The sequence below is a fragment of the Liolophura sinensis genome, chromosome 7 (genome assembly GCF_032854445.1).
Source record: "Liolophura sinensis isolate JHLJ2023 chromosome 7, CUHK_Ljap_v2, whole genome shotgun sequence".
Classification (NCBI taxonomy): domain Eukaryota; kingdom Metazoa; phylum Mollusca; class Polyplacophora; order Chitonida; family Chitonidae; genus Liolophura; species Liolophura sinensis.
The window spans coordinates 48,008,360-48,079,616 of NC_088301.1; the positions used below are offsets into that span (position 1 = coordinate 48,008,360).

Here is a 71,257-nt window from a genome sequence, read left to right on the forward strand (position 1 = left end):
GAGAGAGTTACTCAAGTCAGGAAGCAGGCACGTACGCTAGCCGCTCATACAGTGGATCTGGGTGGGTAGTTACTGGATGACATTGGTAACAGTATCTCTGGTTGTTAGAGGGGTACATGTCATAAGGTCTTTTAACTCACCTAGTCCTTGATTTACACATGTACACATTCTTTAATAAAAATGTATACCTTGATTAAATTGATTTAAGAAATGCAATAAGACTAGTTAGTTAAATCACTCGAGTTGTACACAAAGGCAGTTGTACTGCATATTTTTGTCTCAAAGTATTCCTCTTTACAAGTACATGTATGTTCTCAAATTACCTATCCTACATTGGGGTAAAAGTACATATTGCCAAAAGAGATTTACATTTTTGAGTTGGCAGAGCTAAATTCAGACTGAGTAACGTTCTGACTCATTACTAAACATCCTAGGCCTATATTTTCTGAAAAATGTCAATTTAGAGAATTATAAGGGAAAATTTCTCACTGATCTAAACCCTCTGCCCAACATGCACGTGAGGCGGCAGAGATTCCCGCACTTCAATGCTTGTAGGCACATAGAGACTATATGGCTGATCAACATCATGTTATTATCCTGTCTTCCTTTATTTTGACCGTGTATTATGAAGTATCTAGCTCCCAACTACCTCCATGAGAGAAATGAAGTTGGGAGATCAAGCAAGTTGCACGGTCACCATTCACCATAATAATTAAAACATTTTGAAGATTGCTAATGTCATCAGGTGGCGTGATACAAGAGGAACTAAACCAGCCAAAAAAGACAAAGTATCTTCGTTAATATCTTAAGCCATGTTTAACTGAGCTAGTGGATAGGACCTCGGGTAAAACTGGACATTTAATAACGTCAATTAACTTGTGAGTAGACGTCTGGAAGTCTTAATTACATGTAGTTGACGTTTTTGTTTTGTTTGTTTTGGGGGTTTTCTTTTTTTTTTTTTTTGCTGTCAGCAATTTATCCCTTTAAACGGACTCATTACTGCATGTCGCTAGCATGAAGACTTGTTGATCATAGTAATTTGTGTAGGTACTGAAATAAATGTTGGCTGAATCCAGCCCTTGCAGGACTGGCTCTAGCTTTAAGTTACATGTAATAGGTTTGACCAATACCTGAATTGTGGTGAGACTTTTTCAGGTTTCCTTTTTACCGATGAACCTGACCACAGAGAATGTGGATGTGTGAAATATTAAATGAAGGAAATTTATTTTAAAAAATATTGCTATAAATCAGACGTATCATATTACAGGAAAAAAAAAGTTTGCATGTAAAGGTGTTTAATGTTGGAGTAGCCCAAAGAAAAAAAACATTCAGATGAATGTATGATGCACTCCAAATTACTTCAAAAAATCTGTTGCCTGTTTATTCTATTTGCCTGATTCTTTTACAGTGTTGCTGCTGCACAGTCATCAAAACCTATGAAGAAGAAAGGAATATCTTTGGTGGCAAAGCTTGTAATTTTGGTCATAATAGCTGTCTTTATCTACCTGGTTGTAGTGAACATGGAAGGCACTCGCCCAAAACCACAAACCCTAACACAAGACCCAGGGGTTGAAAAAGGAACAGAGACATAGTTAAAAAATGTTTGAAAAATCTGGGGAAAAGTGCTCGCACACTTGGTTGTTGTCACATTTACTTGATTTAGCATTTAAACAGCTAACCATTGTTTCCTACTAAATGTTTAGCACATAACCCCAAAACAATGCTTTCAGCTTTAGCAGTCCCAGTGCTGTGCAGTCCTGCTGTGAGCAGGATGACATTTTGTCAAAGTTATTATAGGTCTGTCATATTTTATATTGTCTGGGACCATAAATTATTTATCTGTAATTACGTCTCACTTTTCTTCGTATCATGGTTTTCATGAAATTTCAGTTTGTAAAAATGTTTTGAGTTATTTCATCTTTTTTTTTGTTCATTAATTTTTATGTGTGTGGCTTACTGCCTCCAATTTAAACTAAGGTGTTAACAGTATAAGACAGCACCTGAGTAAAACATACTTAAATTGAAAGCAGAATGTTCAAACTTTCTAAAAAGTATCACACTTCCTTTTTCCGAAGAGATTTCTCTCAAGCAGAACGCATGACAAAATGACAATACTGAGCAAATGGCTGGTATGAATAAAAGCAGCCGTCCTGATAATTTTATCCAATCAAACGGGAGGTTGGTATCACAAAGCGCGACTTAAGCTGTGACGTAGCCTTTACCCATTCGCTATATGAAGTGATGGATGGTAATACTCAACTACTACAGAGCTGCCTACCCATACGATTTCAGCGTATTTTATACGCAGATAGTGTTTAAAATATGCTAATACTACGAATATTTAGAAATTCAGTAGGCCTACATGTACTGGATATCGTATGAGGGAGAAAAGTAACCCCCTAACCCACTCTATGGGATCGGTAGTCTCCCCTGGTGTCTAATGGTACGCCAGCGTCACTATCCGCTTCCGTTGCGGATGCGTAACACATCATCGTGGAAATGGCGACCAAAAGGAGAACGTTAACTGAACCTCCAGCTCACACCTCTAAAAATAACGAAACTGGTCAGAAAAACTTGGAATCCTATTCAGCTTATCCGGGCGGAATCCTATTCAACTTATCCGGGCACTCCGCGATAAGTCATCTGGCTAACAAACAAATTTCAAAGGTAATCTCGCCTATAACAACATACCTGCCTCAACAGAATTTAGGCCAGAGCGGTCTGATAAAAGCAGAGACTCTGATGACGGAATGAACTTGTCACTTACAGCAGCAGGCACACTAAACCTGGTGGTAAAACAAGCCTTCCCAGATTTTACAATGGCAAACAAATATCATTGTGGTAGAAGTACCGTTGGGTTTATTCATGAAATGCGCCCAAATAATGACAAAACACCTCCCCCCCCAAAAAAAAATATCCCTGGATATGCCCCTGCCTCGTCATCTCCAGTCTTATTATATGGATTGCAAAGCGTGATTAATCTCGATTAAGTTGTCTGGGGATCCAGGTTCAAGCAAAAAAAAGCCGTGAGAACAAATACATTTACCGGTGAGTGGGAAGGTCACCAGGAACCTGTGTAAATTCTTGGTTTTCCTCTAACCGACCCTGGCACAGCCATCGCAAATGAAATAATCTTGAGGACGTTGACAACAAATCATTTAAGAAAAAATTCAGCATGATAGGCTTGATCTGACCAAAAAGCCATTGGGCTCATTCTGGTGTATGCTTCGCCGAGTGTGAAAGGGGTGTTTATATAGGCCTATTGGAAAATAAACTACACTCAAACTGTGAATTTTACACCTAAAATCAGATTTCGTTAAACATTTGATTCATTAGGGGTAGGCAGCTCTGCTACTACATAAGACATCATTTTGAGATCGTTTGCATTGATTTAGTGACATGTAACTGAAGGGCCATTTCACAAAGTTGTGTGGTACAGGTTTGCGACGGTGAAGAAATTGTCAGATAGTTGCATATTGTCTCGACCCAAACCACATTCATCTTCCAATAGGCCCCATTTATTGGTGGTGTTCATAATATACAGATACATATATTATTGTTTTGTTCATACGTGTTCTCTTGCTTGGTATAGCGCAAAGGTTAACAGCTCTTCATGGTGCTATTAATATGGACGGTCTGAATTATTGGTTTCTTTCAGATGAAGCTCATGTGAATTTCATTTCAGGTTCTGTCTTGCCAAATTATTGTGACAATTTTCTTTTTGTCTGCAGTGCCATATTTACCTTATTTCCATGAACTGTAATATATCATATATAGGAAGAATTACTGTCATTTGGAATATGTTTGGAAAATACTAAAAATTAAAAAGTGCTTGAAAACTACCGGTATGTCATGACAGTTCAGCCCCCAGCTGTAGATACGAAATTTCCATTATTGTTTTTCTTCTGGTCCCGAAGATGATGTAAGATGGTGTATTTTGAGGATTAAATCAGACAATTGATACTACATTGTATTTTGTTACAGTTTGTTTCAACATGGGAGTAGTTAACTTGCTTTGTGACATTTTGAATCAGTAGGTATTCATTGACGGAAAATTATCACGGCTCACCTGCATGATCATACTGAAATAGGAGCCCGTGGTCTGTCTCGGATAACTGTTTGTAGTTTCTGTAAAGTAATTGATAGCCAGAGAAAAAAAATGTCGTTCTCCTCAGTGGATCTTTGTTTTTTCCTCCCCAGAGAAGATAAAATATATGTTTTTAGATTTGGATTGTTAGATGGTGTTAAAAAAAAACTGAAGTCCTCCAGGAAAGTGGTAGTTTGCGTTTACATAGTCTTCTGGTAGAATCGTGAACTCAAAGCCCAGGGATCCCTGGTTTAAATCCCAAGCTGGTAAACACGTCACAGCTGTCCGTTCAGTGATTTACCGGTTTCATGCACTCGCAAATCTCGCCCTCAGCGTATGATTAAAAAAATTGAGAATGGCGTTAAACATTAATCAGAGAAATAAAACATCATGCACTGAGCTTAGAATAATGCCGGAAGTTTCCTACGCATTCCTATATTTTTAGGAAAGAATTTCTATGCTTTTCTCACAATTTTGTTAACCTATATTTCTCCTGTACATCTTTGGAGAAAATATGCATCAAAGTATACCCATCACAATAACCGCTAGGCGAATTCCCAAAACGCTTAACAAAAACCACGAAAGAACTAAGACTGGCTACGAAGTACGAACAGTCAGCCAGCAAGGTGGGTTGTACCCCGTTTCCTCCCACCATAGTGCTGGCCGCCGTCATTTCTAGGCGAATGAGTGAAATCAGTATTCAAATTGTGTACATGCTAGTACGTAAGACGTTGATAATAAAATATGTATCTCGGTTTCGCTTGATTGCAGCTGTTCATATATAAAATGTGACGATCTAATTTAACATGAATTAGCACAAATAGACACAAATCATGAAGAGGAGTGCCAGAAATTCTGGACTCGCCGTCAATATCTACTTACAATAGGATTGTACTCATTTTCAAACATTAGGAACCTTGAGTGAAGGCATTTAACAGAATAATCTTGACACACAAGTTTTGGCAGTAATAAATGGTGACGTAGATTAACATCGTCACATACCACAGGATCTAATAAATGCTACATTGCGAGATATGTACACGCCATATTCAGGGCCTTTATTATATCGTTGTCCAAGTAAAGATAATTTACAGTGTCAAAATTTAAACCATCATCTTGTAGAGAGAGGAAACCGATTTGGTCTTTGTACAAGTAAGGGTACGATGTACCGTCTGGAGAGGATCATCTAACAGATCATCAGTCTACAAATAGTCTAGTGAATGAGAAAGATCGGGCTTGGTGAGGATGAGTTTTTAATAGTTTTTGCATATAGTTGTATACTTACAAGAACAGGTATAGTTCAGCCAAAAAGGGGCCACAGTTTGTACCCATCGGAATACCTGTGCACTGTTGTCTTGGTTTCCCCGAATTTCACGTAGATGTTGTTAGCGAGAAATTCGACGAACAACGAAGCATGACATGAATGTGACACCGATACAATTAGTGATGGATTTCTGCAAATTAAATCTGAGGAATAGTGGCATAGAGAGTGGAGAAATCCCAAATAGACATATCCTGATACGGGCAGTTGAGCCTATATAGTTCATCAGTGAGACGTTTGGAGTTTATAAGAATCCACATGCAGTTGACGCTTGAATTTTTTAAAGAACGTACAACAGTACCTTTTCCAAAATGGCTTCTTAATTGTAGTGTCTTCGTTCAGAGAGTAGATAGTTTGGTGGTAAAGCTTGTTGAACCCACAACAATGCGAGCTTTGAAGATGGGGATTTATGAATTTTTGGATTCTAGTAAAGTTGTGGTGTATCTGTGTGACGGGAAGTTACGGATATGCTCCTCTGTTTGACGAAGGACTGAGAAACAATGAGAGCCGAGTTTTAGAACAGTAGTGTGGGTACAAGTGTTAGTTCAGATTTATGATTGCTTATATACATTCAATGAAATCTTAGGTTAAATGCGTTTCCTGGACAATGACGGATGAATTTGTACTTTCGTCGATGAAACGGATTAATCCGTTACTAAATATATATACGTTAGATTGGCAATAGAGCAATTCGTCATCACTCAGGGAACGCATTTAACCGAAGATTCCTTTGAAGGTATAGCCACGGAACTATTCAACAAATGAAAAATAAAAAGCGTTTCAGTTTGTTCTATTTTATTTTTCATTCCGAACTACAATCGAATAATTTAAATACTGAAGACATGATGCCCTGGAGACGATATACGAGAAAGGGGCTAGCATGTATCGTTTACTCATTACCAAGCAGCTCCGTGGCCATTTTTTCGCACATCATGAGGTATCTTGCCACGTGGAAACATCCTGCCAAAATATATAGACAAGGAACCTGACTGAAATTTGAGTAGCTATATAAATAGGTTATGACTGGGATGAAGCATATTTGTGAACGTGTCGCCCATACATACAGCTATATCATATAGAACGCAAAGAAAGTAAAAGACTTCCAGAGGAAAAACACGCCATATGTTCACGAATATGTCATTTTTCTATACGTTATATGAGCTTTGCTAAAAATTTGCAAAAGACATATGCATTAGGAATAGTTGAAGATATTTAATTGTGTTAATATTGCACACAGAGGTGTTCAGCTTGTTCTGCTACTGCCAGGAAAGCCGATCCTCTGCCATAGTCTTCGTAATCTAAATAATCTTGCTGGATATCTTGCATCTGATGAAATGATTTATTTATTTGAACAGAATTTTACGACGATGCTCGAGAATATTTCACTCGACGGCGAGTGAGGTCACTGTGCTGATTAAATGAAGACGGTTGTTTGCTTGTAGCAAATTTATAATACATGTACAACAGAGCACCACTTTCCAGCAACGTATAGTTTCAGAATCGTTCACGGAGATCACAGGTGCATCAACTAAAAAACTAGCTTTTATTTGTCAGAAACATCCTCACCTTTGTAATCCCCTCCTTTGAAATCCATATTAATTTCTCCCCTCCGATCCAGATATCCGAACCATTCTCCGTGTACATCGTCGACGAACTGAAATTAAAGTCTAAGTATTTTTCAGACGTCGGGTTGTAAAATTAAAACAAGTAACTTATACGAGTAATCCTTGGCCGTTAGTCGAACACTTGTTTCCTTCATTTCACCGGTGACCCATGTTATATACATACGGATTCATTAGAAATCACACAAATGGCTGACTTTAGGTTTTAAGCCTGTGATAGATATACAGTAAACAGCCTTTGCACATCGACAGTCAACAGACTTCCTCCCTGATATACAAACCAACAGCCTATAGTAGTAACATATTTCGTTGTCTCTATAGCGAATGATCATTCACTGTGTTGAAGGCGTGGGCCCGAAGTATTACTGCCCTTCTAGGTATACAGCCTGAAGTCAAAATTCAGTCCGCTTTTACCCCTATGCAATCTCTGATACTTGAAACATCGGAGGGTGTCGCCGGTTCCTATTTGGCTTAATTCTCAATAGGTGATTCCTTTCCGCTGTTGCAGATCGTAACAGGACAGTCTGTATACTGATTGGAGTAGGCCTACATGTAGTTCCCATTTCACGTTCGGACGAAATTCGGTTTGTTCTCACACACCCACCATTCCTGTATTTCAGTCTTATTTTATATAACAAGGGTAACAACGAGAGAACGTAGACTAACATGATCTGTGAATCAAAGTTACTCTCTTTCACCCAATCAGAAGAGCGTCGCCATGTTAAGGTAGCTATAGAATATATATAAAGTATTACTGCCATAATTAGTGGGGGTGACTTTTTTAATCAGCAAAGCAGAGTCATGTTGAAGGTATAAAGCCCTTTGTAGCAGTTAATGATCCTCGTTCAGCCAATCAGAAAAGCAGTCTTCTACATATATCATGGTAACTGAACTGGACCCGTTCAGCCTGTCGTAAAAGTACAGTCACGTTGAAAGCAGCATGCATGGTTAGTGGAGAGGCCTCCTTTACTCAAACACAAATTGACCACACTCCTTTAGCCCATAACCAGAAATGCGGCATACTATAGCTTGGTTAGTGAATATGACTCGTTCCTCCAATAAACAAAAGCACCACCAAGTTGAAGTAGTCGAAAAGGGTTCTGTCAGCCAGTCAGAAAAGCGCAACCTAGTTGAAGGTATACAGCCCATACTATCACGTTCAGGTAATGGGGACTCGATTAGAAAAAAAACATACCATCCTGCCGCAGGTAAAGCAGTCTAAATGCTTACATCACTGACAGAAATGACTGCATCGATGACTGCATCGGTATATACAGTGATGGCCCCTTCCATGGCTAAGGTTGACGCGGGTTACAGCAGGTCAGAGAGTGAATGGACTTTGAATAAATGCGGGGCATAAGCTAGGTCAACGCCAAGAAACAAAGGTGTTTTATCTGGACTGCTCACTGTCGAATCATGGGCAAAACTAGAGTTCGTTATAGCATCGAGTCCCGATACATTGCACCATTCAAGCGAATTTCGTCAGAGAAAATGTTGATTTTCATGATACAAAAGTAAGGAAATAGCGAATATCTAACGGAAGAGAATGAACCCGCCTATATATAAGTACCATTATGCTATATTACTTACATGCTTGTAAGCGTAATCGAAGACTTTGGAGAATTTTTGAAAGTATTCAGAATTTTTCGTCTCTTTGTAGGCCATCAAAAATGCTATGAGAGCTTCGTTGTGCGGCCACCAAAGCTTCATGTTCCATTCTAGTTGCGCTGGCGACAGGCCATCTGCATCGAGAAAGTAAAATATCCCACCGTACTTCTTGTCCCAACCGTTCTCGAAGGACGTGTCAATGAACTTCTCAATGGCTATGCTCTTCAGAGTGTTGTCTTCTAGCCTATTTGCCAGTGTCGTCAAGACCCAACCGGCTTCAATAGCATGACCTGTGAATGAGACGCCCAACCTCTGTGGCAACGTTAGCGACAATATATGTCTTATCCTTTTTGCATATATGCAAATATCCACATCATTAGGGGGAAGGGGGGGGGGGGGGCTATGTTAAATAGTAGGGCCGCAATTTATTTAAGACATGAGCATCAAATGAGAAGTAAGAATCTCTTAATCCATACCTTTTCATATCATATTCATTTAACTTTTGTCAAATAATTGAGGTGAAATTACTGCCATGCTGAACTTCACCAAAAACTCTATATCAAAGCAGCAATACAGCCGTGTATTCACCTACTCAGAACATTTCACTAATATCCCAACACATCCCAAGACACATGCACTTGGGTCGGATGTACAAAACAATGCACATTAAAACTCGTGAACGTATACCTTTAACTGCACATTTCACTTTGAGCTTGGTTATATTTCCTCTGTTTTTCCATCTTTACTGATAAACAATTACGAGATATACTTTATGTCTCGTGTCTAATGCTCCCTAGTACATCACCTGGGTTCATTAGTCGACCTGCACATCCAGGTAGTTCTTTACCGTCAAAAGACACGTTTTCAAGAACAACCTTTCCGTCTCTCTAAATATAAGCAATTATACAAAATTGATTCTTATATGATTCATCTATGAACGGCAATATATGTGATTGCGATGGCAATTATCATAATGGCATACCGAACTTTTTACATTGCAACACTCTGCACCTATATATTATAGGCCTATAACTAGGGAAATCCATGACAATTAATGATATTCCACAAAAGACGAAAATAACATGTAGACTGGATGAGACTTTGATTTCGCACATCAACTTAGTATCATCTGCATGTTGGAGATTTATCTCAAGCAATGTTAACGTGCATGTGTAAGTTATAACTGGCATGTGATGTGATGGTTTTAGTTTGATGTTGCATACAAGTAAGCATATATTTACCTGGACGTGTGAAAGTACTTGGGAGATACACCATTTCATGTCACTCCGATATTTGTCAAGTAACCCTGGTTCCATGGTGACTAGTTGGTCTATCAGACATAGAATCACCATAGGTATGGCCATCTTGTTCACGGACTCCATTCCTGCCAGTTTTGGACGGCCTAACTCTGTGTCATCCACTCGAACCCAGTACAGTATCTTATCCATCATTTTCAGGGCCTCGGTCTACAAAAGGAACACATTAACATCAATGAGAAAAAAATCAGTGTTGTATGGATTTTATTTGATGACATGCGTATGGAGGGAGAACTTCACCAAAAAGGTATATGGGAAATAAGCTTGTCTATGTCATACCACAGCAAAAGACATACAGGTGTACATCGAATATCGAGTACGCATGTGTAGTTTGTCAATGCTCTTGTACATGTTTGGTACATACATGCATAAACTGACCTTGTACTTCGGGTCCCCAGTGGCTCTGGCGAGCTCTGACAAAGCCATAAGGTAAAAGCACTCCGAGAAAATAGTTCGCTGGATTTTCAACGGTTTCCCATCTCTTGTTAGCGAAAAATAGCACTTCCAGGTCTCCGGATTTTTGACATATTTCATAAGAAACTCACCTCCTGTTTAGAGTAAAACGGACAATATATACCGAAACAGCAATTGCGTATAATTAAAGAAAATCTTCCTTTTTAAGCCCACCATATTTAGATTGTTCAAGATATAAAGCTGGCATTCAACCTACAGGCCGGCATTTAGGAATAGGCAATTGAACATCCAGTTGATCTAATACACGCGTATCTGCAACAATATATTATGCAAGAGTGCGAGTACATTGGACAAGAAGCATGGACAAGCAAATAGTTTCTGTGTGAACAATTAATAAACGTAAATATATGTATATATACATGTATATGCACATTATAGGGCTATACTTTCTGGGTATACATAACAATGATTCTATTTACCCAACCATCTAACTCACTTGTATTTATCCGGAGAGAAGAAGCTGAGCTCACCAGTGGATTTTACAGTGAACATGCGTAGCCTCTTTGATGAAATGAGACATCACAGATAAAGTCAAGAGTAAAGTCGTTGGTTCGAAGTCTGGATTTGTCTCAGCGAGTTGTCTGCAATAATATCTGAGCTATGTCCATAAATCCTATTTTCTGATGACTATAGTACTATTACTAAAACTACTTCATGGCATGACTGACATCCACTAATCATTGCGCATTCCTGTTATATGTAATATATACCATTCCGAGCAGCGTCCAGTATTTCAGGTTTATGGAAACGTTTCACATCATTGTACAGTCTGGAATATGTCCACACCTACAACACATGCAGTGAAATCTTTACATTTATATTGCATTGTATTATAATGAGATACCGGTAATAATTTAATAATAGTACCATATTTTCAATGGTCTTACGAAAATCGGATTAGAATTGTTAAGATTGTCCATACTGTGATTACAAGATGCAAGAATATATAGGGCCTTATAATATATTACCCGGTTTCTTCCCACCCTAATGCTGGCCTCGTATAAGTGAAATATTCTTGAGTATAAATATTTATATTTGCACAAAAAGCGGGTTCCAACCCGGCCTTGGAAAGTGAATTTGCAGATTTTGTGATAACAAATCGACGACGCTCTTTTTGCTATATAGCGTTCAATGGAAATGACTTCTCTTCCTCCAGTATTGCATGTGGGCATATCTGTACGTCACAAGAGGGCAAGTTCGTCAGTACGCGGTAAATGGTTTTCTTCACGGTTTCCGCTACCTATAAAACTGACGGCCATCGTATGCTGAAGGAGTATGTAGCCCTATGACGTTAAACAGCAATCAAACAGATAATTAAATAGTCATAATATTTATTGTGTTACCTCGAATAATAGATGGAGCATGCAGACATTTTGAAGATGGATGAAACATTCAGACGAAGTCAATAAACTTAGAAAAGCATGCACCCACAAGCACATTCTTACTGCTTGTGGGACCTTGACGACGCTCGTGTGGCTTTTTGTGCATTCGTTGAAAGACCACTTGTCTTCCATCAGTATGGGTTTCCATGTGAGGAAGTTTGCCAGTAACTGGACAAAGGTCGGTGGTTTACGCCTTGCCACCCACCCTCAAAAATTCTTGAGTTTGACGTTAAAGAGCAATATAATAGAAATAAATAAAAAAATCTACATTATCTACAGATTACAGTTTATGATTATACATATACCTGTCTGCCTTGGAGCCAGCAGTATTTGGTTTCGTCATACACCTTCCCGTCTCTAGTGAGGCAGGTGAAGAACCCTCTGAAAAGTTATTTAATGTATTCGATAACTGTATAGTCACACATGCATGAATACTACTTTGTCAACAAATACCAGCACATATTTGTCAGCTACATCTGTTTTACTGATTCTATATACATATAGACCCCACTGGTATGTGTCAAGTTCATACATGGTATCGATTAATAGACAATTTCCCCGATAAAGGAAAGAGGCTGTTATTAAAGCCAAGAAGTTAGGTACATATATGTGCAATGACAATCGGTTTCAGGCATTACATAGTTTTCAGTCTTCATCAGAAACATATATATGTGCTCTTGCATATGTACATATATGTCACTGACCTCTAGTGTTGTTTCGGGTAGTAATCCAAAAGTTCCATACACTGACAGTGACTTTCTTGAACTTTAGACACGTACATATTTTTATATTTGACTGTATATGCAAAAAGTTTACATATTTACCCATATTTATCGTCGTGGGAGTTCTTTAGCCAAAATTCCATGGTTCTGTCCAAGTCTGCTGCCATCTTGTCCCGAAACTCGACTAGTCTACTTTCCATGTTCAGTTTGTGGGGCTGAGCATTCGTAAGATTGTCAGGACAATGAATGGCCATGAAGAAATAACATTTTTCGTATGTTAAGTATAATAGTTGCTGATATACTTGAGAGAAAAACACATGAATACCTGCAATATTTTTTATGAGATGAAATTGATCATGGCGGCAAAAAACTTATCTCTTTATCTCGGGTTTTCTTTGCATATGCATTTGTACGCGTGCATGTTGGAAGGTGTTTTTAATTCTGCATGTATATCTACTTATGCATTTTTACCTAAAGTAAGTACAGCAAAATGACATCGACTATTTAGCTCGTTTCACGTGAACACATTTATCATAGTTTATATATATAGGTCTATAAGAAGTTTATCTCTCTTTGCAATTAGAACCCTTGGTGGCGATGTGTGTGTGTGTGTGTTTAGAAAATATGTACAATTATATTGCATATTATATATATATCATCGCGTATACATGCTCTAACCATATATTTGTTGTGTGAGATGTCAACAAACAATGAAGTCCACTTTAGTTGTACCGATTCAGTCCTGTTATATACACGTATAGATCGACATAGTAAAGTCCAGCTCTGAATTAAGTTTTCTTTGTTCAAGAGATAGACCCACTCGTTTTAACTACTCACAAAAGCATTGACGATGTACATAGGCAGGCTGCGTACGTGATGTTATGTCCTTCACATACTACTGTTTCAACGATTATATGTTTTATGTCTTAATTTTGTGCTGAATGACCCAACAACATGATGTTTGTGTCACATATTAGACCCCTATAACAATACATGCATGCCCTTCCTTACTGCGCTATACACTCGATTTTTTTTTTGCTTTTAAACTGTAGAAGGATATCATTTTATCACTACATGAGGAGGTTGTTATACATATATGTAGGCCTAAGGCCTTATATACTTGACACAGCTTACTTCCAACACATGCTGAACTTGTGTATGTGTATGACTCCAGCATTATATATGTACAGAAAGAAAAGAGCTCTGATGCTGCATTTTGCCTACACGGCCAGTAGGGACAGGTCTTGCAAAGTACATAGGTTTAGGTGCCTGCCAGATGGGCAGGAAATTTGTAGAGTTAAAGGTCACCAAAACATTCTGTTGATACTGTATACTTATTCCATATATTGTGAAATCTCAAAGAACATTTTCTATATTTACTATAGCAGTTTTGCGACTTGGAAATTGAAAAAATACACCTACCCAGTTGACAAATCCGGGAGGAATATACAACCGTCGATCTCCTGAGCTAAGTCGTATACTATATACGATATAGTATGGGATAATGTACAGGGCCTGTGTCGTATCTGTTCACTTTATCTAGATGTTTCGTATTGTTAATCTAGGACACTAAGTGTATACAGACGTACACGTATACATGGCTATCAGCGAAACAGGCGATGTCTACTTATAATAAAGTGTATTATATAAGCCAAGGTACATGTAGCTAAGCTTTGTTATATATGGGAGTTAAGGTTGGACGGCCCCATCCAGCTGTGAAATTTGGCCTATTATAAATGCTTCATTTAGTTATACCCCTGTTTCCAATTTCAGTGTAGATTATGTCTATACGTCAATTTTTTTTTTTTTTTTTTTGGTTGACGGCAAGGTAGGTTCGTATATAATAATGACGACACAGTCGAGCATTGTGAACTGTTCCGTCTAAGTCTTAACTATATAACCAATGAATAACGCTGTTTGTGTGCTGTTATAGATGCTATAGATTTAGTTAATTTATTAATATTAGGTCCAGTCACTGCACGAATGAAATTAGTTCAGATATAGGGATGCTTTTCGATAAACCTGTACACCATCCATGACAATGTCAAGTTAATAAATTATATCCATGTATTTTTTAATCATTACTATTTCCAAAAGAAATACACCTTCACGAATCTGACAGACCGTTTTGCTATGTATTTTGTAGTTGTGCGAATTGTACATGTGTTCAATTCTATCGTACACATGTAAAATGAGGGTGCGTTCATGTACTGCGAGATCTGTAATATCGGGGTAAAGGAGAATTTGCTAGTCACGTGGTCTGTCTAGCCGAGAAAAGCCAATAGTGCGCCGTAGTGTATTTGTCGCTGCACATTACCTTTCGTGGATTCGCTGGATTTAGCTGTCTCAGAAACATGGGGAGGCATTAGTTTTGAGAATGAACACAAAATATTGGGCACAGAAAAGTCGTAAATATATAATGCTTTATGATTGTAACATCATCTAGATGGGTATTGATGCTATATACGTGTACATTGTTTTGATGTCTGGGAACACGAATCTATCAATGTGAGCAGTTTGTTGACCGTGTAGAGGAAATGTTGTGGCGAGCATAAAACATGGAGTCACCCACTTAAAATATGTAAACTTGCAGCCCATATTATTTTCTTTACAGGCGGAACAAAACATGTAGTGCTACAGATGTTCATGCCAAACTTTTGCAATGTTGGTGTTTTCAACACATTGTGTTGCTGTGACTTTTTTTTTTATGGTAGCATGTGTTTCCGCTGACGAGAACATCCGCGTGGGCACTTACAACTTGTGGAATGTGATGTTTAACTGGGGTGTTCGGCAACATCGGATTGCAGAAATGGTGGGTCAGATAGGCCGGGTGTAAATTTCCCACACAGAATCTTCAGAAACTAAATATGTGCAATCGTGAATCGTAGTCTCGATATTTAGATTCTGACGACAGGCGCTGGGTCTTAAGCCTACAGCTAAGAGCTAAATTTCTTCCGTCATTTTTCACTCTGACACTCAACTGCATGGTCGATTTACCCGTCAGATTTTAACAAAAAGAAAAAAAGAAAAAGAAAACAAAATAAACAAAAATGGAAACATGAAAGCTTAACTCTTAGGACTAGCCTACAGGTCCGGGTAGCTTTATGTATGTTGAAGATACTCACTGCACAATCTATAGCTAACGTCAGTGCTTTATTATTTTTTTATATATCTCGGAGACCTGTGAATTACCATGCAGATAAATGTTAGAAGAAAAATGTAAGGAGGAAAGACTTTGATTGCTGAATAATACACAGTCGTGTTGTCGGCAATGATGCATTGCCAGTATACCACATCTCATGTTGATGATGCATTTGTCTTAGGTTACTTGTGGTATTCTATCTATGGAGATACAATATTCTTCCACTGAGATATTGGCCAACATCTTTTTATTTTCAAGCATCTGTGTTAGTTGTCAGTTTTTTAATTATATTGAAAAATGCTAACATTTTATAATATCTTTCATGTACAAGAGCATTTATTCTCAGCTAGTACCATACAAAGTGACTGTGTCCATTCTTGGATCTGCTTTCATGTAGCCTACATGGTTCTTCCTTACAAGACTTTCAGAATGAGAAACAGACATCTAATAAAAATAAAAAAATATGCAAGAGAGATAACATCACTCCTACTCATGTCACCCTCAGTTAAATGAGTCTAATATTAAATACACAAGAAGTGATTCTTGTTTTTAGATACTTGATGCCCAGCCAGATATCATTGGCTTTCAAGAGGTACGAGGTCATAAAACTGGAGAGAGAAACCAGGTGGCAGACCTCAAGTCCCTGCTACCTGAGTACAGATGGATGAGGCATCACCCTACGAATTATGTACAGAAAGTGAATGGCAGCTTCTTACCTGGATGGGAAACGGAAGGTGTGTCTGAGGGCTCTTTCACTTTAGGGAAATGTCTTTGTTAAGCAATGGAGATATGCACATGAATTTTATACAGGATTGTTAGTTCAAGATTTAAATTCCATTTGGTTTAATTATCAACACACTGACTGACCAAGCCACCATCAAATCTTTTAAAGACTTAGCTGTTGATATACATGTGACTGATGTCCTTTATGTGCAAATGCTCCAAAAAGTCTTAAATCAGTTTATCACTCTGAACATCATTCATGTACTGAGCAAGGGCCTTGTTAGAGGCAAAGATACAGGGTTTGCATACATTGCAATTATATTTTAGCATTTATTGCAATTGAATGATTGAGATGTGTGTGTTACAGTTGTACTGTTTCTGTTGTAGGACTTGGCCTGCTGAGTAAATGGCCGATTTTAAAGTCTAGGGTCCATGTCTTGTCCAGTGCCAACACTGGGGACTCCAATAAAAGAGTTAGCTTGTCTGCCCAGATAGCAGTGAATGAGAGGGTCATAGTAAATGTTGTTGTAGTTCACTTTTCTTACGACCGACAACAGCAGTGCCAGAATGCGGCAGAGGTTCTGAAACACCTCACAGGTTGGTACATCTATTACATGTAATTTGATCAGAATATGTCATATATTCTGGAAAGCAATTTTCTTTAATCAGCACGCTATTTTGGTGTCAGAAAATTAATGACTGATGCACAATGTTCCTTACATTCATTTTTGTGTACATGTAATGTTTTAACAGATATTGAAAATTTTATGCTTTATTCCACCAGGTTGTGCCAGGTACTTGTTTATATGGATATTCATATGACTTAATTCCATTTTTCAAGAAAATTTCCTCATTTGTCTAAATCTAACTTGAGCTGTGGCCAGTATTAAGTGTTTTCACATAGAATCAGTTTATGCTTTTTTATCCATCATAGTTGGTGAGGTCACATCCAATCTCTTAAACTCAAAGCAATGTGACGTGTATGTGCTGTAACACATACTGTGCCCTGGATGTAGTGTAACATGTGTGTGCTGTAACACATGATGTGTCCTGGATGTAGTGTAACATATATGTGCTGTAACGTATACTGTGTGTCCTGAATGTAGTGTAACATGTATGTGCTTTAACACATACTGTGTCCTGGATGTAGTGTAACATGTATGTGCTGTAACACATACTGTGTCCTGGATGTAGTGTAATATGTATGTGCTGTAACACATGATGTGTCCTGGATGTAGTGTAACGTATATGTGCTGTAACGTATATTGTGTGTCCTGAATGTAGTGTAACATGTATGTGTTGTAACACATACTGTGTCCTGGATGTAGTGTAACATGTATGTGCTGTAACACATACTGTGTCCTGGATGTAGTGTAACGTGTGTGCTGTAACACATGATGTGTCCTGGATGTAGTGTATCATGTATGTCCTGTAACACATGCCGTGTCGTGGATGTAGTGTAACATGTATGTGCTGTTACGTATGCTGTTCCCTAGATGTAGTGTAACATGTAGGTTTTGTAACACATGCTGTTTTCTGGATGTAGTGTAACATGCATGTGCTGTAACACATACTGTGTCCTGGGTGTAGTGTAACATGTATGTGCTGTAACTATAAGCACATTTAGTTGCTTAGGAAGCGTTTCCTGATATATATTTCAGAGGTTTTGGATTTTAATTGAATGTACAAATGTAGTACATGTATGTGTTAAATGAAAGAATGGAGGTATAAATACCTCCATGATGATGGGTTAGTTGTTAAAGTTTATCCAGTGGTTATTATACCTACAGATTTGAAACTACCAAATGCTGTTATCCTGGGAGATTTCAACACATACACAGACTTTGAATGGTCAGCAAAAGTGTTGACATCTACAAATCGATTGAAGGAAGAATTAGGACCTTGTTATTCGACAGCCACAAGCATTATCCCCAAAGAGAGAATAATTCTGGAGATTGCAGACATATGGGAAGCGACAGCAGACTCTGATCACTTTAGCTTCACATTCAGTAATATGGTAATTATATAATAATAATAATTATACCATTACATTATCATAATTTAGCTGCCTCACCGTATAATCTATGTGCATGCCACTAAAGCATTTACAAGCCAGATACTTGTACCTGGCTTAGCCCCAGTGTTTACAGATAACACTCTATGAGGGTCCCCGTCTCTCCAATCAGCCACAATATTTTGGAGTTCCCTTTATGTTTGGATTAATAATGGTTCATTTCTGCCAAACTCATCAAGTCTTTAACATTCTGCTGTGACAATGCCCATTGCCCCGCATGCATTCCCTGCCTCCTCCCTTTAACACACATACCCACTAAGCTCCCCAACACCCCTTCTCCTCGCTCCCCACCAACCTCATTTCCACTTATACACTTTGTCCCATCAGAAACAAGCAAAGGCATGGCACAAACACATACCAGAATACAGACTGAACCGGTCACACGTAACTGGTCAAATATGGCCTCTAAATTACACACCCACTAGCTTACACATACTCTTTTCCACTGATAATTACATAACAATTGTATAACATTAATTGTGAAAAGTTCCTGATGCTAAAATGAAGATATGATGAAAATTGTAGTGTCCTTCAAAGTAAAACTGTGGATATTTACATACTAGTAAATAGCATTCATATTATCCACCATTAGACAGAGATATACATGTGAAAGAAGATATATTCTTTTTATTGACCAAAAAGCTTCAAGCATGAGGTAGTGTGATCCCAAGTCTAAGCAACGCCATTGCTACCATACTTATACTAGTAGTTCTGTCTGTACCTTAACCACATACTGGACAAAAAGTGACAATGTCAGTCATTTTTTCCCTCTCTTTTTGACAGCCCACACCTGGCTTGCATAGTCGTCCAGATCGAGTGCTAGCCTCTTCAGTTTTCAAGCCAACGTCACTGTTCTTGGTAGGCAGTGGGGATGCATATGAAAAACGCTATCATCACAGTATTGTACTGGACAGATTCTGGACCATTGTATCTCAGGCAGGAAATTCTTATGCTGGCCTGCAGGGATACCCCTGCCTACATGACTGTGGGCCCCATGGATCGTGCAGGTGTGGGGTCTGCGTTGGTGGGGGAAATACCAACACTTGTCTTCTACCAAACTGCAAAGAATGTAGTTCCACTCTTTTCAGGAACCTTGTGATATATGGCTTTATGCTGGCGATTTGTCTTGTACACCTTCTCTATGCAGCTGTCCTAGTCTTAAATCGATCAGTGCGTCGCCATGGTAGAACTATTCGACAAATTTTTGGATGCAATTGTTGTCTCTGCAACCCCAGCTTATATTCTGGCATGTCATTTCCCAGGAATGTCGGGTGGCGGAGTTCAAAACTACAAAGACTGTGGCCATGTCTCAGAATGCCGCCTATGGTATTTTTCATGATCTTTTTAACATTTTCACTGTTAATGTTTTATATAGGGAAACATCTTGTGTTTTCAGAAATGCTCAATACAACATATAGTATCATGAATGAAGAGTTATATCCTTCTGACCATTTGATGGTTATTGCAGACTTGCATGTTGAAATATAGCCGTTTGTATTAATCTTATAAAAAAGAATATATAGGTGTTTATTTGCTTTTGAAATAAGAGCTAAATTTTGGGAATACTTTCAGAGTCTATTCTTATCGTTTTTGATGTAATTGATTAGTGTATTAAAATCTAATAATTCATAAAAATACAGTTTTATTGTTTTGTGGCTTAACAACCTAGGAAAGCTGTTTTCGTTAATGGTTGACATTTAAGCCATGCTGTACTTGTAATACATGGCAAGTTTTCATCATCTGAATATGATGAAGACTGAAACTTGGTTATACTTGACATGTACGGATATGGTATTACGTATTTACAATACGTGTGCCTACCACAATGTTTATAGTATACAACTATACACAAGTATACAACTTGTAGTTAAATTTTGGTTGATGTATGTGGTGTTATGCATGGTGAATAAAAGATACCCTGAAACGTTCATAACAGTCGTTGTGATTTTGTTTTGAAACGTCTTGTGAAATATTTTCACAAGGATGAGTCTAAGTTAATGTAATTGTGTGTCATAAGTGGTTTTGATTGCCCACATCGTCATTTACATCCTTCTGTTTACACAGAAAGCATGAAAATGATGGCAACCGTACGATATTTCCGATTTAATCCCTGAGTTAAACTGGATCATCCAAACACTGATTTGTTTTTTGCCCATACCAGTGAAAGAATAATACCGGTACAGGTTTGGTTTCCAAATTTGGTACAACTTCACCAGCAACTTTATGTTGTGTGATTACAGTAGAACGATGAATTGGGGCATCTGTGTGTTAGTTTGAGATATATGAATTAAAACGGACAAGCATGGGCTCTATGGGCTCTAGGATACGGAGAGCTGGGCGGGCGTATGAACAAAAGCTACTTTGCATGTTGACAGCCACAGATAAGCTGACGGTTCGGTGTCATGTCATGTAGTCGACCGCTTCATTCGGTGGCGGCCACGAAGTAGGGAGACCTGGAATCAAACCCGGTTCAGGTCACATAACAAAGACATTAAAAATGGTCCTGCTTGCAGCTTAGCCTGGCAATAAGCACTGAAATCACGGGACTGGTTGACCCGGTGTCAGTATAATGTGACTGGACGCGGTGTTATATCTGGAGTCACAGATGACTCGTCGTTATATGGCAGAAAAAATGTACGACGTGAAAACCCAAAGTATACATACATATAGGCCTACATATATCACGTTGTCGATTGATTGTTGGCATTCATAGGCTCATTGTATATCTTGATATCTAAGAAACAAACTGAACGAACCGAAAGGAATGATGTAAGATAATATAGTTTTTTCGGAAAACCAAGACTAATGGGAGCACTGGTACCCTTTAGGTCAAATGAAATAAAGCGTTGGTTGTGGCGTTATAGATCTAGCATTTGCTAATGCATAACATTTGGCTTCGCATGGCCCAGGGAGGTCACTCTTCGCAATCTAGAGATTTCAGAGACATATGCATTTACCTTTATTCTTGTCGTGGACATCCCTGGCCATAAACTTATAAATCAGTGTTTCTTTTCTGCTCAGGTCAGTTTTTATATCAGTACTGTCTAATTTGTTAGTTTACAACGCTTTACCGCCCATCTGGATTTGTCTGCCATGATGAAAACTTTTTATTGAACAAAAACACGCACTTCTGTTCTACTCTCCACCTCTTGTATACTGCCTTCGATAGTACATTAGCATGAGCGGAATGATCTATTGTGCATGCTACATGGGCATATTAATTACAGTAAATTAATACAGTAATAATGCGCGACGGAGGTTCCATCTTTGATGGCATATAAGAATATTGACTGTAAGTACATTACAAAATTCATGACTGTTGTGTTTTGGAATCGAACTTAAGGTAAATCTTACTTCATACATGTAAAGTAGATTAACACAAGGAGGAATGTTCCATTGTTGCTCTATGTACATTTTCCTTTACAACTTATTCCCTTAAAGTGCATGTGTATTAAAATCAGTGTAATTAATTGGTGATATCTCAAAAAGTACTGGATGTGTCGAGTTCAGGGTTTGAATGTGTTTATTTTTTTGTACAGGGACATTATTCTCTCTCAAGGAAGATACTAAATATTTGACATCTTACTTAGCATGATATAAGTGATATAGGGCCATGCTACATTAACATTTTTTATGTTGACACAAACATACATCAAATACATGAACAATTTTTTTCGGGGGTGGAATAAAAGTTATGTAAGAAAACGTTTAACTCATTGTATGAGCACGCTGTATAATTCACACGCGAGTAAGGAAGTGCGGGAGACAAGTACAAGTAACTGGTTTCCGAAACGGTTCATTTTTTGAGTAGGCAACATTCGTGCTAATTTCCGATCAAAGTAAACATCGGCTGTTCCTACCTGGTTACACTACGGTTTACTTGGAGTTAGCGAAGACTATTAAACAGGGCGTCTAAACTTACTCTGTGGCAGACTGTATCACAATTGATGGGGTCCCTTCAGGCAACATAATTTAAATCAACCTTATCACCGTGTAATTTGACAATTACGCCTTGTTATAACACTACACAAAATTTTCCGTTTTACCCATCTTTATTCCCCCCTCTATCAAGAACATCAACTATTGGTTTAATTCTTCACCTTCATCATGGATATAGTGATGTAGTATATACGTTCAGAATAACCGAAATATCAGAATTAACCCAATGAATTAATTAATTCCCAATTTAATATTCTCATACTTCAAAACTGTCAGTAGCCTACGAAGTTGGCAAACAACTTACAAGTTAGGAAAATATACTAAACTTTAAAAAGTTCCTGAGAAAACTTTTTACTAGGAATCATAGAGCGTTTCCTTCCGTCCACCATATTTAATGATATCTTGAAATGAATTCCTGAGATAAAATTGAAATTGTGGTAAGTTGAATTCCTGACGTCTGCAAATAAGTTGAAAATATCAATAAATAGACAATATCTATTTATATCTTTTATTCTGTTCTTGAATGACTAATTCTTTCTCTGATATCTGTTAAGTATTTTATGATATCTTAAAACGCACCAAGAAAAGACATATTAAATCATTTACTGATATAATGGATTTAAGTGAAGATATCATAAGAGGAATAAAAAGTAAAACGATTTGCTATACGGACGATTATGGGTTATTCCACGGCTTGCAACCCTCAAACAAATATTCACCAGCATGGACCACGTGCAAAAAAGTTTCCATCTCTTCTCGTCATCATTAAATATTTAGGCGGCTTAAGAAACCGACCCTAAAGATACATTATTGCGTAGGCCTATATACCTATGAATGTTAAAATTAATATTCGTCTGTGTGTCGAATTTTCAAACAGGCGTATAATAGATTCTTGTAAAAAGGAAAGCCAAGCAAGTTTTCCTACACGTTAGCTGATTTTAAAAAGATCTAAAATACACTTGGTAGCCAAAATCAGTCTCTGGTTTTCTACGTGATGGAAGCCAATTGGGAGTTTGTATAAAACTGTCCTAATTACTACACAACATGAACTCCCAACTTGTGCTCTTTAGCTCTCCCTTAGTCTGACCTCCCACAGTTAACATTTTGCTGTATCCGCCTCTGCAGTATATTACCGGTATACCCAATATGTGGTTTAGGACATTGCGCAATCTACACGTATAAGTAGCTGGTGATAGCAAGCCATGCGTAGTTTTCAAGGCCATATGCCGCAGATTGCTCCATAAGGAATTTGTTTACACTTTGTCCTGTATTTTTCAGTCAAATGGTGAGAAACTGAAACTAATGAATTCGTCAATATGCGTCTGTCCACTTGGCCAGATTTGACTGTCGGTAGTATTTAACGAGACCGACCTTGCTGCAACTGTCTCTGTACTGGGTACCCCCAAATAGCTTCACTGTAAACAAGAAATTTAATACCCTTGCGCTGAAGAAGGAAGGTCAACTCATACAGTAGACTGTCGAGCCTAAAGGCGTGCTTGACACACGAGCTCACACATCAAAAACACACCGACCATCATGTTGCTGGCCTTGCTGGTTCTCGTATTTACATCGCACTGCTGTGTCTCAGGAAAGGTAAGTCAGTTTACATGCTACATGTTTGTTTTGACAGTATTACTGATGCCTGCTCGTGTATAATGTAGTACCGCTATATGTTAGCTTTCGATAATACTATAATGGTATGATACAGTAACAAATGCGAGAAGTCAGCACACTTCACTCTTGCCGGTCTGGGACCCTCACTAGCTCCTTCGAGCTTATAGGTCAGTGAGGTCACTTGCTCTAATCCAGAAACAAGTTGTGGTAGGCCTAACTTTCAGTCGAGCAACACGTGCAGTTGTGAGAGATATGGATAGAAACGACCTAAAATCTGTCGGATTTACGACGAGGGGAATTTAGCGCTGTTCATGCCGTGATCAACTGAATTTTCCTACAGATTAAGTAACATGTCCTTACATTGGCCTACCAAAAGACGATACATAGTAATCACACAAATGCACGAAAAAGATGTTTTCAGAGTCTACGGTAGTGTGGTCGCCATCTCGATTTGGGTCTCGTAGTCACGTGCTTTTTGTGACCACTCAAGGCTTCATTCAAAGGACGTATTCCAAGAACTCTAAACCATACATCTATCTTCAATCACATTTGGCAGTGGCTGATAAAGGTCAGGACATGCAGGTTAGTTAATTACTAACTCTGTTGACCACTTTGTTGATGTCTGCTAGGGAAGTTTTAATACGTGTGTGGACAACGGTAAATATTCCATACTGTAAATCCGACACATTTTGGACTGTATCTCTTCGTATCTCTCGTAACTGTGTTGCTCTATTGAGAGTGACCCAACTGCACAACATATTCAGACATTTACCACAACAGTCAAGAGTCTCATCGTGCAAGTAACGGTACTTTGAACAGGAAACCCTTCGGGCTCTGCTTGGATTCATCAACTAATAAAACATGACGGCCATCGCATATGTGAAATATTCTTGAGTACGGCGAAAAAACACCAATGAAACAAATAAACAAATAAATACACAGAAAATCACGACTATAATTTAATGCAACTGCATGGTTATGAATAGGCATAACATAACTCATAAATAAGCTGGATATAATACATATATAGTGGACACACATCATTTTCCATCGGTTCAGTTCAAGTTTGAAAATAATATTGTTACTTACAGGGTTTACAGGTATTTTATAAAAAGGAAGGATTTGGCAATCTAGTTGAATATGTCGGGAACAGATGTGAGCTAAAATGCTTGGTTACTGGAAAAAAATGAAGCATTATTGTAGGAGGAAACCGGACAGAGCCCGGGAAAAGCAGGTTGCTATGATACCTTGCAACGTACTACTGGCGAGGAGGGCAGCATGAGCTGGACTTGAACTCACAGCGAACCCAGTGGTGAAAGGTTCCTGGGTCATTGCGCCGCGCTCGCGCGCTAACCCCCACGGTCACGGAAGCCCCTTCTGCTTAAATGTTCACTTGAATATCGCAGTTTAAGGTATAGTTAGAAATTTATGTGTTTGACGGTAAGTTTCTTTGTGTTTTGGGCTAAATATGAGTGTATTTAAACTAGTTCTGTAAGCAAATTCGTGGTTATATATATTTAAATTTTTTTTCTCTGGTTAGCTTCTGGGTGTTTTTTTTTAATATGCATACTGTCCGCCACGCCCTATAAATAAGACCTGTGACATCCGTTTGAAGCGTATGGTGAAGCAGCTGTCAGTAAGTTTTCCCATGCCTCATACGTCAGATTAGCATCAATCGCACATTTACCCGCGGCAAGTTAAGAACAAATTAATCTAATTGAAGTACCACTTGAGTATGTTTGCGCAATAACTTTACCCTGCACTAAACTTATCTGCTGCTAAACTCTAGCAGTAAAACGCCGGTATCCAATATACTCACTGAATACCTTACTGTAGGTCCACCATCACTGATAAAGTGACATACAACATTCTGCTAGTAAAAACGAAGTAAACATAAACTGTGTAATTTACAGATGATCGAGTATGGAAAGCGAACGAGAAATTAAATTAATGAAGACGAAAGTAAAGATACGTGGATATTTGACATCTGGCCGTCATAGTGACAGTAGAACGGTTCTTGGAGTTTCATTTCACACATTTACTTTGAATTTCTCTGTGCTCCACGTCAGGTGTTGCTAGTGATCACTCATTTTTTCACCGTCGCTGTTACTGCTAATCATTACACTTTACATGTGATCACTATACTCCACTACCTCTGTTACGACTGCATGATCATTAAAATCTACACGCGTACCTTTGTTACGGTTGATCATTAGATTCTATATGTACATCTCTTACGGTTGATCATTACGCTCTGTGTACATGTATACCTCTGTTACGGTTGATCACGACACTCTACATATACATCTGTTACGGTTGATCACTCCACCATACATATACATCTGTCACGGTTGATCATTACACTATACATTTACCTTTGTTACGGTTGATCACTACACTCTACATGTACATCTGTTACGGTTGATCGCTACACTATACATATACATCTGTTACGCTTGGTCATATACATCTGTTACGGTTGATCATTACACTATACATTTACGTTTCTTACGGCTCATCACTACACACTACATGTACATCTTTTACGGCTGATCACTACACTCTGCATATACATCTGTTACGGTTGATCTCTACACTCTACATATACATCTGCTACGATTGGTCACTACACTCTACATATACATCTGTTATAGTTGATCATTGCACCCTTCATATACATCTGTTACGGTTGATTACTACACTCTGCACATACATCTGTTACGGTTGATCATTACACTATACATTTACCTCTGTTACGGCTGATCACTGCACTGTACATATACATCTGTTAAGGCTGATCACTACACTCTACATATAATCAGTTATGGTTGATCATTGCATTATACATTTACCTGTGTTACGGTTGATCACTGCACTCCACATGTACATCTGTTATGGTTGATCATTACACTCTATATCTGTTATGACTGATCACTACACTCTAGATATATATCTTTTACGGTTGATCACTACACTCTACATATACATCTGTTACGGATGATCACTACATTATACATGTAACTGTCTTACGGTTGATCTCTACTCTCTACACATGTACCACTGTTTCAACGCATTATTGTGCACTGCAACAACTGCACACTGTTGTAACCGATCACTGCAGTCTCACCACGCCTGTTACAGCCTGTGATTGTTTTCTCCCCACGCCTGTTACAGCCTATCACTGTTCTTCCACCACCCTGTTACAGCCTATTACTGTTCTCCAACCACCCCTGTTCCTGTCGGCCACTGTTCTCCCACCACGCCCATCACCGCACTCTCACCACCTGTGTTGCAGCGGTTCACTTCAGTCTCACCACCCCTGTTACAGCCGATCATCGCACTCTCACCACTTGTTACACCCGGTCACTGTTTTCTCACCACCTGTGTTACAGCCAATCACTCCACTCTCTCCATCTCTATTACAGCACATCACTCTTTTATCATCAGTTGTGTTACAGCCAATCACTGCACTTCGACCACCCCTGTTACAGCAGGTCACTATTTTCTCACCATCTGTGTTACAGCCGATCACTCAACTACCACCACTTCTGTTACAGTACATGAGTGTTTTCCCACCTCTTGTATTAAAGCCGATCACTCCACTCTCACCAACTATGTTATAGCCGTTCAGTTTTCCCAGCACCTATGTTACATCACTGTTTTCCCACCTCTTGTAGTAAAGCCGATCTCTCCACTATCACCACATATGTTTACAGCACATCACTCTTTTCTCACCACTTGTGTTACAGTCGATCATTGCAGTCTCACCACCTATGTTACAGCCGATCACTGTTTTCCGACCACCTGTGTTACAGTCGATCATTGAGGCCTCACCACCTATGTTACAGCCGATCACTGTTTTCCGACCACCTGTGTTACAGTCGATCATTGCAGTCTCACCACCTATGTTACAGCCGATCACTGTTTTCCGACTACCTATGTTACAGTCGATCATTGCAGTCTCACCACCTATGTTACAGCCGATTACTGTTTTCCGACTACCTGTGTTACAGCCGATCATTGCACTCTCACCACCTATGTTACAGCCAATCACCGTTTTCTCACCACTTGTGTTACAGTCGATCATTGCAGTCTCACCACCTATGTTACAGCCGATCACTGTTTTCCGACTACCTGTGTTACAGCCGATCATTGCAATCTCACCACCTATGTTACAGCCGATCACTGTTTTCCGACCACCTGTGTTACAGTCGATCATTGCAGTCTCACCACCTATGTTACAGCCGATCACTGTTTTCCGACTACCTGTGTTACAGTCGATCATTGCAGTCTCACCACCTATGTTACAGCCGATCACTGTTTTCCGACTACCTATGTTACAGTCGATCATTGCAGTCTCACCACCTATGTTACAGCCGATCACTGTTTTCCGACTACCTGTGTTACAGTCGATCATTGCACTCTCACCACCTTTGTTACAGCCAATCACCGTTTTCTCACCACCTGTGTTACAGTCGACTACTCTAATCTCACCATCCCTGTTACAGCACATCACTGTTTTCCCGCTACCTGTGTTACAACCGATCACTTCACTCTCACCACCTATGTTACAGCATATCACTGTTTTCCCGCCACCTGTGTTAGAACCGATAACTTCACTCTCACCACCCCTGTTAGAGCACCTAACTGCTTTCCCACCACCTCTGTTACAGCCGATCATTGTATTTTGATCTCTGTGTTACAGATTAAAGACGAACCAATGCAGATAACTTCGCTGCGAATTCGCTCGGACATAACCTATCGGTACGCCTCGACTCTCATCAGCAGCACGGTGAAGAACGTTGAGGACAAAGGCAGAGAGGCCGTGTTTGATGTGCGTCTCCCTAAAACAGCTTTCATCGCTAACTTCTCAATGTGGGTATAAAATATATGTATGTTGTTGACATTCATGGGAAGGTCTGCCAGCAAATTTCGGATGGTTTTGGTTTTTCTCCCAGCTCTGTCCAGGTTCTTCCCGTCATAATGCTGTCCGCCCTGGTATAAGTGAGATATTATTGAGTAGGGTGGAAACATTTATTAAAGTAAATGAATATATTAGGTTATGAATTTATTCGTTTTGTTTGAACGGTATCACTAAAGTGTATACCGTGTGCATGAAAGGAGCCAACGTTTGAGGGATATATCAAAAATGTATATATATATATATATATATATATATATATATATATATATATATATATATATATATATATATATATATATATATATATATATATATATATATACATTTACCATAGCCTTTATTTGTATATTCGTGCATTAAATGAATGATATATTCGTTAAATGGGTATGTCATTTTAACAGTACATATGTTTTATTATACGCATTAATTTGAAGGGTCATTGATGGTCAACTATACCCAGGCGAAGTCAAGGAAAAAGAAGCTGCCGAAAAGCAATATGAAAAAGCCAAGCAAAAGGGGCAAAGTGCAGGAAAAGTCGTCAAGGATAAGTAAGATTTACGCAGTTCTTTACTATTTACTATGTTTATCTTGGGCTCAGTCAGTTTTGTTCATATTATGGTAATTCACGTGTCCGTCTGTTCGTTACATAAATGTATTGAGAACCACAGTGAATGTTCAATGCTTTCTTCACTATTTGGAATCCGATATTAAAACATTTCTTTTAATTTGTTCAAATAAATAAGCGCGCTGTAATTTTATTGGCTAAATATTTTAATCTCGAAAAGCGATCACGTCGTTAATGAAAACTGGTAGCAGACATTTTATAATTTGCAAAATGCGGCAATGTAACTTGGCTTTCAAAAGGAGTGAAAACATGCACGTCTGATAATGCCCCGGGCAGCCGCCAGAATATCTCAGGGCAGTATTTGGCCAATTTTGGGGCATATTTTTAGCAAGGCGATAATATTTACTAAGTTAATGTTTTATGAAGCCATGCATGCCAGCATGTTTTCTATCACATAAAAACGTTAGAATATCGAGTTTTGTTATCATAATGGTGTATTGGAATTCCGTTTTGCGATTTTGCGGATGCAGATGAGCTCCATCTTAGCACACAAATTTTCAATATTTTTAAAGATGAAGGTTCCTTACATCTGTTCGTATTTAATTGGTGAAAAAGGCGCTTAGAACCTGTCTCCGGACGTCTGGAATCTCAGAGCTTCCCGCCCCTGGGCGACCCCATGCCTCGACTGCATGTATATTAACTGAGTTATTCCTTTCGCTTGCCCATGTACGACCCCATCAGCTCTAAACTCCGCTGCCTACGTGCCTCATTACTCTGATCAATGTATAATTAACACTGTTCATTTTATCCACATGCGCTATTTGAGAATAGGTGTAGGTGATCTGTTAACTAAATTTTTGGCAAAATGTTAAGTTTGCTTCATCACAACCTTGAGGATGGATAATTTTTCTTTTAAATCACGCTCAGATGCGTCTACGGCTTTATGGGCGGCCTATGGACACTCCCATCCTTCCCCCACCCCTCCTCCATCTGCTTTCTACGCCCTTGTAACGTCCTGTAGTAAGCCTATTCAAGGCCGCAGACATCCGGTTATTATCAGGCATAATTGTCAGAATATCTCCCATAGATGTTGATTTTCCTCTACCTTCCCATGTTGACTTTCAAGTCATCTGCTAGCCACTTTCATAGGCGAGCGATCCACTCGAACGTGAAATATGCGGTGTCGAATTGAAATTGAGCATCTTTACATGTTGCTTTGCCGACTTGTGGCCTACTTCTGGTGGTCAGAATTCATGCTGCATTAGGTCTCCAAAACTTAAAACTCAAAACTTCCACAACTGAGCAGACGCTATATGCATGCATTCCTTTCCAGAGCGTATCACAGTGTGGTCGGCGTAAATGCCCTTTTTTCTCAGCAAAGAGATTAAATATCAATTGTAATCATGTTAACGTTTGGCCTCAGACTAATGCACCTAAATCTGCGATCCCCGAAAGCTTCGGTCCTGAATCATAATGCTCGTCCCCTCGAGACAGTTCTACCCAAAATCCAGAGAGGGGTTGACCTGTGAAATTATTCTCAAAATTGACAAACAGGGTCAAATTAAACCAGTGCACAGGACGCCGGTGAGACCTCACTCACTCACTCACTTTTTTTTCGCCTGAAAAATTTGCTGAAAAACAGTTTTGTTTAGAATGAAACTTTGAAGCCCGTCCTACGAAATCATAGAAACCCAGCAAGCAGATTGTATCGTCAGGTGTTTTGTGTGGAGAATACCACAATCTTTGCCGGCATCCTTGCTGGCATAAAGTCACAGCCAAACCAGCTGCAGTTAGTTTCGAACTCGCGACCTCGAGGACTAACCGAGTCAGTGGACTTCAGTGACAACGACGCTTTATTCGAACAGCGAAATCCCATGTGTTCAAATATCACATACCCTTACAACGCAGTGTGATGGAATCGCAGGCTCAACTGTATGATGTATGTGGACAAAGGTGGCATTCTGAATGTTGTGTAGGTTTGTATAGATCGTAATTTTGCTAGTTTTCCTGCATTACGCTTTCTCCATCGAAACAAGAACAAGCGTGATGATAGCTAAACACCTCGTGAAGTACTTTGAGGTACCCAAGGAAACGAACGGTTACTTAACATGTTAATTCATATTTAACATAAAAAATGCTATGCCAAAAACTTTTCAAACTTGATTGATTGTCTGTATTATATTGATCCGACCGTTACAAAAACTAAATCTTAACAATTAATCTGCTTTATTTGAAGGCCTCGTGAGACACAACGGTTTAAAGTAGTTGTCAATGTAGCAGCTCAAAGTGAGACTCATTTCAACCTCACATACGAAGAACTGCTGGAACGGAAGCTGGGGAGCTACGAACAAGTAATATACATCGATCCTGGTCAGCCGGTTAAGGACATGCGCGTTGACGTTTTTATTCAAGAATCGAGACCAATAACTCGTCTTGTGGTGCCTCCATTGAGGAATGACATAATTAGCGCAGAATTTGGCAAAGACACAGGTAATTGGACGTGGGTTTGACAATATTATGATACTTACTTGTCGTCCTACAAGATAACAAAGTATATGTATACTCACTAGGTCCATTTTCAATCTAATGATAACTTGCAGGTGATTTTAACCATAAAAGAAAAGAAAACATTCGGCAATGATTATTCAAAAAAGTTGAAAAGTCGGAATGTTTAGCTCACTTGTATAAAGTACACATGGACCTTATGTCATCCTTTGAGCATACCTATCCAATACAATTTAAGCAATGTTAAAAGTAAATGATTAGATTGGTATCTCAAAATATCATTATTGAGACATTGGGAATGGCAATTACGTTTGTGAAGTAGAATCCATGTTAAAGTTGATATCTGAAAAAGCACTTCATGCCATACTGAACAAAAGTTTTGCAATCACTTGTCTCCTAACTCTTTGGTACCTTGCTCTTCATGATTTGCTTTTACGAGTTTTCTGCAATGAGGAATATAGTACATTAAAAACACAATAATTTCATATTCACTTGGCTCTCTGTATCTACTGCCACATATCACTTTAAAGCCAGAGGCGATCGTGCAAAAGGAGTTCCCATTTGGTTACACTGAGAGAAGTACACATTTTGCTTGTTCTACTATCTTTGGAGCCTTAATTGGTGTTTATTTTTTTAAATCGCAAAAATATTACCACTTCTTGCTTGAAGGACAATGAACTTTCATTTCCTGTATATATGGAGTTCTTTTTAGAGAAAAGACCACACTAGACCAAATGTCATTATGTATTGATGAATGCATGGTCCCACCAAAGGACATGCTGTTGATCTTTATGTTTGATGTTGTATAAACGAGGTACTACAATTCAAAATAAGTAAAAACGCTCACATCGAGAAAATCTAAACGCTACTTAAAAATTGATTTATAGAGTTATCAAGCACGCTAGAAAAAGATGGATGTGGCGGTTTAGGGCTCCTTTCAATACTCGTTCGACAAAAAAGTTTGTTTGACTTTACTTCTAATCTTAAAGGGATATAGAATCGACGCTGGCTGGCTGACAGTGGCGATGTGGTTTCTGGGTGAACTCTTGAAGGCTTAGTCAAGCTTGAATAAACATACGATAACTATACTTCAGCCTAGGCAGGACATGGCCTGGAGATATTTTGACGCTAACCATTAATATTTGTTGAAACATTTTACTCCACCGGCGTGGTACACCGCATGGTGTCGAGCTTTGTGTATAACATTACATCAGTTTACATATGATTACTTCTTGAACAGTTTCCAACCATCTGGCGGTGATTGACAGGCTCTCTCCTAAATCCGCCCACGTGACCTTTCATCCTACCGTGGAAGAACAAATCAGTCTGGACTCCCTTAACGGTATCTCTGCACAGTTTGTTGTCAGTTACGACGTGGAACGACAGAACGACGCAGGAGAAATATTGGCGAGTAAAAACTGCAACAGCACATACCATTGGCATGACATAAGATTGATCTTCTGCGTAAATATTTTTCCGTTATTTACGGAGAAAAATGTCAGAACCCCGGGTAATGAGGTTTGAGTTAGGTTTGACTCGTTCCAGGATTGACCCTGGATCTAACGCTCCCGAAGCGAAAGCGAACAACTCTACTATCGGGGCCGTTCCCCAAGTATTCAAGCTGGATTAACAACTATACATATCATATGTAAACTTGTGTCCTACTTTAGATCTGACAAATGTTTCATTCTTCCCAGCAGAGCTTTCAGGAATAAAGACACTCTTGCATTCACTAACCTGAAACTCGGTCATCAAGAGTGTGCTTCCCTCAATATATCAAAGCTGTTCTCAAACAAATTATGCTTTTTCACTTTCTTGAATCTTCCGTTAATTTGGATTTCATTTCACAAAGGTTTTCGTGAATAATAAAGACCATGACGTCACATTTTACACAAAAATGCACCCTTTACACAAATTTACACAAATATATCTCGTGCATCGGCAGGAACCGAACTTCGCTAACCACTCGCGACGATATGGCTGAAATATTACCGATGTGGCGTTAAACCATAATCATTCATTCATTCGCTAACCACTATTTTGGTCAGCTGCACGCGGGATCGTCGTTTGGATTGAAACCAATGGGATTAAAAAATGGCAACTTCATTGGGACTCATAACCTTAATTTTTGTTTTAATAATGAACAAAAGGAATTATAAGGAAGAAAAGAATACGCTCCTAGCGTTGAAAAGAGGAACTGCGTTAAGTGATTCGAAATAAGCCGATGCTGTATGAGTGGCTGCCACGCCACTCGGTTGCTAATAGGTTACGGTCTTCATTACGGTATTCTCACTCAATGAGGATATATAAATTCAAAGTTACTTTAAAGTAACTTGTTGTTTTTGCCGTACCTACAGCTTTGACATTTTGAGGTCGCCACAGGTGAGTGCGATTCAGAATAATTAATGTACAAGCTGAGCTGAACCGGTCTCATCGCTAGTACTACAAGTAAATCTTTTGCGTCGCCTTGCATGGATTTTATGTAGTACATAATTGGTATATACTAGTCTGTAAAAAGTTATTCTCGATAGGGGGCACAATCTGAGACGTGTGGTCCTACTTTTAACCACAGCATTGTCACTTTTCTTTAGAAATTCCGCACAAAGCCTGTCTTGAGAATTATAAATCTAACCATTTTTTGTGTTTGTGTTTCATTCTTGAAGGTTGCCAACGGGTATTTTGTTCATTTCTTTTCACCACCGGGCCTGAAGCCACTTCCCAAAAGAATTCTGTTTATTCTCGATGTCAGCAGCTCCATGGAGGGTAATAAAATCAAACAGTTGAAAGAATCAATGTTGGCAATTCTTAAAGATCTTGTCGTAGGAGACGAGTTCAACATCGAAGCATTCTCCACGGGAATCGAATTCTGGAAACCAGGGCAAATGATGCCAGTGAACAATGCTACCATCAAAGCAGCCATGGCGTACGTTGAAAGCTTAAGAGCAGATAGATGTAAGTATTACGTGTGTAGGTTTGTATATTTAAGAAAAAAGACTATGCTGAACTCATTAAAAATATATATATATATATATATATATATATATATATATATATATATATATATATATATTGGTGTTTTACCCTGTACTCAAGAATATTTCACTATACGACGGTGCATTATCTGGAGGAAACCGGAGAAATTCAGGGGAAAACCCACGACCATCCGCAGTTTGCTGAGTTGGCATTCTTTCAGTTATCATTTCACATTTCTTTCACTTTCAATGAAAATTCACTTGAGGGCCTACGTGTGTTACCTTTTCCAAATCTCCTACGGCTTTAACTTGCTGGATGTCAGCACTAGAAACTGTGCTATACCTATATATCAGATTCCAAATATCGATAATATTTTTACTTCTGACTTTCGTAAAGAAATAAGACGTGTTCTCCATGTATTTCTGTTAATTCAGGGACAAATATCAACGATGCTCTGCTGGAGGGATTTCAGCTTTTGGTGTCTACAATAAATGATGAAAGCAACAAGGTGGCCATAGTTGTCTTCCTAACAGACGGTCACCCGACTGTAGGAATAACAGATAGCAAAACTATCCTGAATAATGTGAAGAAATCGAATGAGGGAGGCATCTCGCTCAACACCTTAGGATTTGGCGACAGCATCGACATTGACTTGATCCAAAAGCTTGCTGCTCAGAACGTCGGCATTTCTAGAAAAATCTACACAGATTCGGATGCTGCTTTGCAACTGCAAAATTTTTACGAAGAAATATCGTTGCCAGTCCTTGCCAATGTCACCATAGCATACGTTGACGATTTAGTGAAAGAAGATTCTGTCACAATCAGTTCTTTCCCCACTTTCTTTGAGGGCGCTGAGGTTGTGGTGGCCGGGGAACTTGTCCTCTCTAATGTTCCCACCATGGATCTTTCCATCTTTGCTAATAAAGCGGAGGGTGATCTTGTAATCACGGATTCTGTGGACATTGAGCCTTCTCCGGCCAGACCTGACAAAGTGGTATATTTCACAGAGAAACTCTGGGCCTACCTGACTATAAGGCAGTTGCTGGAACAAACTCTGGCAGAAACTGATGCATCCAAGGTGGGAAACTATCGGGCTGAGGCTCTACATTTGTCGCTTAAGGTGAGCCCCTTCATGTTGTCACACTCATACCAAACAAGAACTATATGATAAGGCTCATAATTTGTCTCTTAAATTGAGGTTCTGCATGTTGTCACACTGATATCAGACAAGAACTACAAGGAGGCTATGCGTTTGTCACTTAAGGTGAGGCTCTACATGTTTTCACACTGATATCAGACAAGTACTACATGAGCAAGCCCTGCATTTATCTCTTGAGGTTCTGCTCGATAGTTTTTGTCTGATATCAGACAAGAATTACTAGGAGGTAATTACTAGGCTCTACATTGGACACTTAAGGTGTGGCTCTGCATGCCGTCACACTGGTATCAAATATGGGCTACATGAGGAGGCTTTGCATTCATCTCTTAAATTAAAATCTGGCATATCGTCACACTGATGTCAGACAAGGACTACATGAGGAAGCTCTGTATTGGATACTTAAGGTGAGGACCTGCATGTTGTCACACTGATATCAGACAAAGATGCTCTGTATTTGTCACTTGTGATCAGACTCTGCAGTCAGTGAGACTAATATCAAACAGCATAAAGAGATTCAGAATTTGTCTCCTAAAATGAGATACGGATACATGGGCTACCTGAAGAGATTTTGCATTTCGTCACATTAATATCATACAAAAGATGTACATGTACATGTATGTTCAAATTTACAATGATTGTGTCAAATGTGAAATTATTTTAGAATATGCGAGTTTAGCCAAACATCAGTAGTCGAGGTGAAAGCGATCTTCTTCCTTGAACGTCTGCTGGATCATTTATTTCTTTTTTATTACTGTCTGGCAACGGATCATGGTTGATAACCAATTTCTCGGATGTTTGTCATCTGATTCCAAATTGCCTTATATACTCCGTTGATTGATTTCTCTCTATCTATATGCTTGAAAACGTTGTGAATTTGACTCCCTTGTGTTCTTCAGTATGGATTTGTTACTCCACTTACATCAATGGTGGTGACACAACCAGACGAGGAAGAATTGGCTGACGATTCCGATTCCGATTTTGACGACTATGATGACGACGGTTCGTATCGCATGTGATTCGACATGGATAATCAAAATTTTTATTTAAACATATTTCTATCTGCTAATTCAATAGTCTTTCTTCTCTGTCTAGTTAGCACTGGTTTGCTCGTGTGTTGCAAGAACTAGTAACCAGATAGTTGCGAAATTATACCTTGTGCAAACCTTGGTTGACACTTACACACAAACGAGTTATAATGTGAATGTATTTGCGGATAAAATCTATTTACTTATTTCAAGGTATTATTGTTTTCGGATATTTGAAAGACTATATACCTAAAAATTTTTCGAAACCTCTCCCCGTTTCAAACTATCGACATCAAGAGTCAGACACCTAACCACCAGCAGCACGCAGTCATGTCAAACGTCAGACCGCTTGACCAACAGACCACCCAGGTCCCAGAATAACGAAGCTAACTTATACTTATGAATAGTTGCTCTTTAAATGTGAATTATAGCTCATTTCAGTTTCATATTTCAAATGTCACGTGACCGAACACCGTAATAGCTAAGAAGTTGACAATTGGTCAGTAGATAGATCAGCAACAGATCTTACTTTTTAATGTAGAAAAAAACAAACTTGGAATTTTTAATAGCCAACATATGAAGCAGCTTTTGACGTTTTGTGTTGTTGTGCTGTAGCCGACCAAGGGAATTAGCCTAACAGGAGGTAAAGTCTAAAACTGCTTAAACGATTAAACAGCTCACTGTCTAATACTGCTTGATGTGTGGATTACAAATTTTTGTAATTGGTTTTCAGTTTTGAGCAGTTTTCTTATGCTTAAAAGTGGTCTTGTTTATATTGACAGATTACAGTTACTCGAACAGAGGTGGTCGTGGTGGTCGTGGTGGTGGTGGAGGAGGGGGAGGGGGAGGGGGAGGGGGATCTTCAGGTAAGTCATCTCTCAGTTCTGTTCACTGGTCTAAAAACTGTGTACCATTACTGACAAACGGCATGTGGACTGCGGAAGGCACTCCATAAATGTTTGTTGTGTGGATCACTCCATGCCGTTTGAACGCTTTGGGTTATCTGTTATGTAATTGTTTACAATTTCAGAAACAAAAGTGTGTGTGGGGTGGGGGGTGGAGAGTCAACTATCAGAGCACATTAACCTCGTTCATACCGAATGGTACTTGTAGCTGCCTCTGTTGGCACCCAACATTGAGAGGTGAGACCAAGGAAACAGGGCTGGTTGGCCCGGTATCAGTGAGTGACTGGGTGGGGTGTCATGTCTAGTGTCTTCGGCATGACACTTTAGTGGAGGGAGCATTTTTGCGGCACGGACTCGCCCTGCCACAAGAAGACAGGGTATATGTACACAAGCCGAATGACTCCTCGTTATCACCTGACTGAAAAATTGTTAAGAACCGGAGTATCTGGTGCAAACCACTGATCTTTGTCAAGCTACTGATGACGACCGTCAACGGTCATGCGAGCGTCGTCGACCTCTTATTGTCACAACTGGCTTGTATAAACAGTGAATTGGAGAATATATGCCAATGTATAATTCCTGGACTGAATCTGTACCTCGCGTGTCCTTGTAATGGAAAGACAATCGCCTTTAAGCACTCGGCCACGATCCGCCTCCATGCGTTAGTTCATTCATAACGACCACCTGGAGAACGTGAGTCAATGGTCTTGCAGTTTGGATAGGGTTTTTAAATTATAGGTATTCGTGTTCTGCTTACATAACTGCATTAATATTTTAATATTTTAGCCTACTAATTTTCAGACTACCCGGTTGGTATTTAATCATTTTATTAGAAAAAACACGTTACTGTCTTTTTTTATTCTTTCAGGTTGTTGAACGGCTTACAATTGTTTGTCGCTTTCCTCAAACTGACACTTTGTACATTGTACGCCTCCTGTGTGGGCAACATTTCTCCGGAGTGAAAGAATGTGATCTCATCTTTCTAGTCATCTTTGTGGGCGCCTTTGAACGGAATCGGTCTTTCTTTTTTGTGTAAACACACACACAAATGTGTTCTCTTCGGTGGCTTTTACCATGCTTTGATGGCATTGATGGAGTTTCTGTACAGTTAAATATTTAAAGATATTTTAAATTTTTTTTCAATTTTTAACTGATTTTTGTTTTTTAGCTGGATATGTAAACATTTATTTCCTGTTTCCTGTGAGTTTAGATGTTATCATTCTTTGGTCGAAAATCATAACTGTTTTCTAGTTCCAACCTGACGGAAGTAATGCCCATGAAATGGCGTGACACCCTAATCATGCAATCATTTATTTGTATGTGTTTCATATTTAATAATTGATTTTACTGCAGTTTTTACATGTCTAACCTATTGATGCAGAGATACAACCAGTAGGAATTAGATTCGAAAACTTACCCCGACCTCTCGCGGAGTCATGGGTCCTAAGTGTTGATCTGTAAAGCTCTGAGTGCTTCGCCGCTTACATCGGGGGTGTTAGATTTACACTACAAGGGCATGGTTAGGTGCTATTGACCGTGACGGTTTAACGTCTACCTGCGCACCCAATGGGACGTGGTTTGTGCTTCGCCAGTGCATGGAACTTTCGGCTGGACCATCCTTGGCGGCCGTCATTGCGCGTAAAGCATGTAATTCGGGTGGAGAATGCTGTTAATAGTGTCGTCTAATTGCTACCAACAGAAAGCATAATTATTATTGAACAAGCTGTTTTAGTGAAAGTGAAAAGTTTTGGTGAATTCGGTCAATTTGTATTTAGGCAGGAGACCGGTAAAGACTGGTGGTGTGGGCGACCTGGCAATCTTTACTCTCCTGCCTTCCCGTTTGTTGTCATGTATATGATGCAGTGCCTATATCCATGTATATGACGCATCTGACGTGCAGAAGCCATTCAGTTATCTGTGCCTATAACCACCGGCATCTAACCATGCATGCCGCTGTAGAGGTAACTTTAAATAAGCCATGTTTACACTTTATGTAGGCCTCAAATATTTTTATAACACTCCCTCTTCATGTTCTGATAGGTGACAGTGACCCTCATTTCATCGTCCGTGTCAAAGGCGTGAAACAGGCTCTTTGTTTTGATGTCAAGGGACAAGATGGAGATATATATCAGCTTGTTGCTGACCAAAAGAAAGGTAAATACTAGTGTCGGAAACACGTCTTATGTATGGTCTTTAAATTGAGCATATCGATTATTTCATTGTTAATTAGACAGAAAATGTAGGTTTTAAGTTTTTACTAACGCAGCCTGTTTTTGAATGTTTATAACCAAAAAGAAGCTAGGTGATATATATAAATATATATATATATATATATATATATATATATATATATATATATATATATATATAAGTACATAATTGTTATATTTTAATTGAAACATGTAGATAGTTATATTGTACCTACTTGTCTGTCAAGGAGCTGTGCATGTTAAGGCTAGAACATCAGCAGGTGTATGACAGACGGCAGATTATTTCCCACAATTCATCAGTATCTTATTGTTATTTATTTTTAGTAACATCATTAAAGACACATTGCATGGACGGAGTATAGACATGAGGACTATCATAGAACTATTTGGCATAATTCTAATATGTACTTCTGAGTGATAACAGTTTACATGTCATTTTCAGGTGTGTTTATAAACGGAAAGGTGTTCGGTACAACTGTCAAAGTCGGCGGTGAAGACAAGTTCAGGACGTATTTTGGTCACATTATGCTCATCCACAAACCCGAACGTTTGATTATCACACCGACGAAGATAAGGCTGGGCAAAAAGAGCTTCAAATGGACAGAAAACTCTTATTTCGAGGAGGGAGACATCCGACTTACGGTGTTTTCGCGAGATAACATCACAGTGGACGTGGGTACAGGAATCACAGTCTCCATCGTCAAGCATAAATTCAAAATAATGAAGATAAAGTTCCTTGGAATTTATATCACCAACAGCACAGGCTTTTCCCCGGATGTGAGCGGAATTATGGGTAGGTTCTTTTGGTTCAAAAATGTCTACTATAGATTACAAAGAAATATAATCATTTTGGGTCGCCTGTGAATTTTGTTTCCGTTTTGCAATTAACCTGGTTGTTGTACTTTAAACACTGTGAAAATTATATAGCATTGATGGAAAAGAAGATACTTTAATTATAAGTTGACACTTATTATGATAATAACTGAAAGTCATACAATACCCATTTTAAAGAACAGTGTATATATTTCATTATAACTGAACGCATCTGTTCTGCACATACAACTAAATAATTCAGTGTTAACGTTAAACGAATTTCGACTGGATTTCAATGTTTATAGATGCTTTTTTTATAAACATAACACCAGCATCCACTTTTAGTATAAGCTAGTAATTAATTAACTCTGAAACGAAAGTGACACACGTAGTGCAACAGCAACATAATACTGTACTGTCAGCACACATATACTGTCTGATAATGGAGTGCTACTTTTTTGTGTTGTAGCTCTTTGCCAAAATGTGTATGCATCGGTCATATAAAAGACTTGTTCTCAACACCTACGTCATTCATACGCTGTATTTTGGGTACGGGTAGTGTTGTTTACATATAGGCCTAAACATCCACGCGGCATTTAGCCCTATTATTTGTTGGGTAGTGTTTGATGTATATACATAGGTTCGAAACACTGGACCAGACAGCATTTAACTTGCTAACTGTTTGCATTCATATTGTAAATCTTTTGGTGTATGGTACGGCATTTTATGCTAGGTTGTATTTCATTAGTGGAGGAAGCCTAGCCTGAGTTTTAGGCGTCAGTTTCAGTTGTCCACGTTCACATGCCCGTTCTCAGAGTGTTTGAAAATTGTGCATTAGTTGTGCACACCCACCAATTGGAAATATCGCTTCCACTGCGCCTTATCATTTTATACTTGTTCATCTGATTATAAGTTACGCGTAGGCCTACCCGATAAGCATCAAACGGACTGTGGACAAACTCATACTGTAAATATAAAATATCTCAGTAAAGTGACTAACCCTTTCTCACACTGATTGAGAAATAAAAAACAATAATGCAACCTCGACAAAATTCCATTATTTTATGGAGACAATATCCAAGTTTAACAGGTTTAATGCTTGCTCCGTTATTTATCAGCATGCTCAATATAATAAAAAATATATATACATGGTCCTGCACAGAAATGTTTAGCCATTATTGGTACATGTTTGCAATACAGGAGAGTCTAAAACATGTATACTTGAAGCCAGGCTCAGCTTGATGCCCGTTTTCACCACATAAAACAAATGCATATTGTAGTAATAATAAGCCCTATAGGACATAAGTGAAATGTTTTTGAGCAGGGTGTAAATTATAGATCAAAGTAAGTTTACGTACTGCTGTAATCAACGTAAAGGAGGTATGACCTGACCATCCGGGTCTGTGTACGACATTATTGAAGTTGGATAATTCCTACACGACCAACAGATACCATGCGCATTGGTGGAGTTGTACCGTATTTCGTTGAAAGAGCATTTGTTCTTTCGAACTGCTTCTGTAGCGGCTTTTAGGCCTAAGCTTGTTAGGTGCCTGGCGAACAAAAGTCGTTTACTCAGCGTAGTGCTTTCCTCCACCTTTAGATTAAAAAGACTTGTGTAAAACATTTTGAGTACCATACGGCATGAAGGACCATTTCGAGAAATGTTCGGCGATAAATGAAATCTTAAGCAGAATTGCCCTTTAAACAAATCATATATAGTGTTAATGATCCGTCCAATGTTTGATGTATACTTATTTTTGTGCTGTTTATTCACTTTCATGATTACAATTGACTTAATTAAACTTATTAATATGAATCTATATTTTGCAGGTGAATTCCAGAATAAGAACGTCACAGTGGATTCATTGTATGATATGGATGGTTTGCCAAGAGCAAAGCTAAGTGTCCATCGAGAAACTGAAAGTGTTCAGCTTGATGTGAAATTGGGAACTCGTTTAAACCTGGCCGAAAACTACGTGGTGCCATGTTGGAAAATTAGACGAGGAGGCAAGGACTTGCTTGATTTTAAAGCTCCGAGAGATTACTTGCTAAAGACACTAAGAAGCACAAGGGTATTAAGACTGTCTCGTAAGCGTAATGCCAAAACTATGCTATGAACAGTTATTCAGCGTTTATGCATGTGTGAGCTGCGTTGCCATGTTCAGTATAGGTAGTTAGTGATTTAAGGAGATGTCACACTAAAGAAAGGAAAGAATATATATTGTTCCATAAATAGTCACCAGAGGTCAATATTTTCCACTTTGTGGCACTTGTCGCTGTGCCTTTCTCAGCCCAAGCCTGTCTTCATGTGACCACTTCTTGTTTGGTATACATTGTTCCACTCATGCCCTTGTACTGTTTGTGGCGCACATCATTCAGTTTAATGGAGACGCCAATAACTTCAATCAACCAACCGATTAGCCCAAGCGTGGTTGTGTTCTATTTAGTGCGTCCATGTTGCGCCCAAGACTTTTCTTGTAAATCCATAGATTGCACTGTATATCATGGAAGTATCAAAAAAGCCGCAAAGAACGGGGATGTCTAGCAGCATTTGAGGTATAAACGCTTGAAAACGATTGACCAGCTTCACAACCGATAAACGGTTATTCTTGTCGTCATTTGTCTAGCTGCTCAGATATTGTCTTGGACGGTGGGAATAGCGTGTGAAAATGGTTGATTTCCAGCATATAAACGTTATCGGTCATAGACTGTATGATATAGTGAATGTGAATCTTAGGGAGTCCTGTCACTACAAGGTGATCATATTAAAGGACACGAAAGGACATGTATTACAAAAATGCTCATTTAATCTTTCTCAAGGAAAGTCTTCATTCGTATATACGGGAGGAGAGGTCAGGGATAAATTGCATGTTAGTATGTTATTGTTGTTCAATAAAATTCTGCAATTTGGATACATATTTTCTGTCATGTTATAATTACTTCACCACAATATCACGCGAAGCGGTGTTTCCGCAAATCTTAGACACATATCCGAAATGAGAGAAACGCTTTATAATTACACTGGACAACATTGTTTAAGCACTCCCAGATCTCTTTCTAAATAACCACTGGACAGCTCACGTATACAATTTGGGGAAGATGCCCTTTACACCACGGCCATATTTACTGGCTCATCTCCTTAGTCCGGTCATGTTTCGAATACTGCAACCTCGTCTTTGACACATTTGTACAGGATGTTCTCTTTAGCCAGGTCGAGAGCCGAGAACTGCAACCCCCTGCTGTGACAGTTTTGTGCAGAATGCCCTCTTTAGAACTGTCAAGTTTCAAATAATACATCTCCGACAGTGTCAGTTTTGTACAAGATGTTCTCCTTAGACCGGTTAAAATCCGAATACTGCTACCCCTTCCGTGACACTTTTGTACATGATGTTCTCTTCAGCACTGTCAAATTTCAAATAATACATCTCCGACCGTGTCAGTTTTGTACAAGATGTTCTCCTTAGACCGGTTAAAATCCGAATACTGCTACCCCTTCCGTGACAGTTTTGTACAAGATGTCTCCTTAGCCCGGTTAAAATCCGAATACTGCTACCCCTTCCGTGACAGTTTTGTACAGGATATTCTCCTTAGCCTGGTTAAAATCCGAATACTGCTACCCCTTCCGTGACAGTTTTGGACAGGATATTCTCTTCAGCCAAGAGCTGAATGCTGCAACGATGACTGTGACAAAGTTACACAGTCCAACCTATTTCGTTCTTATTATTTTAGTCCCACAGTACCTACAGACAGGTTATAAAGAAAACAATAATAACAATAACCTGGACAATGAAAATACCCAGTATTTCCAAGTGTACATAGTAAAGATTCCCCGTAACTTGGATATTAAATATCAGGGGCCGCTTGCACAGAGGAATCGTGAGCGTAAGATTGTTGTAAATCACTAAGATCTCGATCGCAGGCACAGCTTACAGCTGACACCCTCTTGCACGAAAGGATTGTAAGCTACCATAGTTGGTAAGTTACCGTCATAAATCACAATCGGGTCAACACTGTTGTAAATATTTAGTCGCCCGAAAATTAATGTTAAGCACAAAAACCTGCCTTAGATAAACTGTTAGTTAGTACTTTTTGACTAGGTTTGCAAAAATGTGCAATGCAATTGTCTTAAAAAGACGTTACGAACATTTTTTCACATGCTGCTGTTGCTAGCTGCTGAATCATTATAATGTACAACTCTTTCGAAAATGAAGGCAAGAAAAATTATTGACCTGTGCATTGTCCATTTACCCTGGCCACTTTTATGTACGAGTCAAATTTAGTTTACGAACGCGATTGTAGGTTCAAAAAAATTACAATTTCCTTCGTGCAAGCGGTTAAAATATTTTTACAATCAACTGTAATGTCAACTGTAGGATCTACAATCGATTGTAGCTAAAATCGCTTTGTCCAAGAGGGCCCATGTTTATTTCAGAATACTGTGTTCAGAGATAGAATATATTACTCACTGGTGCAATGAATCACAACCGATCAGGTAACAGGTTTTCTAAAGAAACAAAATGAAACTAGGAATTTACTATCTCTGCGTTTCGCCCATACAAGGTTGAAAAATCCGCCAATGGGATGGTGTGTGGAGCACGTACTGTTTGCATGTACTCGTAAACGAATCTACATACTTATTATACACATTTGAAACTGTAGAATGTGTGAAAACTTCACATGGTTTGTTAACATATTTAAATCAAAACTATCCACAAACTGTCAACTTCTGCAAGCGGTGATTACTTGCCCTCTCTCAACCTCTGCTACAAGCGGCCATTACTTCGTCTCACCTGCTACAAGCGGCCATTACTTCATCTCTCTCTCAACATCTGCTACAATTAAAGCAGCTATTACTTTTTCTATGTCATTTTCTGAAAGAAACGGCCATTACTATCTGTCGATCAACCTGTGCTTCAAATTAGCCCCACAACAGTTTATGTGCACATGTAATGGCTGCGCCCATGTAGCACGACGCTTGATCAATGTTCACTGTCAATACAAACTTCACCTTGTCTTTTACGTAGTAAGCCTTGCATTACTTTATTACATGTTTTGGCGACGAGGATGGGATCTGTGCTATAGACTATTCTATCGATGGTTTCGCACGGAAAAATCGAGGACGTTGGACGTTTAGAACATTACTTTATTGCTAATGACATTGAAGGTGAACGGAAAAAAACGTTCAGTCCTACTCAATGTTTGTGGAGAAAGGACTTCATAAGGAATTTCGTTGCACTTGAAAAACCTGGCGATAAAACGTTTAACGAACTGGTGAAAATCGTCGAGGATCACAACGACTCCCGTCGTTAGCGTGCGTTCAGAGATGCAAATTCGAGTAAGGGCCCGGGTGAGTCATTTGCTGCGTTTGTGTCCGAATTACGTCGATTTTCTGAACTTTGTGACTTCGGGCGATCTCTAGATGAAATGCTCAGAGATAGGCTGATATGTGGAGTGAAAGATGACAGAATCCAAGAAGATTACTGTCGGATCGTGGATTAACGTTCCAAAGGGCGTATGAAGTAGCTACAGCTATGGAATTACAGCTAAAAACACCACCAACCTCCATCACACAACAATCCACACAACCTGTAAAACCAGCAGCAGTCAGTAAAATTCAGGCCAAACCAAGTGAGACTTCATTTGCAGTATTCTCTCGCTGTACGGGAAATCACGAGCCATCTACATGTCGTCACATCCATTCAACCTGTGGTTTCTGTAAGGTAGAAGGTAGCGAAGGAAGCTAAATTGGGAAACTCCAGAAATCCAAAGTTAAACTCAGGACTTACACAGGGGAGGAAATTCCAGTATTGGGGACAGTTATGGTCTCGGAATAATACAATGGCGAAGGAACAAGCCGGCAGTTTTAACGGCCCTTATTCGCTGAGAGGCAACACACGTCCAGGATAAATTGCTGGATGTTAAAGATGGAGGAGCGATTTATGCCAGCTTTGCCGTTTTCAGGCTTTACGTGTATGGCGAGAAAAAATCGCAAAATTATGCAGCAGGCAGATAGAAAATGTGTGCAGGCAGAAAGAAAAAAATGTGCTCTTTTCAGCCTATAGTGTCATTTTTTAAAAGTTTTCTCCTCCTTCTACAAACAACAACGAGGTAATAATTCTGGACAAGGGAAAACAGTCACCCAAAATCGTCCGGCCATAGCAAAAATAAATGGCGTCGAACACCACAGCAAGCCAGTCCTGCAGAATGAGAGGTCAAATCTGTCGGGGAAGACGAGGACGTCTATGCAGTGCTTAGCATACGGCGTGATGAGCGCAGGAAACATATCAGACATGTTACTGTTCAGTTAGAATTGGACTCTGGAGCATCAGTTACTGTGCTAAATGAAAACACATACAACCAGTTGAAAATTGGGAAACTCCAGAAATCCAAAGTTAAACTCAGGACTTACACAGGGGAGGAAATTCCAGTATTGGGGACAGTTATGGTCTCGGAATAATACAGTGGACAATCCGCTAACCTCACAGCAGTTGTCACTAAAGGCAACGGTCCTAACTTGCCAAGACTGGTTAAGTCAAATCAAATTGAATGGAGGAGACATTTTTGAAATGAATCAAATCTCCAAATCAGTTACAGAAGGAACTGTGTTGGACAAGTATCCTGGCCTATGCAAAGAGGAATTAGGCACCTTTAAGGGCGTTAAGGTCAAAATAACTGTGAAACAAATTGCTCAGCCTAAATTCTTCAGACCAAAAACATTACAGTATGCATTACGTGAGAAAATTAACCTGGAATTGGAGAGACTTCAGTCAGAAGGAACAATAGAATCTGTGCAGTATTCTGAGCGGGAAGCTCCAATAGTACCAGTAGTGAAGAGCGACATATCTATCCGTATCTGTACAAACAAACAGTCAGTCAAGTTTCCAAAGTGGACATCTATGCAGTTCCACTTGGTGGTGGACAGAAGTTTACAAAGTTATGCCTGTTTCAAGCCTACCAACAGATGTTACTAGACAAAGATTTCAAGGTCTTCACTACCATCAACACTCCTAAGGGGTTATTTCAGTATAATCGATTACCATAATGGGGTGTCTAGTACAACTGGAATTTTTAAGAGGGCGATGGAAAATCTCCTTCAAGGTATTCCACATGTGTTAGTACGTCTAGATAACATACTAAGAACTGGGAAAGATGATTCTGAATACCTGGACATTTTGGATCAGGCTTGTTCACCCCCTCATTAAAGCAGGAATTAATCTGAAAGAGAACAAATGTTTCTTTGTGGTAAATAATGTTGTCTTCCTTGGACATCGAATCAGTAAAAACGTAAAGTGACATTGGGGTAAACGACAGGAGGATGCTTTCCTCAGGTCAAAAAAATCGTTACAGTCTTCAAATGTGTCAGTTCACTTCGACTCAAGCAAACTCTTGGTACTGGATTGTGATGCGTCACGATACTGAATTGGGGCAATGCTCTATCACAAAATGGTGGACTGAACAGAGCAAACCATCGGCTTCATGTCGCTCACACTCTCTACAGCATAAGAAGGATATTCCCAGCTGGAGAACGAGGCCTTAGCCATCCTGTTTGGAGTAAAAAAACTTTCATCAATTTCTGTATGAGCGACATTTTACCATAATGAGTGACCACAACCCATTACTTGAACTATTAAAAGAAACCGAGGGAATACCAGCCATGACAGCAGCACGTATGCAGCGCTGGGTATCAACTTTGTCAGCCTACGAATATGAGCTGGTCCACAAATATCGTAAGTCAAATGCAAACGCAGATGCTTTAATGCGTATGCTATTTCTTGATTCATCAGGCGGTGAAAATGCATCAATCCCAGGAAAGAACATTTTACTCATGGAACATCTGGACACTCATGGACCTGTAAATCCAAAACACATAAAGTCATGGACTCAGCGAGACCAAGTGTTGTCCAAAGTACTCAAATTTGTTCTCAAGAGCTGGCCAGACAAATGCTAGTAAGCAGACCTGCAACCGTTTTTTTACACGACAGACGGAACTCAGTGTACACAATGGTAGTCTTCCATGGGGAACACGTGTCATTGTACCTCCACAAGGACGTCAGCAGGTGATACAGGAACTTTCGGTAACTCATCCACTGATTTCTCGTATGAAAAACCTTGGCAGAAGCTATGTGTGGTGGCCCAAGATGGACAATGAACTTGAAAACATAGTCCGCAGTTGTGTAGACTGTCAACTACGCCAGCCTACAACACATACTTGGGGGAAATGTTTCTCCTGGCAATAGATTCCTATACAAAGTGGCTGGAAATCTTTGCAACTAATGGATCGAGTAGTAGTTCTACCAGTGAGAAGCTACAACAGTGCTTTGCTACCCACAGTCTACTGGATCAGATGGTATCGGATAACGGGACTAGCTTCCCAAGTCAAAATGGAATTAACCACATCTTGATTTCTCCATACCACCCAATATCGAATGGGCAAGTAGAGCGAGCTATTCAGTTCTTCAAAGGGACTATGGCCAAGACAAAAAGGTGGTTGCATTCAGGAACAAACTGAATCAGTTACTTTTTCAGTGTAGAATCACACCACAGACTACAACAGGCTTGTCACCTGCTGAAATGTTGATGAATCGACGACTCAAATCCAGACTGGACGTATTGCACCCAGATATTTAGGGACGCACTGGCGAGAAGCAACAACATCATGACATAGCATGATTGACATGCAAAAAGTTGCACTATATTGGAAAACAACAGCGTCTGTGTTCGCATATTATGGCAGAGGGAAGAAATGAAAACTAGAAATTGCACAGAAAGGGAACCTTTGTCTTACCACGTTCAAACACCAGACGGACGAATCTGCCGTCGACACCAGAAGCAGATTTGACTTCGCTCTGATAACAGCGATGACAATGCTGTAGCCATGAAATATCAGCCATTCCAGGAGAATGTTACAGATGTTGTTGAGAAATCGTTGCCTACAACCGTAACATCATCAGACATCGACACCAACAGTGGTAGTTCTCTTTGTGATAGTCACGTGGATAATAGTGTTGTTCCAGAGACTACACCAACCTCTGAACCAGTGCAATCTACCTTCCAGAGGCAGACTGAGCCAGGAATGAAGCCACTGGTACCAGTGGTCATTACTTTCTCTCTCTCAACCTCTGCTACTAGCGGCCATTACTTCCTCTCTCTCAACCTCTGCCATGAGCGGCCATTATTTCCTCTCTCTCAACCTCTGCTACGAGCGGCCAGTACTTCCTCTCTCTCAACCTCTGCTACAAGCGGTCATTACTTCCTCTCTCTCAATACCTACTACAAACGGCCATTAATTCTCTCTCCCTCAACCTCGGCTACAATTAAACGGCCATTATTTTTTCTCTCTCAGTCCCTGCCACAAGCGGCCATTACTTTCCGTCTCTCAACCTCTGCTACAAGCGGCCATTTATTTCTGTCTCTTAAACTCTGCTACAAATAAAGCGGTCACTAATTTCTGTCTCGAGTGACGATTACGCTCTTTCTCTTTCAATCTCTGCTTCAAGATATCATTACTCTCTCTATTTTTCTCAGTCTCTGCTACAAGCAGCCATTACTCTCTTTCTGATGAATTTACTCTGATCATCTGTGAAACAGCCGGTGAATCCACTCTCGCCGTCTCGGTTACAGTAGATTACTGCACTCTCGCTATCTGTTCTACCGCCGATCGGTGCACTCTCACCACCTTTGATACATGCGATTACTGCACTCTCACCACGTCTGTTACAATGGATTACAGCACTCTCACCATGCCGGTTACAATCGATTACTGCACTCTCAGCATCTCTGTTACATCCGTTCATTGAACTCTCATCACGCCTGTTACAATCGATCACTGCACTCTCACCACGCCTGTTACAATCGATCACTGCACTCTCACCACGCCTGTTACAATCGATCACTGCACTCTCATCACGCCTGTTACAATCGATCACTACATTTTAGACATCCCTGTTACATCTGATCACCATACTCGCACCACGCCCGTTACAATAGATCACATCACTCTCAGCATCTCTGTTACATCCAATCACTGCACTCTCACATCTCTGTTACATCCAATCACCGCACTCTCACCACGCCTGTTACAATCGATCATTGCACTCTCACATCTCTTTTGCATCTGATCACTGCTTTCTCACCACGCCTGTTACGATCGATCACTGCACTCTTAGCATTTCTGTTATATCCGATCACTGCACTCTCTCCAGGCCTGTTGCAATCGATCACTGCTGCACTCTCAGCACGCCTGTTACAATCGATCACCACACTCTCAAAATTTCTGTTATATCCGATCACTGCACTCTCTCCAGGCCTGTTGCAATCGATCACTACACTCTCACCACGCCTGTTACAATCGATCACCGCACTCTCAACATTTCTGATATATCCGATCACTGCACTCTCTCCAGTTCTGTTGCAATCGATCACTGCACACTCACCACGCCTGTTACATTCGATCACCGCACTCTCAACATTTCTGTTATATCCGATCACTGCACTCCGATCACAGCACTCATTTTCATAACGTATAGAATGGAGAATAGCACTTAACGATTTTATTTTAGGTGGATCTCATGGGGATACCAGATATCGTTATATCTCAGAAGAGGGAGTAAGCCAACACAAAAATGATGACGAGGTAGCGCTGGAATGTTGATAAACACTCGGTCTGGCCTTTTTGTAATTAATCATGCAAGTCTGTCTATAAAGGTTTTGTAGTAGGATCCTCGTGCTTCTGCTATCAGCTCAGGCTAGCTTTCAGTTTCAGATTAAGTAGATTATTCCCCATCACCTTTTCCGTGCACATGCATTTCCTTGTCATTTATACAGCATACCGCCTGAAATACGAACCAATGTATCTTTTGTTATATTACGAATATTTTAGACTTCTTACTTAATGCGAGCAATAGTCAACAACTCAGGCTGCATAGACTGACATAAACGCACACTTCAGTATTTACTGACTGTGTCTCTGAATTCATAGTACCCCCAACCCTAGTACATTTTATGACATTTTAAGTGCAAGTTTCAAGACCTTATAAACACAACTCCACATACCCTTATTTAAAAAAGCCTATTTTTAGCGTACAAATAAAAATTTGAACAATGCAAACTAGAACAAAAGATTCTACACAGCCCTGTATACATGAACAATGTCTCTTTTGATTTAGGTATATACCCATGGCAGGAAAACGTTGTAGCACTACCCTGCCAGAGAGCAGGATATGAACGGTATACGGAAACATAGGTTCAAATATAGGTGAGACCATATTGTGTACTTTCAGTGAGCCAGGGTAACATAGAAGAGAGTGCACTGGCCCGACCTTCTCAGCTGGTTAAGCCAAGCAGGATATGTTTGCACCGCGTGGCTTGTGGAGCGAGTATACAGTACGCGCCTGGGACGGGGCAGTGTACATACGGATGAACAGCTGTTGAGCTAAAGCGTCAGGTTATACGTAGGCATATGTATACACAAATGCCTACAACCAAAACGATCGAAATGGAAGTAAGCAAGCCTGATGTACACGAGGGTGATGAAGATATAGGTCATAATCTCATCGTAGCAAATGGGTGTTCTGAAGCTTACGAACATAGCCTTGGTTCGGGTAGAATAACCAAATGTACACCTGAGCATCTAAAAGTGTCAGAGTTCCGACAACTCTACTTGAGCAACCCCTCAGTCAAAAGCTCATCTGTAAAGCGTAAATGGAGCAGGTTAGTCAAAGGAAAATGTCGACGTACTTGCCTACGGAGATGTTTGACCACCACGTTCCCCGTGTGGACAATGCTCCAGGCTTACAACGTAAGGACAGAACTCGTGAACGACTTGGTGGCGGGACTGAGTGTGGGCATTGTTCAAATTCCATCAAGTGAGTATAAACCCTTCAGATACATTGTAATAATGCTGCACATAGCTGATATCATTGGCCTCTCTCTGAAATATCTTACCTATATGCATGGTTAATTATAATAACTGTATGCATGGCTAATAATAAGACCTGTATATGTGGCCAATTTTAAGAGCTGTATATGCGGTCGCTGTGAGTTCAAGTCCAGTTCACGCTGGTTTGTTATTCGGCCGCAGGTGGGTAGGTCTTGCAGCATACTGCAGACGGTCGTGGGTTTACTCTGGTCTCTGCCCGGTTTCCTCCCACCATAATGCTATTTGCCGTCATAGAAGTGAAATATTCCTGCGTACGGCGTGAAATCAAATATGTCTATATAAGTATGTATATGTCTAATTGTAATACCTGTGTATATTAGTTAATAAATGACTTATTATAAGACCTGTACATATGGCTAGTTATAAAACCTGTATATATGCACAGTAGTTAAACCGTCGAATAGATGGAAAATAGATAGGTGTATGCAAATTTTGGTTGCGATTTTGCGATGCTGTAGTTGCAGTGTTGGATAAGCATATACATAGATTCATCAATATATGCCCGTTATACAGGTATGGCCTTCGCTATGCTAGCGTCGCTCCCACCTATTTGTGGGCTGTACACAGCGTTCATATCAGCACTTGTGTACTTCCTCTTCGGCACTTCCCGTTTTGTCTCCGTTGGTAAGTAAATGTACTGTCATCATCATTATATATATATATATATATATATATATATATATATATATATATATATATATATATATATATATATATATATATATATATATATATATGTGTGTGTGTGTGTGTGTGTGTGTGTGTGGTGTGTGTGTGTGTGTGTGTGTGTGTGTGTGTGTGTGTGTGTGTGTGTGTGTATTTATATCTTTTAGGCCACCGGTTATAAATTATTCATTATTCGGAGACATAAATAAAATGTTTTTCTGATGACACATATGGATCATTGGATTCATCTTTCAACAGGGGACTTTTAGGGGAAAAGCCGTGACCAATCAGAGTGCGTTACGATTGTAATCAATCATACGACCCCAGTCAGCTGTGTTTGGGAAGTGCTCACGACATTCTTGAATCACTGAAACGTTGTTACAGTTGAATTTCAATTCTCACTGGTGTGTATATGTTGTTAGGGGCCTATATGTTGTCATTAATATGTACCCAGCATTAAACATTAATCGAGATGTGAGGCAGTTTTATTTTTCTGTTGCCTTCAGTACTTTTAATTTGGTTAGCGTAAACTTTGGAACTGTCTAGTTTACGGAAGTCTTGTGAAGAGCTTTGTGAGAACCGATGAGTGTACATGTAGTGATACCTTGCAGGAGTAATACTCTTATTTTCAAGTCAAAATTTCCTGACATCTCAGTTGAATGACATGTATAGATTCTTACGTGTAAGTTTTGAGAACATATATAAAACGTATCACTTCTGAAGTTAACACAGACATTGGTGCTGGTGTAGGCCTACAGGGTAAGTGTTTGTAAACTAAAGCTTAACAAACAGATATATTGAATTACTATATACGGTGATGTTGTTTGAAATACAAGATGAATAGAACTTCGATGATACTGGTTGGGGACATAACTTGAACTAATTTGAAAAGAAAGAAACCTGGTACCTGTAGAAAAAGAGCTCGATGAGGCTATATACAATGAAATTTACCTACTCCGTCCGTATTGTCAGTTCAAAAGATCCGAACTGTAATTTTCAGCACAAGCCAACACACATGAATCTACTTCACTGGTATGGCATAGCGTTTCGATTACCCCATAATGTTAACAGGCACTACAGCTACAGTTAGCCTGGTGGTCGGGACTGCGGTAGAGAACAACGAGGACAACTTCAGAGATTCCACAGGGTTGATAAATGTTTCCAGCAACGCCACCGACACGGAGTTCACTTTTGAAGCTCATGGGCATAAGGTGGCTGCAGCAACTGTCCTAGCTTTTATTGTTGGTTCTATTTTAGTAAGTTATTCTTATCGTTTTTTTTATTTTATTTTTACACCTGCATTGTTAACAGTAATTATGATAAGTCTTGTTTAGAGTCACATGTACGCTAAAAGATAAAGCGAAACTGGGGAAATGGAGCTGTAGAAGTGTAAGGTTGCACTTTTTAAATAATTCATTCACATATTTTCATTCATAACCATTCATTCAAAATACAGCACCTGCCTTCTAAAACCATTGTAAAACCGAAAAAGATACACCCTTATCAACCAGGATAAGGATTATATTAAAGTGAACATAAAGTCTGCCACAAAATATACATAGAAAAAATGATATAGGACACAGTTATCACAGAAAAATATGTAAAAAAATGTAAAAGGTTTTAAAAGCCGAGAATATGAAGTTCAGTATTGGGGATATGGCAAGGACAGACAATTCACTCCGAGTAACCATGTTGCAGAAGCCCACATGAACTTGGCCAATCACTAGCGCTGAAAGCGTCATGTGATAATTGGCTGTCACGTCAAAAAACCTATTAGCTCTCGATTGTCAGTGTGGTTTCTTATAGTGTATAGACAGATATCAATACAATAAATTGGATTTTGCGGTTCTTTTAAGTGCTGAACGGGTACATTTTGGACCACATATTTATGAGCAGGCAACTGAGAAAGGTTGCCCGTGTCACAATGTGTACATGTTGGACAGGAGACTGCAGCTAACTTGTTAGAGTGAACACGAATGGAAACCGCCTCAGGTGAGTCATTGCTTGAAAAAAAATATTGTGACTTTGCATTATTTTGCCGTAACAAAGTCAGATTTATTACGAAAATATCTCCCCTAAGTCTTAATGAAAGGGTCTGTTATCAGAAGGTTCTCCATTGTTCGGTGAATTCCCTGATGTCGGTATAGCCGGCTTGGCCTAATGCAGAACGAGGACCAGCCGTTACCGGAGGTATCAGGCGTTTCTGTATTTTCTCATTGTCACATTGTTTAATACCGATGGTACGGGAGAGCTCCTAGGTTTTGTGACGTCGCTCTAGATAGCTTTAACATGGCAAAATGGCGTTGCCAAATGAGTGGGTAGGTGCTGACGATTGTTTGCTATTTATTTTGTTGATTAGCGGTGTAGAATTTTAAAAATATTTTTAGAACATTTCTGGAATAGTACTTTATTAATTAACTAATATTTAGTGGCTGACTTTATGTTCACTTTCAGTGTCTTCAAACGGGCCTTCATTGTACGTATTTTACCTCCCTTGGTTCTACTTGCAGGTGGTAATGGGGAAGTTGCGCTTTGGTATAGTGACGTCTTATATGCCAGACCCAATGCTAGGCGGTTTCCTGACATCGGCCATGATACTTGTGATCATCAGCCAGTTGAAAGTTGTACTGGGGCTTAAGATTGCTAAGCAAGCTCAGCCGTTTAAGTGTGTAAAGGTGCCGTGCATGTATATTTATTAGTTACGGTTACCCAAGTGTTTAATTTGTATATTCATTTGTATATGTGATTTGGGTCACATATGTTAATTATGTCTTGAGACGGAATCAGGTCGTCAATCCATGCTTTGTATGATACCTGCATACAGCAACACAACCATTTAGTTTAGTATCTTTAAAGCAGTTCAGCAATTTAATCAGTAAATGATTGAGAAGCTGCTGAGAAACATCGTCTGTAAAACTATAAGATACCTGGATCTAGCGAGGAAATTGGTACACAGAAACGTTAAATGAATAACTGCATGGCCGTGTTTTAGTTATTCAGCAAAATTTATGTAATACCTGTAATGGAATATTAAAAAATACGGATAATATAATTCATAAACACAAATTTAAGCAGCCTTACCGCTGATTATTGTTAGTTCCTTTCATGTTTTTTTATGTATAAATCGCGTGTCATGAATACTACGTCCTGGAGAACCATTTAATATAATGCAGTAATATTGTATACTGCAACAAACCATTCTGCTTATACATACACACATTCATAATTATACATACATGTATATAACATGTACTTGACTTGACCGTTGTTGTTTTGTTTATTTTAATCTTACACTAGGAAGTTATACAGATCGGGAAAAACATATCTTCCACAAATGTGGCATCACTTGTTTCGTCCACCATTTGCTTTGTCATTCTATATCTTGTGAAAGTGTGTGTCAACGAAAGGTTCAAGGAGCGCCTTCTCTTCCCAGTCCCTATTGAGTTAATAGTCGTAAGTAACTACATCAAATTTAAATTCATATCCATCCGGAAATTGAATATTTATATCTTTTATTGTTTGAAAAATGCCCTATAAATCTGCGTTGTAAATGCTCAAACTGGATGATCCCTGAGCCCCAAAGATTAACCATTGACCAGTTGTTGTGCCTGTATCGATGATTCCTTGCTTATTTCTTTTTATCCCAGAGCTATGATTCTATTCGTCTTAAGTTTTGTCTGTTAAATGATAGACATTTTAACCAGCTTAAGGGTATTAATCAGCATTTATAATTTTTATTTTCAGTTGGCAATAGCTACTGCAGTATCTCACTTCACAGACCTGCACAATAAATTTGGGCTTGAGATTGTCGGTGCCATACCCTCAAGGTACCAACAATACATGTGTATGTTTACAACCCAAGTTTGTCGTTACGTATTTTCCACAAGAAAATCATATTTATTTGTTTGAAGTATTTACCTGTTTATTTGCGTCAACAAACAAGCGTATATTTTGTCCGATTCTCTGTTCTTTGCAACAATCGACAAAATCATAAATATACATGCACATATATGTATACACTTAATATAGAAAATAAGTAAAAAAAGTTTTTAGTAATTATACCTCTGTGAATAGCTTCCATTCCGCATTAAAACTGTGAACTGTTGTGCAGTACAAATGTATATTTCTACCCCGCTGTTCTGGAAATGAATCTACATGTAGGCGTCACCAAAGACATTCGTATAGCCTACCATTCGTCAATCATAATGTGCCAGATAAATTCGTATCGCACTTCAAATTTTCAAAGCAACTTTTATCACAAACCACTAAGGCATATAGGAAATAATGATTTCTTTACTTTCCATTCTCAGTTTGCCTCCACCACAATTCCCACCCATACAGAAGACAAACATGGGTTTAATACGCGACGCCATAACAGTGGCTATTGTGGCCTATGTCATATCTGTGTCCATCGCGAAGGCGCTCGCCAAGAAAACCAAGGACAAAATCAGTTCTAATCAGGTAAGGGCCTTAGTTCAATCTTAAATCCGCCAAAATCCAGCCAAATACCACGAAAACAATTTATTCCAAGCTCTATACTGTTTCCCCTTTCTTCTTACATCTCTGCTAGAGCGTCCGCTTCGGGAGCGGTAGATTCAGGATCAATCCTGGGTCGAGTCGCACCTAAGACTTTAAAAGAGGAAGTTGTAACGTTCTCGCTTGGCGCTCAGCATGAAGGGGACAGTGCAACGACTGGTTGACCCGTATCAGTATAATGGCTCGGGCGGGGCGGCTCACTTGCCTTCGTTAAGTCGTCTCAGTGAAGCAGCACTAGATAAAAGAGCGGTGGAAATCCGTCCTGCAACAAGGAGACACATTACATACACCCTAACGATTCCTTTGTCGTCATATGACTGAAAAATTGTTGAGTACGACGTTAAACCTCAAGAACTCACTCAGCCACTCTTACATCTCTGCTAAGAATGCAAAAGATAAGCACGCTGCCCTGACTCCATGATTATGAAATATTTAATTTTACGTAATAATACTCATATTTTGTATCACGTCATCTAAAAGCTCCTTCCCTGTAAAAAATAATAGACATTTTAACCAGCTTAAGGGTATTAATCAGCATTTATAATTTTTATTTTCAGTTGGCAATAGCTACTGCAGTATCTCACTTCACAAAAAATAATAGACATTACACGGAGTGTAACTAGGCATGTGGGTGTATCTTATCACAGACACTGATTTTTTTTATAGATATAGACAGTATTTCACTTTCTCGTAGGAAATGGTGGCTGTTGGTGCGTCGTCGTTAGTGTCTTCCATGTTTTCGGGCTTTGCGGTAGGAGTGTCACTGTCCAGGAGTGTTGTACAGAAGAGTGCCGGTGGCAAATCTCAGGTGAACTTCACTGAGATTGACATCAAAGTCTTTTATTGTTGTTCCGTTCTCGCCTTTACTGATTTTGTTTTTGTTTTCAATGTTACAGTTTTTCTCACAATAGAAAAGGTCTTTATTCATCAGCCTGGCCAAAAATTTTTTCCTGAGATTTAGCACGAGTTAAGACAATTTTGCTGCATTGAGGGACAGTTTGAATGGAACCTTTTCTTATTTTTACTTGAATGAGACAAATGTTATATATGTATATAGTATATAAGAAAATATGCCTTTTGATCATGATAATTTACATAATTGAAAATTTTGACCTGCAGCTAGAAAAATATACAAGGAAATATGCCAAAAAATGTAACTGAGAATTACACGTATACAGCCTTGTTATGAAAATTCACGATGAAACCCTGACTGAATGTCGAGTGACATTACAGATTTTTCACTAGTTTTGTATCAGATATGTATTAACACATGCGGAATTATCAGAGTTCGTATACTTTCTTATGTGTTTTTTTACGGTATAATTACGTTCCCAGAATTTTCCACCCACCCTTTCTTACTCAATTTGCCATGGCATTGGGTTCTCTCTCATCGAATATTCCGCTATTTTACATTTATCGTCGCCGTGGATATACAATTATTATATATTTACTTATATTATATTTATTTTTTTTCAAACAGGTTGCTTCCCTGGTGGGAAGTTTTGTGGTATTACTGGTAATAATTTCCATTGGTCCCCTTTTTCATTCGCTGCCGATAGTAAGTTTCATCTTATTGTGACATTGGTTATGGTCTTGTTAATAAGCCTTTCTCACACAGATATTGTAAATCCGCTTCTGGTATTTTTGTCCATCTCTTTATTAAATCAATCAATCAAACAAATCAAAAAGTCCCTGATGACCTTATTGTGTTAACCTTCAACACATTATTTGTTTTGTAGAGTGTTTTGGCTGCTATTATATTAGTAGCATTCAAAAGCGTAGTGACACAGTTGCGAAGAGGAAAACGACACTCGGCTGTTTCCAAGTATGATTTCGTAAGTATAAGACCATAATGAGCTATTTCATTTACGCATAATTTTAAAACCAGTATATCTGGTTTGAAACTGTACATCAGGTACACGTGGAATTCTAGGAACTATTGAAAACGAAACATCAGTATGCTAACATAGTAAGCTAACATATACGATGTTTGGACAGAAGTGTTGTTGTTTCCTTCAAACCATCGATGGTGTAACTTGTAGCCTATAAGGAATGGAAACGGTTTCGCTGTCTTAGTGTTGAATGCGTTTATGTCCTGGGCATAAACCTAAAGGCGGCATCGAAGAAACTAAATATCCATGAATACAACCTAAAGCAGATGAATAAAATGTGGAAATCTTCATCTAAGTCAACTCATTCAGTACGCGTTATTGCAATGTGTGGATTTAAACAATATTATATTTGTGTCTTTGTTTGTGTTTATATGCTTTCATTTTCTTTTACAGCGTAGGACTTCTAGATTACTAATGAATGGCGATGTAGCACTTTCAGTTTACTGGCAATAGCAATTAACATGAATAATTTTGATTCCTGAACTTGCTCCTTATTTTCCTGAATTCTGTCTGTGTATATATATTCAGACGATGTGGATCGTGACATTTCTTGGAGTTCTCTTTTTCGGAGTGGACATAGGGCTATGTCTAGGTGTGGTATGTTCAATACTAAGCGTCGTCATCAGAACACAGAGGTTAGTGCGTGCAGACACGTGGTCATGGTAGTATCACATAGCCGGACGTTGAATAGCCAACAGTTCTATCTACACCGGTTTCGTGCCACTTGAAACGCAGTTTTGTTATGAGTTCAGATTGCCAACATCATTCTGAGAACCTGGCATTCTTCTCATCCTATAACTGCTTGTTAATAAATTGTTTTTCGATGTATTTTTGAAGGTTTTTAGTGTGACTTTATTTTAATGAAAGGCGACTGAGGATAACGATAATGAACCTGAGCGTTTTAAAAATGCAACTGCAAATAATAAGTATCCATCAATGTCATATCTATTACACAGAGGCAAGATCCTTTGTTATTTAAAAAAAGCTTTAAAAGTGATAATACATTATTTGTGTGTTCGGCTATATATCAATAAAATAATTGAAACTGTGCTACATACAAAAGGAGGGCAAACATACTCTGTTCATGCAAACTAATTTATTGTATCACCTTCCTTCATTAACGTCGCCTATAATGCACCAGAGTATTTCAGTGTCTGTACTGGATAGCAGAAACTATATAACTATATATTAACTATATTTCAGATCGCGCGTGCTTGGCCTGGAGAAAATCCAACTATCCAGTATTTACATGCCTTTGGAAAAGTATAAATGTGTGAGTATACTGCGGATAATTGATACATTGTTATACCGACAGTAATATAATACAAGACTTACAGCAGGTAGAGTAAAACCAGAGGAGTATCGACAGAGTGATACTTGGCGAGCGGTCTCATGTATTATCGGTAAAATCCGGCCATTTGTCAGTTTAACTCATATAGGGTTTTATTCTAACTGTTCACGTATAAGACAGTAGCAACATATACGCTCCCTATCACTAACTGGCTTAAGCAGAATTAGGTAAAACAAAATTGATGATGTTAACAAATTGTTAGTCATCACCAGTCTAGAATTATTCTAAATGGAACTCCCCACAAACCTTATACTTTCACAGGCTTCCAAGGCTTTGTCGATGAGCAGAATATACTGAGATGATAATTTCGTTGATTTTTAACTTTAATACCATTTAAAAGTAGATTAATATTGATTGGACATGATTTCACCGAGAATATTGGTGACCTTTTGCAAAGTATTACACTGTCGTCGCTGGTCTGTTTTTACTCTCTGTGCTGTATTTTTATATTGTAATTTTTGGTATGATGCTGCATAGAACCGCGTGACATAACTTTACTTTCATTTTTTTGCACAGGATATGGAGCAACATTGGAAGAAAATTGTCTACTTTGAAGGGCCGTTATATTTTGCCAACGCTGAACTATTTGATAAAAGATTTCGCTTGTTGAATCCAATGCCAGTCACCGTTAAACCAGATGAAAGGAAAAATGCGAAACAAACTGGGACAGCTTTCAAATGTTGCCTCGAAAAACAGAAGGTAACGCTCAAAATGAAACAAACAAACAGCTAACACAGCTGAGGATGTGTTTAGAGGCATTTTAACCTATTGATCCAAAATGTGACAGACTCATATGTACTTGTTGAAGTAGATACCTCTGATGGTTCTGTTGTCTAAACTTTCACACTTCACACACCTGCATGCTCGACTAAAGCTATAGTTATCCTGACTGATAACAATTATTAAATCAGTGTGTAATATTATATTCTAAATGACCTATTGTGTTTTGGAATGTGAAACGGTATTATTTTCAATTTTAACTGGGCCGAAGTGGCAGAGTGATTAGCGTGTCAGTGCAGCACAATGACCCCTGAGCCTCTCACCAATGCGGTCGCTGTGAGTTCAAGTCCAGTTCATGCTAGCTTCCTCTCAAGTCGTACGTGGGAAAGTCTTGCAGCAACGGGTGGATAGTCGTGGGTTTTCCCGTGCTGTGCCGGCTTTCCTCTCTCTCACCATAACGCTGGCCGCCGTCATATAAGTGAAATATTCTTGAGCACGCCGTAAAAAACCAATCGAATCAAATCAATCCAATCATTTTTAACTTTTCCCACAGGAATATCAAGATATACCACAAAAACCTTTGACAAAAGCGCTCCCCTTAGGCGGAGGGGACAGTGAGATGGCTGTTATTCAGTATATAATTATAGACTGTTCTGGAATCACGTTTAGCGACGCGACAGGGCTAAGCGTCTTAACACAGGTAAACGCATAAGACCATTGGCGAGCCAGATCGATCTAGTTCATTCTCATAGTTTTCGGTTTATATAATGTCTCAGTTTGGTTTATCATGTCGAAGACATACCAATTTTATGAATTATGAATAAAGAGAATGGTGGAAAGATTGCAACATCGCCATTGGCACGTGCAAAAGTGTAGATGGACTGTGAGTCCCCGATACTTGGTTGATTTGCATTTATTCATGCAAACGTTTATAAAAAAGTGATTACAACACAGCGTTTTGAGAAATTCCAAACTACCGATGTCTAGTATTGTGTTTAACATTAGTGCAATTTGTTTACGCCAGATTTCAACGATTACGTGTGATGATTTCCCAACTAGGTCGCTACTGCTCTAGTTTTAGTGTCCATGATGCATTTTGCATCGATACTCATAACCGCTTGCTTTAACATCATTACTTTGTCAAAGTGTTGTGAAATTGTTATAAAACTGTTATCATGATTTTATTAATTGAATTTTATTCCAGAATATGTGCCTTTTCCCACAGTCACCAGCTTTGAAGAAGATAACATAGGTTAACATCTTTAAAGGCATTTATCGGAATAACAGAGATTTAAGTGTGTTAGATTACGATTCCCATTATCAGAATATAAGTAACTACGTTCTTACGTTCGTTGTTGTTGCCTGTGTGAAGAGAAATGTTCTTTAACACCTTGGGATGTTAAAACCTGTGGCACGAAAATGGTAACAGCTGCAAGCTAACAGAAACGTTGTACTACCGAATGCGTTGATAATATACACACTGTGCCATATTACCAACATATATAACTTGTACTTCATGACTAAGTTACTTGAAATCTGCGATGGTTTTTTTTTTTGTAAATTTCGTGGATTTAATGTTAATTTCAGCTGATACTGGATTACAGTGAAGCCAGTGTTTCCATACTTCTGGCAGGATTAAGAGGTGTGTTTTACTAGCCCACAACATTAAAACAAAATTTAACGTTTGTGCAGGCGTTAAGCAATAAACATATCGATATGTTGTAAAGTGTTTTTGTAATATGCCTGTTACTCGTAATAAGTTTTTTATTATCAGCATTCTTTTATTATAAATTTAACTGCATCCAAGTGTGATATGGTAGCATTGATCTGATGTCTCCAATTTATCACTTACTTTTGAAACAGAACGAAAGTTTTCATGATTTTATTTGTTTTCACTTATTTTTCAGATGACATGATTGAATCTATGCAAAAGTCGGGATACTGGGAACAGCTAAGTGATCAGGCATTTGTGACTGTACGTGGTGCAGAGATGTATGCCGAACGGGTGTCAAGCGACAAATTAAGCTGAGGATCAGTGGGTAAAATCATGTGAAATGAATTGTGTCATCGACAAACTTTTCGCACACATTCCAACCACTTATCCTTATATGTTGCATTAGTGTGTTGATCACATAGCGTTTCTGAAAAATACGTCTGTTTCGCCGCCCCCCCCCCCCCCACACCCTCCCCCAAAACACAACAATAGAGATATCAGATGTTTATATCAAAGTATTACTGATTGGTCTTTTAATTGAGTTATTTCTGCTTAGTGAATATGAAGGTGTCAAGATCTTGCTTGATTTCATGAACTGATAGATGATAGCTGTCAACTGAATATATTTTTAAAAATTTCTGAGCATGTTCACCAAGTACATTCCAACAACCGTTAATCTCATTTTCAACCCATTTTAAACCAGTAAAACACGTTTATTGGTAGATATGGTCCAAATGCTCTCAGGGTCTCTGGATTTTCTCTTACAGCTTTGTTGTGTTCGGTTCCTCTTATTGTTGGGCTATAGAAGTGCATAAACATGACCATATTTACAACCAGATTGTGACTTCATCGAAATGTCGCAATTATAAAGTAACTAAAATAAAAAATCTATTTTGCTTTTATTATCGAATCTTTCTGAGTGATGATTACTTATCTTTGATAGTACCCAGCCTTGAGTTAAAGTGCATATACATATTTATCAAGAGTGTTAGTGAATTAGAGAAACTTTTGTTTTAGAGATATGTTTTGCGAGTATTTTGGGCTTTTTTTGGAATGGATGCATTGGCTAGCTGTTATTTTCCAGTGTAACACCTAATACAAGTGTTTATTTATTAATTTCGTTATCACTTTACGTTCTCACTGCAAGAATATTCACTGATAAAACGAGAGTCATGCAGATTTACGAGCAGAGCCAAGTACTTGCATAATTTCCTGAGTAAAACTGCAGCCGAATCAAAAAACTGCGGTTGGACCAGCGAAGTCACTGACCAAAGGCTCATGAATTTCTGGTATAGAAAAGAGAACTAATCTAGTATCATTGGTAAAAAAGTACATGTGTTGATGTCTTTGGTTGAAGACACCTTCAAGCTAAAGAACTTCACTTCACCGCGCTCTCTCTATATATACGTGTTTCTCATGGTTATATTAAATGCCACTTTGGTGACTACTTATCTCTGAATGTGATGTCTAATGGAGATAGTCCCATCCCACATACTACAGTACATGCGTAAACACAAGCGGATAGACCACAGAAGGACACGAAATGTCATCCAGCACACTATTTATATACAGAATGTCGGCATATTGTACAAGAAGTAGAATGCTATTTACAGCGTTGTTACAGTGACACAAGCAATCGTAATGGTTTCGTATCCCTTTTTTGTACTTTTTAAACAGGTTATTAATCAGTGTTTTCCATTCTGATCAGGCAAGACCGAATGGAATACACGTACCTGAATAAATAACTGTCAAAATTATAATTATCTCGAATATATCACTGAATATAACAGGTAATAAACACCAATGTCACCTAAAGTAGAACCCTAGCCCTACAATCTTGTGTTAGTTTGCAATAATTCGAAGGCGCAATGCTAGAGACGAGTCAGCTCAGACGTCGCACATGTACCATGGTCGGACGTAAGCGAATCTGAGAAAAAAAGAAATTTAAAATACAATCAAATATATTTGATTTCACATCTGTTCGATTTGCATTTCAATATCGCATTAAATGAAATTCCTATAATTTAGATTTCAACTGTCCTTATTGTAAATGACTTCCAAGATATTCTGCATGCTTATTTCAAGGACATTATGAGTACATATAGTAAATATCTTTTCAATTTCCGGCGGTCAACTCTCTTCTGAAAAGGATCAGAAGTGTGGCAGGTTAGAATATGGTTGATGTATAATGTCGCAACAGACATTCGACGTGAAACGCCATTTAAAGAAACAAACAAGCCGTCATTTTGGAAAGATAATGCAATAAAACAGCTTCTGTTGTTTCTGCAAGTACATTATAATTGAAGATGTGCAGCACAGAGAATAAAACTAGATAAGCGGCTATAGGGTAATAGCTGACAGCTGGTCACACGTAACCGATAAAATACGGTCTCTTATCAGTTTACCTCAGTCAGGGTTTTATTCTAACTGTTGATGTAAGCCTAAATGCAAAAATATGGCAATTTACACGCCCCCTAACTCCATGGCTTAAGCAGAGTTAGGTAAAATAACTACAGTGATGTTAATTGCAATTTATTAGATGTCTCTGGTACAGAATTACTGTGATGTCATCAGATTTGACAGACTCTAGAGATTTCGTATTGTTGATTTATTTGCCCTGTGACTGGTGTATACCTTGCGATGGGGTGTCGATCCATCGAGACGCGGTTTCTTCGGCATCGCGGAGTGATACAAACAGTCTTAGACTGAAGTCATCCCAATACCCAGAGGTCTTAAACACCTCAAGGACATCGTCTGAAAAATGAGTAACTCTCATGAAGACATGTGAATTTAAATTTCTTAATTTGCAGTCGTTTAACAAGAAATCTGAGTTAATTAGCCTTTATAAATTCATATTTTGCTTGAGAATCGTACTCAAAACAAAATGGCTCATTCATCTAGGACCTTCATACGTTGTCGTCATTCTGGCCATATGTTTGACGTTTGATAAGTGCTACTAATAATTGCTTTCCTTAGTTCAGAATTTTGTGGAGTGGTGAAAGAGTAGTTTTCTTGAATCATGTCGTTTCAGTTGATAATAGGAAGCCACATTTGCATAACAGCCTTATACGGCAATAAGGAATATGTATAAAATAATACATACATGATAACTATATCTGTAAGACATAAAACTTTTTAACATGAAGATCCTTTTACTGATGCGTTCGAAATGCGAACTATTCTGCTCGGCTCCATAGAGTTACATTTCTTACCATTGCATTCTGCAACGAGGACATCCATTCCAATCATATAACAGTCCATAATAAGCTGCACAAATAACAGATAGAGACAAATGGAATGAAAAAAGCTCAAAATTCAAATAAAAATCAGTAAACCATTAATAGCAATGCCAGATTAATCGGTTGTACTCTCAAATATTACCAGCGGCCTATATAGTCCATATAGTTCCATATTACCTATCATAGAATACAAACATTTGAAGTATTAAGTATTTCAACAGGTATTACACAGCATGTATTTAACGCTGTTGTGGAAAAAACAGTAACAAGATGTTTTCAGGAGCAGATTTCAGTGACCGCAATCATATGAATTAGACTGTGAGTTTTCATTACTTTTAGCTGATTCTGGCAATATCTGAATGTCTTTACTATTGGTCCCTTTGTCTCGAAGGAAGGTTTCCAGAAGCTAGATACAATATAGTACATGTGTGTACATGAATATGCCTGTCGAAATATTGGCAACTGTTCCCAGTATTATATATGGCAAACGTCTGAATTTACATTTAAAATTCTTATGAAAACCATAGCTTTGGTTCTAAGCTTCATGTCAGATAAGGTCATTATCGGCCTTTCAGCTTTCCTAGTATGTGAATCTGGACAAAGATATTTATAAGCCATGCTAATAAATACCTCTTTCAATGTTTTGACTCCAACGATATCGACGAAGAAGACTTTACTCATATCGAATATCAATACTTTAGGTTTGTCGCAATTGAGAGTTTCGTCTGATCTACTAGAGGAAAACGAAGACGATGAAGGCGAACTCTGTAAAAGAAAAAACTTGTCAAAAACCCACACAAATAAATGGATAAACTGTTTGAAGAATATGATTAAAAATTAGTGTAAAGATTTAAGAAATACGCGGTAACATTCAACCACATGCATTCGGCGTACTCTACGGTAATATTGGAATGATCTATAACAGTTATGGTGTGAAAAATACCTTTAATTTCCATGTGATCTTTGTGTCCATGAGAGTGAAAGGTAGTTCCACAGCGGACAGGTTACAAGTGGAGAATACCGGCTCCGATGTAGGGTTGATTTCTGCGGAATCTGTAGTATCTTTACCATTTTGGAGAAGTTCATCAACTGCTTGAGTAACCACAACCGATCCTGCTGTTGAACATCGATCTATCTGTTCTTCAGCTCCAAAAAGCTCTGTCTGACTGCCTGCGCTTGGTTGGCTTGTAAACGTATACAGATGTTTTCGTGCCCTGGCATTTTTCTTGTACTTAGAGGTTGACAACTGTTTCGGGCAGGGTTCACAATCTAAAGAACGCTGCCGTCTAACTTCCTTTTCCAAGTCAAACTCCAAACATTTAGACACATTCTCGAGAAAGTTATCGACATTTGCGAAATATAATGGCGCCGGGTAGCTGACTATTTTTACGCCTTGGATGTCTTTGACCTAATAAAACATATTCAATTTTCAACTATTTATTGCAGAACAAAACAATGCTGCAGACTTGACAACCAGATGGCAAATTCTTTGTGCAAACTTGATATAAAAGGAATAAGGAGTTCTAAAGACGTTCATGTTTATTACAATAGAAAAGACTGTTCATTATTGTACAGTTACAAGTAAGTACAAATGAACCAGGAAGATGTATCAAATTGTGCGGGACATACCTCTTTATACAGTTTCTTTGACTTGTAATTATTCGTATCGCCAACTCTCCCGATGGAAACTGGATTAACTCTGGATAATGTAAATGGAGTTCTCTTAAGTTTATACTCTACCAAAGGTCAATATTGTCTTATCTTCTGACTGATTTCTGTTTACTTTGGCAAAGGCCAATGCTCTCTTTTTCCAAGAAGGCATTTGTACTGGTTTTTCTAGAATGGGTTTTCTACGAAATGTACAAAAATGCTGATAGTAGACAGAGAAGCTCTTGCGGATTTTTGGAGCACCACAAAAAAGTTGATCCATGTACGTCATGACATACGTTAGTAGTAAGAAAAATCACCTTTGTGTTCTGATGACTACGGTTAGTAAAGAAAAGACAATGCCGAGTGCCAATCCAATGTCCGCATCAAGTACAACCACAGAGACATAGGTCACCACCCATATAGACTGAAACAAACGAATTAATTCAAACTGATCTGTATTCAAAATAAAATATACTGCTTTGACATTCTGAATCATGACCTTCTCAAATCATTCGTGGGTTTCCATCGTACTCTTCTCAGGTTAATTTATGTCCTATGATAGCCATTTAAAATGTTTAGCTTAAACACCAGGCTTGTGTTCTAGTTTCAAAATTTCTTGGTACACAACTGTTTGGCCTATATAATTATTAAACGAACGACGCATTTTTTCTGTGTTACTGTGGTAAATATTTTTAAGCTTTGTGCTTTACCAATTTCGAATTTTCAGTATATGCTAATTACACCGCGTTAATGAACTCACAAATGGGACTCACCAGATCATATTTTGATGTCTTCCACAGTTGTTTTGTTTCTCGTATTTGCAAAAACATACTTCTCAAAGCCACAAGAATAACGCTGGATAAAACACACTGAAACGATGAGAGAAAAAAAGCTGGTTGTAAATAAGGATTCGATATGTTTCATCATTATACTGAAACCATCGGGAGAAGTTAAATCAAAGCTGCAAAACCAATGTAATAATTCATACATGTTCACATTTAACGACCCAATTTCCTTTTTTCACTCCATCTATCGTTTTCTTATTAATTCACATACATCTTATTCAATACATTTGAAGAACAACAGGAGCATCTGGGTTAACAAATAAGTTAGTGTGAAACCATACATTTCAACACCACGCCAACTCAAAAGTCATTTAATTTATTTATTTGATTGGTGTTTTCCGCCGTACTTAAAGAATGAACTCATTTAATGTCATTCTGGTACTATTAGTGGATAGCTACAAATACATGAAAAAAAGTCTCCTTCACCTGTGGTAGAGCAAAAAACAAAGGTCCCACAGCCATAATCACTACAAACACAACGACGCACGAAAATATCGATGCAATCTGAAAAGAAACCACACACATAAAATGATCTGGTATTATGTCTGCGTTGGCGCATTAGGGAACACTTTCAAGAAGCTCAGAGTAGTGCATGGTCGAAGAGGAAGTATTGTAAATAAGGATTAAATATGTAGTGAGTAAATAAATGCAAACACATTATGTAGAGCCTTAGGAATCATCTGAATATGTCTACTGAGACGTTCAAAAGGTGGAAATTTCATTTCCGATTATTAGTGCTGGTAATAATTACGTTATTCGGAAGCTTATTTACAATCTTATGCAGAACCTAATACTTTAAACTTAAGAAGTTATATTTCATAACAATTGTTTTTCACGGCATGGAAACTTACCTGCGTCCTGCCGCCTGTAGTCTCTTGCACAAGACTCCGGGCCACGGATCCGGCTGTAATGTAACCAGAGAAAACCGCACACACCATACTACCAGCGCCATACGCAACCATTTCCTGGAACGGAAAACAAACCAGCATATGTTACACATCTGTATGTACAAAACAATGTTCATGAATACAGACGATGGATGCTTGATCACGCACTTTTGACGTCTGTTCTATATCGAGGGGGATTTATCGGTTACTTAAGCTTACTCAAAAAATATGTCACTTAAGAAAGAGCTGATGGAGACACTCTAAGACATAATTGATTTAAGGAAATTACAGAAATATGAAAATTCTTATTACAATGCAGACTGAAAACATCAAAATTATTGTTCAATATCCTATAGTAATTTAAACATTTTCGTAAAAATCTTAAGAAAAGTATTGCTGTATACAAACCCTAATCAGTCATGTAAATGCATTGTCATTAAATCTGACCAGGTTTATTGAAAAGTACACGCCAATTCACACCTGGTTTGGCTTGATCGTATAGTTGTTTCGTCTTGCCAGTATCTTCGCCATAGAGACAGACTGACCAAAGGCAACAATCCCGATCAGCAATGCATCTGTGATACAGTCTCGCACCACACTAAAGTTAGGTAATCGCGGGGTGGGTAACCTGAAAATTCAGTTGGGGCGATTCTCAGGTATGATTGCCATGTATGTTATTTAAAAATGTGTCTTTTCTCAACAGAGTACAAAAGAAA

The 71,257-nt window shown here is 38.8% G+C and overlaps 6 protein-coding genes across 10 annotated transcripts in view; 4 read left to right on the forward strand and 2 right to left on the reverse strand.

Moving 5' to 3' along the window:
• The window catches only part of LOC135470161 (emerin homolog 1-like), a 238,355-nt gene extending 234,341 nt beyond the window's left edge, over nt 1-4,014 (forward strand). The window contains exons 5-6 of one of the 2 annotated variants that reach the window (XM_064748940.1): nt 1-61; nt 1,409-4,014. The exon at nt 1-61 is cut by the window's left edge and continues 35 nt beyond it. In XM_064748940.1, the coding sequence (XP_064605010.1) occupies nt 1-61; nt 1,409-1,592 (245 nt within the window). In that variant the 3' untranslated portion in view covers nt 1,593-4,014. The remainder of the gene's footprint in view (nt 62-1,408) is intronic. The other variant, XM_064748941.1, reaches the window with a different exon arrangement.
• A 2,181-nt stretch (nt 4,015-6,195) lies between these two features.
• On the reverse strand, nt 6,196-14,057 carry LOC135470364 (N-acylglucosamine 2-epimerase-like). 3 transcript variants are annotated; one of them, XM_064749256.1, is made up of 10 exons: nt 13,955-14,057; nt 12,635-12,747; nt 12,116-12,191; nt 11,139-11,214; nt 10,333-10,502; nt 9,880-10,104; nt 9,444-9,525; nt 8,621-8,928; nt 6,975-7,062; nt 6,196-6,368 (listed from the first exon to the last, which is right to left on the reverse strand). In XM_064749256.1, the coding sequence occupies exons 2-10, from the start codon at nt 12,730-12,732 to the stop codon at nt 6,298-6,300; spliced, it is 1,194 nt and encodes a 397-aa protein (XP_064605326.1). In that variant the 5' UTR covers nt 12,733-12,747; nt 13,955-14,057; the 3' UTR covers nt 6,196-6,297. The 3 variants fall into 3 exon arrangements, with proteins under 3 accessions (XP_064605326.1, XP_064605325.1, XP_064605324.1); XM_064749255.1 differs by lacking the exon at nt 13,955-14,057 and adding an exon at nt 13,370-13,403; XM_064749254.1 differs by lacking the exon at nt 13,955-14,057 and having other exon boundaries at nt 12,635-13,942.
• Nucleotides 14,058-14,828: 771 nt separating this feature from the next.
• LOC135471533 (uncharacterized) lies at nt 14,829-20,386 on the forward strand. Its single transcript, XM_064750798.1, has 6 exons — nt 14,829-14,940; nt 15,147-15,344; nt 16,228-16,408; nt 16,785-16,994; nt 18,188-18,414; nt 19,255-20,386. Exons 2-6 carry the CDS (start codon nt 15,195-15,197, stop codon nt 19,957-19,959), a joined length of 1,473 nt encoding a protein of 490 aa, XP_064606868.1. The 5' UTR covers nt 14,829-14,940; nt 15,147-15,194; the 3' UTR covers nt 19,960-20,386.
• A 3,245-nt stretch (nt 20,387-23,631) lies between these two features.
• LOC135469802 (inter-alpha-trypsin inhibitor heavy chain H3-like) lies at nt 23,632-44,011 on the forward strand. Of its 2 annotated transcripts, XM_064748406.1 has the most exons (12): nt 23,632-24,003; nt 28,730-28,899; nt 29,383-29,496; nt 31,750-32,003; nt 33,259-33,425; nt 34,682-34,970; nt 35,426-36,111; nt 37,047-37,149; nt 37,958-38,041; nt 40,121-40,234; nt 40,733-41,083; nt 42,934-44,011. In XM_064748406.1, exons 1-12 carry the CDS (start codon nt 23,947-23,949, stop codon nt 43,218-43,220), a joined length of 2,676 nt encoding a protein of 891 aa, XP_064604476.1. In that variant the 5' UTR covers nt 23,632-23,946; the 3' UTR covers nt 43,221-44,011. The 2 variants fall into 2 exon arrangements, with proteins under 2 accessions (XP_064604476.1, XP_064604477.1); XM_064748407.1 differs by lacking the exon at nt 23,632-24,003 and having other exon boundaries at nt 28,728-28,858; nt 42,934-44,010.
• An 8,452-nt stretch (nt 44,012-52,463) lies between these two features.
• LOC135470122 (prestin-like) lies at nt 52,464-64,822 on the forward strand. Its single transcript, XM_064748880.1, has 16 exons — nt 52,464-52,967; nt 53,555-53,665; nt 54,779-54,963; nt 56,218-56,382; nt 57,005-57,160; nt 57,452-57,534; nt 58,018-58,168; nt 58,938-59,051; nt 59,724-59,801; nt 59,983-60,078; nt 60,664-60,770; nt 61,339-61,408; nt 62,003-62,185; nt 62,760-62,906; nt 63,794-63,848; nt 64,114-64,822. Exons 1-16 carry the CDS (start codon nt 52,562-52,564, stop codon nt 64,233-64,235), a joined length of 2,229 nt encoding a protein of 742 aa, XP_064604950.1. The 5' UTR covers nt 52,464-52,561; the 3' UTR covers nt 64,236-64,822.
• Nucleotides 64,823-65,464: 642 nt separating this feature from the next.
• LOC135470976 (prestin-like) overlaps nt 65,465-71,257 on the reverse strand; it is an 11,269-nt gene continuing 5,476 nt past the window's right edge. Inside the window, exons 8-18 of the mRNA XM_064750025.1 lie at nt 71,022-71,169; nt 70,506-70,619; nt 70,081-70,158; nt 69,583-69,678; nt 69,127-69,233; nt 68,789-68,858; nt 68,103-68,567; nt 67,790-67,924; nt 67,133-67,187; nt 66,555-66,674; nt 65,465-65,847 (exon numbers count right to left, since the gene is read on the reverse strand). Coding sequence (XP_064606095.1) covers nt 65,792-65,847; nt 66,555-66,674; nt 67,133-67,187; nt 67,790-67,924; nt 68,103-68,567; nt 68,789-68,858; nt 69,127-69,233; nt 69,583-69,678; nt 70,081-70,158; nt 70,506-70,619; nt 71,022-71,169 — 1,444 coding nt within the window. The 3' untranslated portion in view covers nt 65,465-65,791. The remainder of the gene's footprint in view (nt 65,848-66,554; nt 66,675-67,132; nt 67,188-67,789; nt 67,925-68,102; nt 68,568-68,788; nt 68,859-69,126; nt 69,234-69,582; nt 69,679-70,080; nt 70,159-70,505; nt 70,620-71,021; nt 71,170-71,257) is intronic.

What these genes read in the sequence shown, in the direction of transcription:
- LOC135470364 (XM_064749254.1), bottom strand. Translation starts at nt 12,786, where the DNA reads ATGGCCATTCATTGTCCTGACAATCTTACGAATGCTCAGCCCCACAAA. An exon ending in CTGGGGACCCGAAGTACAAG is followed by an intron (nt 10,105 to 10,332) that starts GTCAGTTTATGC and finishes TTCCTTTTGTAG; the next exon opens with ACCGAGGCCCTGAAAATGAT. An exon ending in AAGTACTTTCACACGTCCAG is followed by an intron (nt 9,526 to 9,879) that starts GTAAATATATGC and finishes GCTTATATTTAG; the next exon opens with AGAGACGGAAAGGTTGTTCT.
- LOC135471533 (XM_064750798.1), top strand. Translation starts at nt 15,195, where the DNA reads ATGTTGGTGTTTTCAACACATTGTGTTGCTGTGACTTTTTTTTTTATG. An exon ending in AACATCGGATTGCAGAAATG is followed by an intron (nt 15,345 to 16,227) that starts GTGGGTCAGATA and finishes TCTTGTTTTTAG; the next exon opens with ATACTTGATGCCCAGCCAGA. An exon ending in GCTTCACATTCAGTAATATG is followed by an intron (nt 18,415 to 19,254) that starts GTAATTATATAA and finishes TCTTTTTGACAG; the next exon opens with CCCACACCTGGCTTGCATAG.
- LOC135469802 (XM_064748406.1), top strand. Translation starts at nt 23,947, where the DNA reads ATGTTGCTGGCCTTGCTGGTTCTCGTATTTACATCGCACTGCTGTGTC. An exon ending in AGAATTTGGCAAAGACACAG is followed by an intron (nt 32,004 to 33,258) that starts GTAATTGGACGT and finishes CTTCTTGAACAG; the next exon opens with TTTCCAACCATCTGGCGGTG. An exon ending in GGATGTGAGCGGAATTATGG is followed by an intron (nt 41,084 to 42,933) that starts GTAGGTTCTTTT and finishes TATATTTTGCAG; the next exon opens with GTGAATTCCAGAATAAGAAC.
- LOC135470122 (XM_064748880.1), top strand. Translation starts at nt 52,562, where the DNA reads ATGTATACACAAATGCCTACAACCAAAACGATCGAAATGGAAGTAAGC. An exon ending in TTCCCGTTTTGTCTCCGTTG is followed by an intron (nt 53,666 to 54,778) that starts GTAAGTAAATGT and finishes TAATGTTAACAG; the next exon opens with GCACTACAGCTACAGTTAGC. An exon ending in CTTTGGAAAAGTATAAATGT is followed by an intron (nt 61,409 to 62,002) that starts GTGAGTATACTG and finishes TTTTTTGCACAG; the next exon opens with GATATGGAGCAACATTGGAA.